The 61,456-nt window shown below is 41.7% G+C and overlaps 3 protein-coding genes across 3 annotated transcripts; all 3 read left to right on the top strand.

Moving 5' to 3' along the window:
* The first annotated feature begins 1,264 nt into the window (after nucleotides 1–1,264).
* On the top strand, nucleotides 1,265–3,100 carry LOC148815365 (uncharacterized). The gene has a single exon (XM_088905079.1). The coding sequence runs from the start codon at nucleotides 1,265–1,267 to the stop codon at nucleotides 3,098–3,100; it is 1,836 nt and encodes a 611-aa protein (XP_088761205.1).
* A 10,295-nt stretch (nucleotides 3,101–13,395) lies between these two features.
* On the top strand, nucleotides 13,396–19,371 carry LOC148815364 (protein rapunzel-like). The gene is made up of 2 exons (XM_088905582.1): nucleotides 13,396–13,459; nucleotides 16,168–19,371. Exon 2 carries the CDS (start codon nucleotides 16,210–16,212, stop codon nucleotides 16,954–16,956), a length of 747 nt encoding a protein of 248 aa, XP_088761708.1. The 5' UTR covers nucleotides 13,396–13,459; nucleotides 16,168–16,209; the 3' UTR covers nucleotides 16,957–19,371.
* Nucleotides 19,372–52,954: 33,583 nt separating this feature from the next.
* LOC148815363 (protein rapunzel-like) lies at nucleotides 52,955–57,241 on the top strand. The gene is made up of 3 exons (XM_088905559.1): nucleotides 52,955–53,014; nucleotides 53,919–54,003; nucleotides 55,645–57,241. The coding sequence occupies exon 3, from the start codon at nucleotides 55,709–55,711 to the stop codon at nucleotides 56,858–56,860; it is 1,152 nt and encodes a 383-aa protein (XP_088761685.1). The 5' UTR covers nucleotides 52,955–53,014; nucleotides 53,919–54,003; nucleotides 55,645–55,708; the 3' UTR covers nucleotides 56,861–57,241.
* The last annotated feature ends 4,215 nt before the right edge of the window (nucleotides 57,242–61,456 follow it).

Raw genomic sequence — 61,456 nt, 5'->3', positions numbered from 1 at the left:
CAAGGATGTAACTGCTGTGCTACGGGCAGAATTTTAGAAAACAGTGCATCAACAAAGTACACTGTTTAGGTTACTTTAGAAGACAATGTACCAAAACAATATATGCTGTCTGGGTCGTTAGATTAGCCGAAAGTAAATGATAAGCCTTGAATAACGAATTTAGTGGTGCTTCTTCTTTCGTTTTTATGATGTAATCTGTTTTGTCTTAAGGAAAGGGGAAGTGTTAGAAGGGACAAAGTGCTGAGCTTCCTCTTACAGTGCAACATCTTATAAAAACCCTGTACTGCTTGTAACAAATTGAGTCTCTGATGCACTTTGTAAAGTGGCAACAGGGCTCCCAATATTGCAATATTGAAATAAAGACCTTACTCAGGTGAGAACTCTCTCTTGTGGCTTCCTTGATAGTTATATTTCCATGACAATTTTAGATTTCCATTTCACGCGCTAAACCTGTCTCCCGAGAAAAGGGTGTAATGGAAAGTTAATGAGAAAAAGTGTTTTATCCTAAAAATGTTGTTTACGGACAGAGCTGTGCTGCAGAAGCAGCTGGACACTTAGAACAAAGTGTGATAGCACCCAGCTCGTCAAGGGCACGAGATGTTTTAATAATGTTTATCTCTGCTGCTTGAAGAAGGGAGTATGAGAAACTATTTGAATAACTGCTCTTCTTTGCTAAAAGCAAAAACCTATAAGGAATGGAAAATTACTGCTTTGCCTGTCCTCGAAGTGTTGCATCAGCTTAAAAAAAGATATAAAACAAGGGCTCTCCAAGCTTTTGAATCAGCTTTCACTTTTCTGCACAGACGGGTGATGGCTTTTTTCCCAGATTGCAATATGAATAAAGACCTTACTGAGTGAATGAGAACACCTCTCCTGGCTCTTCTTCGATAAAATTCCACGACAATCTTTGGCGACGAGGATGGGGTCACAAACCTGATTGCGGGCGGCTATTGGAACTCCATCCGGACCCGGACAATTTTTGTGAATTGGACGAACCTCGGGGGATAAATACTTATCCTTTCAGAGAAGCATCTGGAGAAATCCACAGCCGTCTGACATCAGTAAGTGATCCTTAAGAGAACTAATAGTTTGAATAGTGAGCCACAAGGGGGTTCTCTTCGATAAGTCAGGGACTTATAACGGGTCTGTGACCCGGCGAGTCTGGGACTCGTGAAATGAACATATCTTAACACAGACGTGTGGTTTTTGCTCTGCGGAGTAGTTAATGTGATAGTGTTCTAGAAACAGTAAGGCATTGTTGACAATGGGTAACGAGAGCTCTAAAGGCAAAGCTGGGCCGAGTGGCCCAGCCAAGTACATGTACGAGAAGTTTGGCGATGCGGGAATAAAGTGTCTTCCCCTTTGGAGCAAGTTGGGTTTCCCAGAGAATGGCAGCTTTAGTCCACGACAGGTTGAGCAGCTTCAGGAGAAGTTGCAGGAAAGGGAGAAAAAAGGAAACAAGAAAGTAGACTGGAAATGTTTTGAGCTGTGGAAAAATGAGGCGCAGGCTAGAGAAAGGAAAAGTAAAGAAGCACATAAGAAAGAGAGAAATGGGAAACCTGAGGGAACTCCCATGAGTATAGTAGGGAGAGAATATGGATTGGTTTATTGCCAACCTTTCACTGATTGCATGTCAGGATGGACGAATGAGCAGTGGCCTCGAGACGGGAGTTTTCAGCCATGGGCCATTAGATTGCTGCATGAAATGACTGACCCTCCAAATCCAGGAGGGGATCCTAGTTGGGATTATGAGTATATGAGAAAATGTGTGTCAGTCTGGGATGCGTGTGGAAAAAGATTCCCCCCCTTGCTTACTTACCCTGAACAGATGATGCTGAGCACATCTAAATTGTATCCAGACCTCGGCTGTCTTGCTTCAGCCCCAGCTCCACTTTTACCAGCGGCACCACCCCCATATAACCGGGGCACAGGAGGCCATGGGACCCCTGTGAGGGAGAACCCTAAACAACAGGCCCTGGAATATATACCAGCGCCAGGGGAAAAGAGTGTTAAGCTCCGCCCGACAGCTTCTGAGTTTAAGCCAAAAAAGGGACCCCAACCAGTGTGGGATGGCCTCTCCCCGCCCTCTACGAGGTCGGGAGCCCAATATGGTTCCCACCTGGACCTGTCACTAGTCCCTTTGCCTTTTTCTGATGGAGAAGAGGAGGATGACCCAAATCTGGGTCTTCAGTTCCCTATGATAGAATGTCCAAACCCCCAGGGCGGTAACCCTGTTTTAGTTTTCCGCCCATGGAAATTAGCAGAACTGACAGCCATAATCGGCGAACCACCAAACCCCAAGACAAACGGGCAAAAATACACCACTGCCTTGCGGCGTCTAGTCGCTCAATGTGAGCCCACGAGCAGCGAACTAGAGACCGTTTTTCAAAAGACCCTGAAGCTTGACTACAGCGATGTGCGCGACACGTTCAACCCAGACGTGGTGTATGACGCTGTCATCGGCAGTGGCTATCAGAACCAGCTAGACGCCATTTGCCAGAGAATAGAAGCAAAGTATCCCCCCAAAATGGACTGGTTCACCTTGAGACACACCAAGCAAAAGCCCGGAGAAACGTGTAATGATTTCTTGGAGAGACTGACCCCCCTCTTCAGTAATCTCAGTGGCCTGCCCCCACCTGCCCCTAACGACGACGGCTCAGTATATGAAACTCAACTTACGCATCTTCTCGTGGACAGCCTGCTCCCCGAAATAGGGAGCATGGTGAAAAACTCATGCATCGGCTGGGACACCGCCCGGTTGACCGAGGTGTGCCGCCATGCTTACCATGCTGAGAGACAATTAGCATCAAAGAATGAGAAAAAGGCACGAAAAGACAGGAATCAGCTACACCAGCTCCAGAGGGCCCAGCTCCAGTTCTATCAAGGAGGAAGAGGAAGGGGACCAGGAGGCCGTGGCCGCCGAGGAGGCCACCGAGGAAAACGAGACCGCGACGCGTGTTTTCGCTGCGGAAAAACAGGACATTGGGCAAGAGAATGCCCCAAAAATGAGGGGGGAGAGGAAGACGATGGGAACTGGGACTCGGCGCCCCCGGCTGGAGTAACAGTCAGCACACCATGGCAACGGGAAAAGAAAGACTGACTATCCCCCCCAGGAGAGGTAGGGCCTGAGGGCACCGCTTCCATATTACCTGCTGTCTCCTCCCCTTCCCAGCTGCCCACAGTCACTTTGCATATTAATGGCGATCCTTATGACTTTTTAGTTGACACAGGGGCGACCCATTCCCTGCTTAGAGACGACGCACACCGTTTCAAGCTCTCATCGAAATCTATCCTGACAATAGGAGTAACAGGCACTCCGACAAAGGCTCATTTCACCACACCGCTCACTGTGGAATGCCAGAAGCATGGGTTTGGGCCCACCAAACCACTCATTCTTACTTTCAAAAGAATGCCCTGTTAATTTGTGAGATTTGCTCTGTAAAATGGGCCTCGCCATCGTCTGTTCAGAACGGGGGCTCGAACTAACCTGCAATGAAGACTGCTTGCCCCGAACCATGCTTGTCCAACACTCCCCCATGGTCCCGGATTATTACTACAGCTGGGACCTATTAGGAAAAGATGTGGGTCAGGTTTCCCAAATGATTCTGAATGACGCAGCCAGACTGTGGCCCGGCCAGGGTGATTTTCAAGATTTGATAAGTTGCATTGCACGGCCTCGGTTAGTTTCGGGGCCCAGATGAAGGGTTTGAGGAAGTCTGGTTTAGAGATGGACAGTGCAGCGATGGACTAAAAGGGAATGGTTATCTGGTCTCAAGGGATTTTTCTACCCTTGCAGTGACCCTGACTACCGAGCAGCAGTCTCTGTATCGGGCAGGGACGCACCTGCACGTGTCTCTGGCGAAAGCTGCAGGCTTCCGCTGGCAAGATGTGGGTGTCTTTGTCCAACAGTGCGTTACTAGCCAGGCATGGACAGCCCCAGATGCTGAAGGCATTAGGCATAACTCTGCTCTCCAGGCCAGCTGGCATCCCTGCTCACCTGTTTTTAACACCCGGAGGACAGTGCACCTGACGACAGGATGGGCCGATTGTTTGCCTCAGTCCCAGTTGACACTTTACACCCTGCACTGGAGGGAGTCCCGGATTCCCTCTGGGCTGCCCACAAGTACGACGTGGGCCTGATAAAGGGTGCTGTCCCTCTAGAGGTGGTAGCAGGCCCATTGCAGGCCGCAGTATCCATTGAGACCTGACGCTGAGGCTGGATTGGAACCTGTTGTGGACAAGCTGGTGGCTGAAAAGATTCTCATCCCCTGCCCAACATCTCCATGTAACACTCCAATTTTCCCCGTGAAAAAGGCCAATGGGGAATCTTGGCGTCCGGTCCAGGATCTGCGGGCAGTAAATGCCGCCATCCATGCTCGAGCTCCAGTGGTCCCCACCCCGACCACCATTATATCTCCTATCCCCGGGGACTCAAAGTTTTTCTCTGTCATTGATTTGGCAAATGCTTTTTTTAGTGTTCCAGTTCATCCTGAGTCTCAGTTTTAAAGGGAAAAAGTACACATGGACTCGGATGCCCCAGGGGTATACTAAGGCACCTACTGTTTTTTCCTCGGCACTGCAAGAGTGTCTCTCAGGATTCTCTTTTAAGCAGGGTAGCACCCTCATCCAATATGTGGACGACCTGTTCGTTTGCTCCTCTACCGAGGAAGCCTGCAATCTAGACACCAGAAATCTCTTAATTTTTTTAGCTGAAACCGGTAACAAGGCCTCACTTTCTAAAGTACAGCTTGTTAAAGAATGTGTACGTTACTTAGGCCACGACATCTCCGCTAATTCTCGTTCGATTGGCACTGACTGGATAGTCGTCCAGGACTTTGGCACTCTATGGAAGAACAGAGGTTTTCTCACCTCCCAAGGGACGCCCATTCAGCACTCTCTTCTGGTCAGTAATCTGCTCGAGGCTATCCTCTTACCTCAGGCCATTGCAGTGTGTAAGTGTGCAGCCCACACCAGTGCCACCGACGACGTCTCGAAAGGTAATGCTTGGGCTGAGCTTCTCCTTCTTCTCCTCTTACCCTCCCCTCCATCCCCGTCCAGCCGGAGCCCCAGGCAGCTTCTCTACCTGACATGCAAGCCCTTGCTCCCGCGTCGGAAAGAGGTAAGTGGAAAATATCTGGATCGTTCTCCAACGGGGTGTGGCTGGGGCCCACAGGTAAATCTTGCTTACCCCACCATTTTTTTCCCTACATTGACACATGGAAAGGACCATGTGTCAAAAGGAGGTATGGTGAGTATGGTAAGTACACAGTGGGATACAAGGGGGTTCACGAGCTTTGCTGAAAAATTTTGTGAAAAATGTCTTCTGTGCCCAAAACAATGTCGGCAGGGGCACTAAGACAGTCCTCGGCCCATCCCACTCCTCATGATGGACTTCATAGAATTGACACCCTGCAGAAGATACAAATACTGTCTAGTTATAGTGGACATGTTCTCGATGTGGGTAGAAGTTTTTCCCTGCAAACATGCAGACGCTAAAAGTGTGGCCAAACATTCACTGCAGGATGTCCTCCCAAGGTGGGGAATCCCGGGAAAACTCAGCTCAGACAATGGTACCCATTTTGTGAACAATGTTATTACCTACTTAACTGATCACCTAGGCATCGACTTAAAGCAGCACTGCTCCTACCACCCGCAGAGTGGCGGGGCAGTAGAACAGGCGAATGGGACCATTAAAAACAAATTAACAAAAATGATGGCTGACACAGGAATGGATTGGGTGACCTGCCTTCCCTTAGTGTTGATGTATATAAGGGCACGGCCCCATGCAACTACTGGCCTGTCCCCCCACGAGGTCCTCACGGGCAGACATATCCCAATAGGTCTTCCAAATCCCCAGGGCATGCCCACAGACCTCACGCAACTGGATGAGTGTCTAGTGGCGTACTGCCGAAAAATGTCTAAACTTGTCAGTGATATTCACAAACAGGTAAAAGCTGCCCTACCGGCTCCAGACCAAGACTACTGCCACGCCCTCCAGCCAGGAGACTGGATCCCGGTGAAAGACTTCAGGAGGAAAAAGTGGTGTTCGCCCAGGTGGAGAGGCCCACACCAGGTGCTACTGACCACAACCACCGCTGTGAAGGTTGCAGAAAGAGTGCCCTGGATCCATGCGTCCCACTGCAAGAAGGTGACCGGCAATCTACAAGTAGACGACCTATCAGAGCAATGATGACGTCTCAGTGCCTTTGGCACCCATTCCGACGCTTGGGGTGGTCACTCGGTAGAAGCCTGCGTGGACTCGTCTACCTCAGTCTGTTCATCATCGTCCCCATTCTGTTGACAACTGACTCTGTGACTACTGGAGGCCAAAACGGCACTACTCCAGTTCCAAAAAGCAGACAGAAGAGAGAGGTTGTTTCCCCACTGGATTGGCTGAATGAGACCTATCATACTGATTTCCAGGACAATTTGTGGTGCCGTTACATGAACTATACTGCAAAAAGTACTCGACCAAATACGTCCTGTTATGTGTGTTCTCTAATGCCTCATTCCACAGCCTCACCAGGGAGGCTCATCCCTCAGCCGGTTGCAAGTATTTTCTCTGAGTGTATAAGTTCAGTTGCGGGATTTCAGAGGCCTGACCCCGGAGGATTTGTCCAAACCTCATTGGCCTACTCCGAGGGGTACAACTACAGTACAATAAATGGGTACAGGGGACATGTCCCAGGCTCCATTGAACTAAGCTTCAACATGTCTGACACTACTACACGAGGGTTGAGTTTCAGTCTTCACATGCCTTACACCGGCGACAAAAAACCTGAGTGCCCCCCGATTTGGAATCACATGATGAAACACATTACTTGGACTGACTCTCCAGTCAAAATAGTAGTTCACCTCCCATCCATGATCTACCACTCACATTGCTATGAAAACAAGGGTCAGGGTCCATCCCTAGGACAAACCCTGGGTTGTAATCTTACTCCTACTGATCATACCCTGTCTGATGGAACCATGGTGTTAATGGACTGGTATTGGCAATGTGGTATAAAGGTGTACGATAGCCTTCCTCCTCAGTGGAAGGGTGTTTGTGCATTCGTAACCCTGCATCACCCAATCCTAGTAGTTCCAGTAGACTCCCACTTGCTAGACTCCACCCAACCCTTAATCACCCAGAAGGGAAGCCTAGCCAAGAGGGCCTTAACCTGGGCAGAAAGGTATTCCCCAAGTATGGTGGGGATCCCAGATGATTATAGACTATTCTCAGCAGCAGAAATGGTTTTCTCATCGGGTCTGAGTATCCAATCCGTAGCTAATGCTCGCTGGCTGCAAATAACCCGCTATGAAATGTACTCCTTTATTAATATAACGCTGGATGGCCTTAACGCAATTAAACAAGAATTAAGAGGAGTCAGGTTAATGGCGTTGCAAAATAGGTTTGTGTTAGACCTCCAGAATGCAGCCTCTGGAGGGGTGTGTGTTCTGATAGGCGATTCGTGCTGTACCTATATCCCTGCTAATGACGATGACCATGGTAACCTCACCCTCGCAATACACCAGCTGAAAGAACTTAAAGACAGGGTAAATCAAGAACGGGGCATTGGCAATGAGTTCCCCTTCTTTTCATGGTTAAAATCATTATTTGGGTCATGGGGACTTTTTCTTAAAGCTATTCATGCCTGTTGTTATAATGTTTTCGCTGTTGTGCTGTTGTATGACTTGTATTATTCCTAAGCTTCGATCTATGGTAATGAAAATGTTTACGCATCAATATGCACTGCTCAGAACAGACTCCGAGGACCCACCAGGTGACCCCTATGAGGACTCTGTGGTGTGAACATATTTAAGGATAAAAAGGAGGGAATGTAATGGAAAGTTAATGAGAAAAAGTGTTTTATCCTAAAAGTGTTGTTTACGGACAGAGCTGTGCTGCAGAAGCAGCTGGATACTTAGAACAAAGTGTGATAGCATCCAGCTCGTCAAGGGCACGGGATGTTTTAATAATGTTTATCTCTGCTGCTTGAAGAAGGGAGTATGAGAAACTATTTGAATAACTGCTCTTCTTTGCTAAAAGCAAAAACCTATAAGTAATGGAAAATTACTGCTTTGCTTGTCCTCGAAGTGTTGCATCAGCTTAAAAAAAGATATAAAACAAGGGCTCTTCCTGCTTGCTTTTGAATCAGCTTTCACTTTTCTGCACAGACGGGTGATGGCTTTTTCCCAGATTGCACTATGAATAAAGACCTTACTGAGTGAATGAGAATACCTCTCCTGGCTCTTCTTCGATAAAATTGCACGACAAGGGCAGCAAAGCTAAAGAAAAATCTTCACAAGCTATCTTCCTACTCTGTACTTAACTAAGCAACAGTATAACGGAAAGCTAAAAAAAAACATGGGCGCCACAATAATTCCAACTCTGCACCACAGCTAAGCTAACAAATCCGACACCTTTCACGTTTTCGCCGTTTCTTCTTCTTCCATCTCTCTTTGGACTCACCCCTCAGGAAGTCCCGAACCGGCATTTAAAACCGGACCGCTCTCTTCAACCAATCCAGAGAGAGACTTAATTAAGGGATACGCCCACTTCCCAAAATGGATTCCAGCTTGGGAGGGGAGTAAAAAAAAAACGGAACGTAACACCGTCCCCCTTCGTCCAATTCAGGTCGCGCTAAGCAGGCGTCGACACAGGCAAGCAATGGGCACAAGGCAGGGTACACCATGGACAGGACACCAGTTCATCACAGGGCAAACTGACACACAGACACACTCGCACCAGCACCAGTTCTCCCAGATGCTAATCAACCCACCAGTATGTTTTTGAACTGCGGAAGGAAACAGGAGCACCCAGAGCAAACCTCGATGGACATGGGGAGAACATACAAACTCCACACAGACAGCTCCGCAGGAACTGAAACCAGGGCCCCAGCGCTGAAGCAGCAATACTGATCACTGTTCCACCATGGTGCCCATCATGTTTCATCCCAAACCAGCGAGCAAATAACCTGCTCAAGTGTCAGATATGATATAGTTCCATGTCTTTAGAAACTGTTTAGAAAACAGACCACAACTGGGGAAATCTATTGACCTTCTTATTCCTGTTACTCTGATATTAAGTGCTGCTGCAGTGTGGGTCTCTGATTCCAGCAGCGACTCCCCTGGTTTAGAGGCTCGTGAGAGAGCCCTGAAGTTTCCTCTGATTTGCAGATCCAGAGGGAGGGTGTTCCAGGGCTGGTTCTGGGCTGGAAGGAGTTCACGGAGTGATGCTGTGGCTCTCAGTAACTCCGCAGCCCGCCAGCCAGTTTGAACCGGCCCTTGAGATAAAAAATAAATTAGTCAATATTCCCCATATTCCACTTTGTTTGCTGCTGTTTTTTCTTACATTTCATTATTCGTGCCGTTAGAAGGCGCACGGAACGCTTTACCACAGCGATTCCGAACTGTGCATCGCGCCACCCTAGGGAGGTGCCATTGTCAATCAGGTGCTCAGGTATGGCCAGTCAAATAAAAAAATTAATTACATCAAGTTCGTGTATCAATAAAGTAACTACGGTACATTTCTTGTCACGCTATGACTTCAAGTTGAAACGATCTTGTTTTTTCCCTGTCTGAATTCTCAGGCTCATGCATCGCAGGTTGGCACCAATGTGATGATGTTAATGGGTGGAGTGCAGCTCTGCTGAGAGTTTCTAACAGTTTGGATTGTGTACTCAGTGTGTTTGTACAAAAAACATTCTAGTTCTGCTGGAATACTTTTGAGAGGAGAGTTAGTCACATTCTGAAATGTGGTTTTGCTGTATTTTATAAATATAATTCAAAACATATATCCATCCATTTTCTAATCACTTCCTCCAATTCAGGTTTGCAGTGATGCTGGTGTCTGGTGTCTGGTGCCCAGGCGCAGCGCTGGGTGCACCCTGGATGGGACACCAGACTATCGCAGGGCAAACAGACACAAACCCAAACCCACAGGAACACGCAAACTCCACACAGAGAGCACCACAGGGCTGAGATTTAAACCAGGGCCCCAGAACTACAAGGCAGCAATGATAACCCTTCCCCACCATGCCACCCACATAACGTATATAATACTATGAAAGTTAAATACGAATTGATATTTTATTGCATTTATATTCAGAAAGATTCTTGTTAGCAGAGAGAATGTTATTACCTTTCTCAGAGTATTTGAGTGCCCTTTGGGTCTAGATATATAGCTTATTCTATATCTACAAAACTCTTGGCATAATTCTAGAGTTCTTAACTTGTCTTTTATTTGATAGCCTTGTTCCTGTCATTATGCGTCTTCTGTAATGTTTAAGAAGTTTTCGATAGAATCATCTGAATTCCCATGTTTTGAGATGTAAGTGATGATCTGTCCTTGTGCTAAATAACCAATCTAAGACTCCTTTCTTGCTGTTAATTCCTTGTTTTGTGTAATTCGCCAACCCTTTCAGGAAGTTTCTGCTTTCCAGTACATTTTGAAATTAATAAAGGTTTGATATCCAACATTGTGCTCTGGGCATGTAAGAGACGAGCCCAGCAGGGTGTCCTAATTGAGAACTGGAAGGATGACCAGGAAAGTATCCCACTATGATCCTATACAACAGTTACAAGCACCATGATTATCATAAATACAGCTATTTCGAGTACACAAACTGATGAGAGATGCTTTTATACAATATAAGAACACAAGGAGCAAATGAAATGTAAAATCCATCGGTGTGGGGTGTGCTCACACAGCAATGGGAACTCTCTCTCACTTGTTGTCTGTACGGGCATGCCTGGGTTACAAATCGCATCTGAAGAAAATAAAACACTATTTTCCGGAGGCAAATTTGGAGTTTAAAAGGTTGGGTGAGGCGAGATCTGCCTCAAGGAAAATCATACCAGGTGTCTTCATAAACATTACTGTGCCAGTCATTCCTTAGAGCTCAGTATCTTTATACTGTGGGTACCAACAACTAATGTAGTGAGGGCAGCTGCTGCCAGTCAGGGATGCCAGTGTCTGTTCCCCATCAGGTATGTAACCTTCTTTCTTTAGAACTGCTATAGCCTTCTTAATCACTGTCCTATTCTTTCTTTATGATATTAGGAAAGTTTGGGTGGGTAGAGGTTTAATTTAAAATGGCAAAACAACACAAAAAAGACCATTGAACAACATTGGTGACTGTATCTTTCACCGTTGTATCTCTCACTGAATCCAGACTAGCAGGAGTAGGAGATCACCAGGTTTTGCACAATTTGTGTGTTTTCCAAGGAGTACAGTATCAGGTGCAGGTGAAATACTTTATCCGTTCTCTGATTCTCTTATTGCCTCAAGGGGATGAGTACTTATGCATGAAGCTACATATTTTATTTTTTTTATTTTCCCTTGGAGTTTGTGCTGACATTTGGCTTCTTTTGATTGAACTCCTTTCAAAGGTGTAACTATCAATCTGTAATGGGACATCCCTGGAAGGGGGTGAATAATTTTGCAAGGTTCTATATACAGTACAACACAATGAATATGAGAAAATAATGCTAAGTGGTTATTAATCAGCACCCGGCACATTAATCCACAAGCACCATGCCTGGCACACACTCCCAGTGCTGTAATCAGCAGAAATGACATCAATCAATCAATCAATCAAGGTTTATTTATCAATGCACGAACAGTACAGCATACAGCGGTGTTGTAGGCAATCAAATGTTTTGTCTGCGTCAACCTCTTCTGCAACTTGATGCAACAGATGTACATTAGATCCATTTTCACTCACATGATAGTGATGTCAGTATTTGACTGGAAATTTATAAAATGAAAATAAGCACCAATGTGGTCAAATGGTCATTATGCATCATTACTGGGTGAGGGCCAAGCAGGGCCCAGTTAGCCACAGGCCGATGGTTGACTGGACAAGCCATCGTTTTATGCTTTCATCTCTGCCTAGATTTACACCTTCTGCCCTGTGTTTTAGATCATTGCAGATTTATTTTGTGCTTCATTTGCAATGAACAGAGCTGACTGGACACGAAGAGAATCAGACTTACAATGACATCCCATTTTTGCCCACTCAGTCCACCTCCCTGTTGGGATCACAGTATTCAGGGATTATGATGTACTGCACAGCAGTACACCTGGTTACCCTGCAGCTGAGTTTAACTGAATAAATATTTTTCTTGGACCAACATTTCCAGGACCTTCAGTCTGTGACTTCCTTCTTAATATTTGCTCTGACAACGTACTGTAAGTATAATTTGCAAATCCTGACTCACTGTCTTATTGCTTCAGCAGACAGCATTTACAGTACATTACAATCAAAACTGGATTGTCAGACTCACTCATTGTCAGGTGCTTCAGATACAAAGTCAAAACAATCCACAGGGGATGTTTCTGGTAGCACTGGTCTGTTGAAAACATTCATGCATTGCAACTAGCATGACGACACTGAAGAAGTGGAATGGATGGGGATTCCAGACATCTCCTTCAGAGATTTGGAGCGGGTCATTACTGACTTCACAGATACAGCCATGTGGGCAATAGATTTTAAATTAAAACTGAAAAGCATTGCACAGTAACATGACAAAATGGGAAAATGCAAAAAACAAGTTAATGTAGCTGAAGTTGGAGAGTGTTCACAACTGTGTAATTAAACTTTCACATACAGTATGTCGAGCACAATGCAGAATGCTAGATTTGCCTTCTTAGAACAAATCTGTCTCTACTGTATACAGCATGCAAGCAGTCATTTTCCAACTTTAGAAAAAGAAATTCACTCAAAACATACTAACTGGATGAATCAAAACCTGACCAGCAATGAAGAGGGCTGTGCTTGTGCTCAGGAATAAAACTACTGCCCAGGAAGCAGGTGATACTCAAGGTGATTTTTTTGTAGAATCAGAGCACAGGACTTATCAACGTACATACTGTACCTTTGTTAAACAGCTTTCTTTGTGACAGTAGGACACATTGGGTTGGTGTGACAGTTGTGAGAGAGTTTCTTTATCGGTTCCTGCAGTGTGTGTTGCTCAGATGGATATCTGTTCAGGCACAGAATAATAAAATAATAAATAAATAATAAATAATAATAATAATAATAAAAGGCTTAGCGTTAGGAAGAAGCATAAAAAATCTGTCCTCAAACCTAATCCCTCAGTGAATCACTGGCTCCTGCAAACATTTGCGTCTTTCTTAGTTTTTAAATCTTTCCCACATTCAAAGTGTCAGAGGTAGAACGTTAAGGGTCTTGGTTTTTGTAAAATAGCATCCAAAATGAGTTCTTGACTTTAAACATTACTCCATATCATAAAACATAGATAAAAAGTCTATACAAATATTTGCTGGACAGTATCCTTCACATTCTCCACTGTGAGTTCTTTGGAAGTCAAGGAGGACTTGGGCGGAGCCAGGAGGTGTGTCCATGGACAGAAAACTCTATCTACACCGAAGAGCAGACCCCTGCTACAGAGAGACAGCTGATCTTGGCTGGAGACCTGAGTGAGTGTGAAGCACCTTGTTGGGCTGTAGGTAAGATATTTCTCCCATATTTCTACACAGACTTTCTGAAATGAAATGTTCTTGCTGAAGAAAGTATCTTGCTACAACAAACGTGTTTCATCAAACAAATAAAACTAATCAAACTAAAATGTCCTTGGGATTAGTAGAAGAATATAGATAGATCAGGTATTTGGTACTGATGGCAGAATAAAGCTGTAAACTCTTAATCTGCATTACATTAGAGAGAATAATGACTATTATGTAAATTATTATTATATATAACTTATTTTACTGTAAATAAGAATATATAATAATCACTATGCTATAATATAACTATACTGTAGTTATATGATTTTTTTACATTTTTATTCATATTAAGATGATGCTAACATAAATACATTCATGGGTCTAAAAAAATAAATAAACCCATGACATTTGTCATATCTGAACTTTTAATATAAAATCCCAACTTGATTCTAGAATATTTAGGAGACGACTCCATTCAGCCTTCTTGCAACTTGTAAAAACAAGAGGACAAATCACATTTCATTCAAAACAGTCAGCATGTACCAGAAATTTGCCATGTACCAGAAAATAAAAACAAAGTTGTGTGATAAGTTGTGTGATAAAGTTAAGCAGGAGCTTGTGAATCTGATGGGTCTTGCCTCAGTGTAACACCAGGTTTTACTAAAAAATGTGCAACACCTACATACCAAAATGCTCTACATCTAAAATTAACACATAATCAGCTGCTTAAATGCAAAATATTGTAAAACTAGTGATAACCCTTGAGATATATGTGGCAGGCACAAATTTTTACAAAAACGATACGATAACAAGCGTATTCGCAGAAAAGGTTAAAACATTATAACTTTTCACAAAGTATATAAACTTAATATTTTGTCAATGAAACATTTACAAAGAGGGTTACAAAGAAAGTGAACCACGGTAATACTTTGAGCTTACAGCCTGTCCAAGGTCATTCATTATTAATACTATTAGTAATATCTTCCGTAAAGACTGTACTGTGTACTTTTGTCCAACTCAGCAATCTTGCTTTTATAAAACATACCGACTTTTTAAACTTTAATGATTAACATGCTGTAATACACAGTTTAAAATTATTAAAAGTCTAAAGAGTATACAACTTAAATTCTTAGTTGTAAAAAGATTGTCCTTCAGTAGTGACCGGGATTTGAAACCAGGCGTTTTCTGGCAACAGCTCAAACGCTGTACATGAGAGGTTAAGCTTTATTAGCTCCACCTGGTGGTGATTCCGGATACTATTATCATAACTGCGGTATTATAAGGTATGATGTGATATGACGCGCTGTGATGCGACACACCCATCGCATTTTACTGTAGTTTACCCTGCTCGTTTTGAACGTCTGCGTCTGTATGTCTTTATTTTAACAAGCTTCAAAGTCCCTATTGACCCCTCACATAATGCTGCCTCCACCACCAGTGACTTGGGCACACAGTATCTAACCAGTTTCCTCCTAGCCTGGCTGCTCTTTCACCTCTTAATGGTAAATGTGTCTATGCTCAAAGGGATATTTAGTGTCTTCGAATTTTTATACCCTTCTCCTAATGCATGTACCTTTCTACACATTTATCCCGAATTCCTTTGAAAGCTCTTTGGTTATCATGGTTGACTATTTGCTTTAAATTATCCGTCTACCTGACGGAAGGAACTTTGTGAACCTGTATTACAGCAAACAGAGGTCAAGCAGCTAATTCTGTGACTTGCTCAAGTAATGTTGTGCAACTGAACCAATTCAAATTTGCACTAGCAAATCAGCCTAGTTTTATTTTCCTTTGTGGACATTCAACCTCTTTCTCCTGTCAACTTGTTTAGCTGGAATCTGGGGCTTGAGGCAAGAGCGCCACCTACAGTATCAGCCTTTTGGCACCAGCCCCAGCCTTGCTTAGCTTAGTTTCTGTCTATTAAAGACCATTTAAGTCAAGACAAATGAAGAGATTAAGAATTCAGTGAATGTTTGTTTCATCTCTGAATTTTAAATATGGAGAATATGGGAACATGTGGGAGTACTTTTAGAAGAGTATATATATAAAATAAGTTATATCTAGTATATATCTATTCTAGTTAAAGATGCAGGCACCATGCTGCGTGCTCAAGGAATGTGCAGATCAGCTAGCAGACACCCTTACAGATATTTTTAATATCTCCATGTGCCAGGTGCTCATCCCATATGCTTCAAATCCACCACTTCAGGAAAGTTCGGGAGGGATGCCAACAACAAAGTTCAATCAGACTCAGCTGTCAGTAATTAGCAGTCGCTCCTGACAATCCATTCCACTCCCAAAACACTATAAATACCTACGAGATCCCTATCTCTCTCACTTGCATGTCTCTTGCATCCCACCTTCACTCCATCTCCTCCTCTGCAGCTGCCCCTTGGTCACCCTGCAGGGGGGTCCTGGCCTCAGCCAAGTGGGTAAAGCCAAAATTCGCTCCATAATCATTTCATGACACATTTATCTTGGGCGTTGTCATTCCTAGTGAATTAATATCAGTATTATTAGTTCTGTCTACAATGTCTATGTCTGTGTCTTGTCTGTATTTGCACCATGGACGTGGAGGAACAATATTTCGTTCCACTGTCTACTTGTATATGGCTGGAATGACAAACGTGAACTTGAGAGGGGCACAAATGACACATTTACATTTCCACACACAGCTATGAGAGAAAACTAATTTCCTGCTTCTCTTTCAGCACTTGTGAAGATCACCTGAAGGCCAGAAGATAAAAGGACCAATGATGGAGTGCGTGGAAGAATGGGTGATGGAAAACAAGGAGAAGATCGAGTTGGAATTGGAAATCATGGGGAAAGGATATGAATTTTTTGCCACTACAGCTGGAAAACTGAACCCCGTCCTGGAGGCTGTTTTAATTTTTTCCAAAGAGATTCTCAGCAACCCAGAGAGCAAAGATGTGAAGTATTTGACCGAGCTGTTTGAGAAGGTCAACCAGAAATTAGAAGCTGTTAAGAATGTGATTGACAGCATCCACCGAGAGATGGAAAAATCCTCAATTAACAAAAAATATTTTGAGGCGGAGGCGCGTATTCTCAGCCAGTACGAGACATACCTGGAATTTGTGAATGCTAGCACCAAGTTCAAGGAGAGCAGCAAAAGGAAATTCATGAGACACTTTCAGGCCACGAAAGGGGATCTGAGCCTCCTCACTCTGTACAACGCGGTGATCGGGGACAACCTGTCTGGGGAGTCGGTGCTGGAGACCGTCCTGGTCACGGAGGAGAGGAGCCGCAGAGCGGTGGAGGAGCTCTGCGCCCAGCTGAAGAAGCTCTTCTTCATGGGCCTCATCGCTGTGATTGGTCATGCCTCCCTGGAGGACCAGGCAGCAGGGAAACTGCTCCTGAAGGAGTGGGGCGAGAGGATGGAGGAGGTGGAGAGGCGCATGAAGGCGGCCGTGGACGACTGCACCAACAACTTCGCCGCCCAGGCCAGAACGGACATGGAGAACCAGCTGCAGGAGAAATAGACTAAACTCATCCAGGAGTTTATCAACCACTCCTGGACTTCTTGGGGAAGAAGTGCGACTGGGTGTCCGTGTCCTGGTTGGTCAGAGCATACAGGATCTCTGGAATGTGGTTCTGGAACTGGTTGGCAGGCAAAAATTATGAGGGAAAAGCAGGGCAAAACATTTTTGAAGTCTCGACTACAAACAGCATCAGCCTCGTGGTGTCTTACATTCTGAATAGTCCTGTCCCCTGGGGTCTGTACTAATAAGGCTTCTGTAGAGCTTGGATGGTAGTCTAACGTCTGACAATATTCGTCACTGAAAACTGGACATGAAGCAGACTTAGGCTGGATATACTGTAGGTTATTCTAGGGTGTAACTGTGCATGCAAGATCCAGTTCTTGTGTTCCTAAGTTAAGCTTCTGCTTTCTACCTTTGCGTATTTAATTTACCTTCAACAGGCAATTTTACCTTTTAATTGGGCAGTTTTTATGTGTTTTAACCGACTTGTCTATCACCACACACTGCTCTGCAAACATGCCAGACACAATCAGGAGTCACACTTTGCTTAAACTTTGGTCATACCCTCAATGTATATATACATACATATCAGGTCATGAAAGAATAAATTTCAAGTTCAGTCAAGTGTAACAAAGTTATTTTTAGCAAAATCAATGCAAGAGTACATTAAGTATTTTGCATATGTACAGGGTCAACCTTAAATGGGAGTCTTGGTGACACTGTATCCTGATGAGTTTCATGACAATTCGTAGTTGTGAGTCAGCCTCTAAAGCCATGTTTCTGACTTCACATATGGACAAAGCCTGTTTACCTTACATTTTTACATCTTGGAACGTCTTGTGATGTAAACCGCAGGTCAAAACTGGGATGTCCAGTGGATTTCATGTAAAGCACTGGAGTTGTTTAGGTCAATAAGATCTTAAGTCTAGAAAGGGAAAAAGGCACGGGGGTCCTAATGGAACAGTCAGGTCTCAGGCAGAAACTCAACCCTAAGGAAAAAGGAAGAATGCAGCCGTTATTCGTAGACACAATGTGTCTTGTGGACATTCGGCATGGGAGGGGTATTGGTAGATGATAATGTGGAAACCCTGCAGGAGTCTGTGAAGCCAGTGTGCAAAGCCAAGACAGGGAGAGAGAGGCTTCTGCAAGTGCAGTTGGAGGTGGACAAAGGGGAAGAACAGACGAGATATAAGATGTACAGATCAATTGTGTATTGACTGCACCCCCTCAAAAACACAGCTAGCCTCGCTCCCCATGGTGTCCTTATCTCCCATAACTACTGCAATATCAAGAAGCTCGTAATCATTTCAACAGTAGATTTGAAAAATAGGCACTTATTCGTTCTGTTTGTCCGTTTGGTCAAATTCCGACTTACTGTATAACCCAAAACAATCGCCAGTGATAGCTGTGGTTAGCACAGTTTCAAAACTGAAACAGACAAAACCAAAACAAAAAGCTTCAAATTAAAAATGTATGCTGAGCATAAAGAATTGTAAAGCCTAACTTTCTAGGCGAATGAAAGTGTTGCCACTTTTGCAAATCTTAAGCTTCTTCAATTAATTCCAATCCAAAGTGAAAAAGGTCTTAAAAAGCTTTAGTGCCCAGCAAGCTTTACAAATCTTGAGCATCCCACCTAAAATCCAAAAAATACAGTAATTAATTCAATATCCAAAACTAGGTTCCATGCAGGCTGTAATCTTGTTTATGTTTTTTCTGACTTGCACAATGTAAAATTTTGTAATGACAAGGAAAGACTGAATTCTGATTTTTATTGTTCTGTCTTCTAAGAAACAGGTTAACGTGTCACATGTAATTCTGATTATTTTCTGTATCAGCCTGCTGTTGTTTTTGCTCTTGATGGATTTTAATTTGAAAAGAGCCATACTTACACTAAATGGGCTGTTAGTGTTGTTTGTATCCCTGAAGCCCTATACTCTCCTGTGTCCACCCAAGCTCAGCCTGGATAACTGGAACCTGCCAATAGTGCCTCTTCTTTGTGTAAAATTACTCATGTGAAATTCTGCTTTAAGCTTCAGAATAGTCTCTCTCCTATACCAGGTCTGGAACACTACATAAGAAATGTATTGAGGAATTTGCATGTTATTTTTTAAAATCATGTTGGTCACTGGGCTCTGTATTCCTCTATAATCAGTTATCATACTCAGTGATATGCGTGTCATGCGGGTGTATGTTGTAACCAGATACTGTGCTCGTCTTTTGGTTTCAACTAGAATGAACTATCAAAAATAGCAGCTGCCTTGAAAGCACTTACTCACATAATTCACAGAACCACTGATGTATGATTAAGTTCTTTTCTTCCAATACTGTTTCAATTTGCTTTTCCTTTTTTTAATTCATTATGTCTGACTGTGCAACCATGAGACAATATTATCAATAAAAAATAGGGAGAAAACAGAGAACATTATTTTGTGCGTCTCATTATATGTTTTCATGTAATTATATGATTCTTTGACTGGCATCTTCATAAAGTACACACACCGTCATTTACAAAGCGCCCCCTAAATTCATAAGAATGGCCATTTATCTCTAAAAGAAGAGAAACGCAGAAATTTTAGATAGTTTTCTCGTCTCCATTCCAGTCACTGAAAATAATGATTCATTATTCTGCATCAAGAGGCCAGCTAGGCATAAGCTATAAATTCGAAATATCCATTTTCATCTCTTGTGTATTTTCGCACTGAATTCTCTGCAGAGTAACGTCTTTACTCCAGAACAAGCTCAATTTCTGAAATCTGGGAGCAGATTTGAAAGCCAGAAGAGTAGAGCATTCCAATATAAAGCTTATAAATGAGAAGAGACCAATCACTGCATCTCCTTTGGCTGCTAGCAGAGCACAGGAGTCACTCAGAGGACTTGGACAAGACTGCATAAACATCTGAGTCCTTCCAGGAGCAGTTTCTTCATGTTCAGTGTCTATCATCTTGTCCTGAAGAAGAATGTTCTTACTGCCTGATTGAAACATGTTTAGTTTATTTCTATTTCATTTTAAACCCCCACACATATTCTGAGCCGTGCATGGTATTGAAATCATTTTGTGACATGCTGTGTAAGTTACTTTAGTGTAATTCATTTCAGTGTAAATAAATTAATTAATTTGACAGGCGTGTTAACAAAATGCCAGAATCTAGGTAAATAATCATATCAGTATCTTTACATACCTGTCCATCCTACAGCATAGATTTCTGCTGATAATATTCCCTGTGGCTGATTATCACTGCACACACTGTAGGCCTCCTGTCACCACCTTTAACTACAGTATTCAGGTTCTGACAGGAAAACCTGACAAACTACAAATGTGCCATGAAAAAAACAGAATTAAAAAACATAGAAATTAGATCAAATTTGCATTTTATAGGAAATATATAGGAAATAACCCCTGTGTATCAGAAAGACTAAAGAAAATCCCATCACGGTTACTGTGACTGGTTAATCTGGGAACAGATCACCGACACAACAGACAGATTTATTTAAATCGAGAAACAAAAATTGGAAAATTATTCCTGAAATTAAAATATTTATCTGCCTGTTGCGGTGATCTGTTCCCAGGTTATTCAGGCACTGGCAAAGTAACTGGAAAAGTTCATTTCAGGAATAATTTAAAATATTTGCTTCTCGATGTACATTGTCAGTTTATGGTCTGGATAATTTTGATATTTAACTTAACTCCATCATGGCACTTGATTGCGAGTGATACAGTACAGTATGTAGCAGAACAGACAGGTGTGCTTAGTGTTTGGATTGCCATTCCTGAAATTAAAAAGCATTGGATTTTTAAGTGATTTATACATTAGTAAAAAAGACTCAAGGTATACTACCTGCATTCTTATTTAAAGTAAGTTTCTTAACTGTCACTATAAAAACAGCACAGTGCAGTACCGTGTTATCTGTATGTGCAGGTTTTCACCCTGGTATTATGGGACTGTATATGCATGTGTCTGTTAGTATGCTGATATGTGTATTTATTCTGATCATTGTAGGAACAAAATCTCAAAAAATATCTGCAAAAAGACAGTATCTCATAATAGCTGTGGACTACCCCCAACTACTTTTTTGAACAGTAAATATTGTATGGAAATGCATCTTCTTTAAAATCTTAAATAACCAGAAATATTGACTCAGGGCTCTTTTCACCCGAGAGACTCAAGAGGGAAAACCCAAAACTGGTTCTTAAGTAGTCTACAGCTGTGAGGTGTGGCAGCGATTAAGAAGGCTGACTGGATCATCAGGTATGATGTCTATGCCTTCTGTAATTGACAGAGGCTTGTCCTTGATTACGAGAGCCCATGACCGATAGTCTATGGTAATAATTCTCTACGTACTCTAGAAAGGAAAAAGTACAAAGAGGTGAGTGTGAGTCACATAAAAAATAATGTATGAAATAGTACAAAAGCACACCTACTCCATATAATGTTATCTCAACTGAAAAAGAAAACTGTCTAAAAGTCAGGAACTTTCAGCAGGCAAACAGGAATTAAAGTACTCCTTAGCTGATGAATGTCAAGGAAAACGTGAGTACTGTATCTAACCAAGTGAGCTGTCATTCAGCACCACAAACAGCTCCCCTTTCCTCGTAAATGAGAGACTATAAAATACACCCTCCTGCTCCAGCATCAGCGTGGACAGTTCTGTGTCAGTTAGTTTATGCTTTAGCTTCTCATCCTGCCGTGTTTATTGTGGACCAATTGACATGGATCTTGAGGGAAAACAAATTCTGATCGTGATTCATTCTTTTCCATTACAAAAGCTGTTGGGGAAACTGGATCTGGAGTCTATCATGAATCCACTCACGGTGATGAAGACGCAGTAGTAATGTACCAGCACCCTTTCCAGAAGAAAAAAACATTCACACATACAGTAACTGATTGATCTGACCCCTTGGGACTCAAGAGCAGTCCTTCTCCAGAAGGATGTTTCAGAATTGCTGCTTGAACTTGTGAGTGTAATGGGTGACTGGTTCAATGGTTAACTCAGAGATCAGCATGACCAATCTGAGATGAGCTCATTCAGTTCCTTTCTTTGGCTGTTATACACTGTATGTGTAAGGTACTGTAGAGGCAGGCAAACCTGGTCTTTGATTCTTAATGTTTTTGTCCGGTTTATGACTCAATGACTTACATGAACCAAGTAAGTGGATAAGGAGTCAATTGTCTTAATCAAGAGTTAATTAAAAGGTCCCTTAAAGACCTGAAAGAACCCAGCACTCAAGAACTAAGGGAGCTTAACTTACCCTGCTCGACTGCCTGCATTAAAGTACCAGTCTGAATCAGAAGCCAGGAAGAGCCTCTGTCTAATAAAATGGTCCAGTGGCATGATTGGCCATTTGTAGAGAAATAGGCACCACATTTACATTACACTGGAATTGGTATTAAAGAACATACACAAATATTTTTTCAGACATATAGAGGTCTTTAGCTTGTTTGCATCAAGGCATCTTAAGTCATTAATTGTAGAAATGGGTGTGTCTATGTTACAATAATAAAGAGTAAATTACAGTAGCTCCAAAAAAGCACTGTAGCATAAAATCCCTTTGAACTAGTCTAATGTTTTATTAAGGGCACACAATCAAAGTTGTATACATGACCGTAAAAAGGGCATTGCTTATTTAATAATGGTTTAAGAATTATAATTGTAATAAAATGTACAATACAGTACGTAGTATGCACATGTCTGTGTGTCTGCCCTGCAAAGGTGTCCTGTCCAGGGTGTACCCTGCCTTGTGCCCATTGCTTGCTGGGATAGGTCCCTCTGAATTACACAAAGCAGTTAGAAAATTAATGTACAGTATGTATAACAAATATGTACAGGAGCCTTCCAAAGATACATTTCTGAATATTAGAAGTTTTTTCTTTCCAAATTTAGATTCTAAACATAAACTGAAAGCAGAAAGAGATTAAGTTGAACTCCGTTAATCAGCAGAATAAGAGTGAATTAACTCTCTAGCTCAATGATCAGATTGGCCTGTGAGTGTGAGAAAAGAAACCCCAGACACTGGGACAAGATCTCCAGTGTCCCCAAGGCTGTGGCCACTTGGGGAGTCACTGGAGGGGCAGGATCCCACTGTGGAGGAGACCCAGCTGTGCAGGAGCTGCAGCAGGTCTCAGTAAGATGTTCAAATACAGTATAAGCGTCGAATGGCGGTATCAGAAAGTATCACGGAGATCTGATGCAGGCACAAATAATTTTTTTTGTAGACGGGTCTTACAGACTCTAAATGAGGCCCCCAGCTGAAAAATAAAAAGGTGGAGAGTCGGCGCTGAAAAAAAAGAATACAAAGTACAAAAAAGTACAAAAAGGGCGACAAAAAATGCCTAAGAAAAAAAGGGGAAAGGAGAAAAAATAAGACTTGGAGGGGAATCCGCTGTATCGTTGCATAGTGAAGCAAGGAATTGAACATAGTAGCTTTTACTGGTGAGACGAGTTTACTCTCGCACGAAAATCGAGGCTCAAATGACAGGGCAACGATTCAGCAGTTCAAGGTGACTAAATAAGGCGTCTAATTAATGTGTTAATTAACTAAATTAAACTAGATCGGGGGCCTGACTAAAAAAGTGTTTGCTTAATATTGATCCAGTTAATCAGAAGTCCTTGGGTGTAGCGGTGGCTCTGTGGCTCAGGATCTGCGCCTGTGGCTGGAAGGTTACTGGTTCAAATCCTGCGGCTGGCAGAGGAATCCTACTCTGTTGGGCCCCTGAGCAAGGCCCTTCACCCCAACTGCTCCAGGGGTGCTGTATAAATGGCTGACTGTGTGCTCTGACCCCAAGTTTCTCTCCCTGTCTGTGTGTCTCATGGAGAGCACGCTGGGGTATGTGAAAAGACAATTCCTAATGCAATATAAGGCTAATAAAGGTATCTTATCGGTAAAGATTTATGGAAAAGGGCATACAAAACCTCTTAGAGCTTAATTTGTACACCAGCCACTAGGTGTCAGCAGTCTAACACGATGCATCACTAAAGCACAACAGTGCATTTACTAACTTGTTAATCTTAGATTTATAGCTTTTGAGTTAAAATATATGCGTGTATATCACATTCAAGCAAATGTAATTTTAAAAGCTAAAATCTTATCAAAATATGCACTTAAAAGATCTTGAATATGCATGACAGTCACCTGAGCTATAAAAACGGCAATGCAAATGTATTCATTTACCTATGGAAATCTCTTTCTGGATAAGGAGCAAGTGATATAAAAATTTGCCAGGGACTTATTTAAAGCAGTGCCTGAAATATACAGTAGTATGCTGCCACTAACGGGTTAACTCAATATTGAATTATCAAGAGAAAACCCAGTGCTCATACAGTAGTATACAGTACCTGATTATGATCAGACCTCTTGGAATGAATAAGGCATAGCTCTAAAATATGTCACTAAATAAACAAATGAATTAATTGAACTGGTTGATAAATGACTGTTAAAGCCTGATTCAGGAACCTACATCCATCTTCAGTAATACTATTATTATTAATAATAATAATAATAATAATAATAATAATAATATAGACTCCGGGGAATGTGATTTGTATAGCTTAGAAGATTTTCTAATCAGATTGAGGAGATCATGAGAAGACCTGACAACTATACAAAGTCCTGAAAGATTGACTCACTTGAGTATTTGACAGTCTACTCCATGAGTTACTGTATACTGAGATCTTCAGTACTCGGACAATTCACCCCATCCAGAATCCTTGTATGGTAATATACAGTTTGATTCATTCAAAACTTAGCATACAGTTCATAATTATTACCATAAATGCCCCTTGATTACTGTTAAGAATACTTCCACTGTATTGTGATCAGCTTAGTATGCAAAATATGCAATTTATATTTATTATTTATATTTAATATGCAATTTATTTAGTTCCATTCATATTTATGAGCAAATAATCATAATTCAGAGGTCATATTGACGTTTACAGTAATTGCCAGAATACTATAAGCAACTTTTTTCCTGCACTCTGTAGCGGCAATGCTTGTTAATAAGACAGAATTAAGTGTTGCGGTGCTTTCCCAAATGAGGCCCCATCTCTCTGTTCATCTCTGTGGTGCAGCCACAGAGAAGCTATTCATGCAGGCTGATTTAAGGTTTCTTTTGATAAGGGACAGCTCCCAAATGGGGATGCACTTAGCTAAGCCTGGCTATCATGATCAATGGTCATCCATTGGCGCCTATCTGTCTAGGGAGTGCCAGATGGACATCTGGACTGCATTCCTAGGTGTCAGGAGTAAATGACTCATATCTCACCTTGATCAACCAATCAGGGACTGGTAGGGCCGAGTAACCCACGTGGGACTCTGATGCCCATGGAACTTTCAGCCAATGAACGAGCTGAAGTTCCTCCAGGTAAAAACAGGCAACACAGGAGAACTATTCGGTGGACTTTTCTAAGGAGAAATTCTAAGGAGAATTCTAAGGAGAATTCCAGGGGTGCGAGACAATATCAGGGCAGGACGGCCCAGGAGCAGAAAGGCTCCCAAGGGCAGGACATTCTCGCAGCACGCCTCCTGACCATCCTGAGACTCCGCCCGGACAACCACGGAATGGCCAGTGTGTCCGAGTGCCAGAACTTTCCTTTGTTCTAAGAGTCTAGAGCGGAGGTTGCCAGAGAGTAACCAGAGGATCCACCCGAGGTTAGCACCAGCAGCAAGCCTCCTGAACAGGTCGGAACTGTGGACAGCTGAATCACTATTCAGAACTAGCGCTTCATCAGGAACGAACTGATCTTCTTCCTGACCTGCTGGGACCCACAGTCATCTTTTCTCCTGTGCACAAACTTTGCTAGTTTCAGCCAAAACTAACTAGCCGGTCTTCAGAGAGCATCAGCAGCAAACTGTCGCAAGCCGCAACAGCACAGCCTGGCACCTAGCCAGAGAGCGCAGATTGGACAGCAACAAGCCTGCAACTGCTTCTTTGTGCCCGCAGGAGATCTGAATCCCCAGAGATTGGATGAGTATTCAACTTCACTGCATTACTGCTCGAGAATTCAATTGTTATCCCAACCAGTTGATATCAATTTAATTCCTAAGAGTTATGTACTTGTTTTCAGTATCTAATGTAGAAGTTATAACCAAGTTCATTGACGAAACGGTCTAAATGAATGATATACCGAACGTATGTCCTCTTGATATATGTTACTCTTCGTAACTGATTGAATATATACCTTTTGTATTCTGATAACCCTCTCGATAAGATCTGTTAGGTTTATATGCATATTTTATGTATTAATAAATGTATTCTTGTGTATTAGTACCTGTGTGTGTGCGTTGTTTGAGTTATATCGCATGGTTGGATTCTAAAGCCATCAAAAGAATCAATTTTGTGACTTACTGCTACAATTAATAATTGTCCCAGTAAATGCCCAAACCGTACAGAACTGGTGCCTCGTGAGAGCACACTACAACTCTAATATAATAACTGCTTGTAGACAGAGATGAAAGCTTTAAGCTTTTTTGCAGACAGTATTTCTATATGTTAACAAACCTTGAAGTTTATTTTCATCAATTAACTTGTACTTCCATGCATCCGTTGTCTCATCAGCTTATCTACTACAGGGTCACAGTGGAGCCAGAGCCTACCCCAGGGTACACCCTGGACAGGCCGTCAGTCCATCAGAGGGCAACACAACATAGTTGCACCAGATTCTCTGAGCTGTTAAATCTCCAAACCTGAGAAACAACCCCAAAAAACTGATATGGTCCAAAACGAAACCAGTGTTGAAAATGGGTGTCACCTGGGGGGGGGAACCATGCAGACTCCACACAGACAGAGCCCACAGTTCCAGGAGTTGGGGCAGCAGCCATCTCACCCTGCAACTCTCAGCTGGCAGCCCACTGGAGCTCAGCAGGTGTGAGCCTGGCCAGTACCTGGAGGGGTGACCTCCTGGGAAAGCTAAGGCTGCTGCTGGAAGTGGAGTTAGTGGGCCAGTGGGGGGCGCCCACCCTGCAGTCTGTGTGGGTGCTAATAGCCCCGGTATAGTGGCAGGTGACTATACTGTAGTGGGCGCCGTCTTTCAGATGAGACGTTAAACCGAGGTCCTGACTCTCAGTGGTCATTAAAGATCCCCGGGCATGTCTCGACAAGAGTAGGGAGTTATCCCGGTGTCTGGGCCAAATTTCCCCCCTCGGCCTTTACCGTGGCCTCCAAACTGTCCCCATGATTGGCTTGCACTTGCCCTGTGATGGACTGGCGCCCCCTCCAGGGTGCACCCTTTCTTGTGCTCACTGCTTGCTGGGTAGGCTCCGGCTTCACGTGACACCGTGTGGTACACAGCAGTCTGGTACATGACATGACGAGTTGGGGCCGTGGTAACGGGGTAGATCGTCAGAGGGCCATGTTGCAGCAGTCCCAGGGATGCATTCCTTGCACTCCCACGAGAGAATTAGGGAATCAACAGCACCTGGAGATGCAGCTCCCTACAAAAACACTCAGGAAAGAGGCAGAGGTTGTCTGGAAAGACTCTCGCGTTGGGCAGTGAGTTTTAACAGTGCTCAGGGTGAGAGCCGTATACAGTCTTGAGGTGGAGTAAGTGGTTTCTGTGTCGGCTCACCTGGAAGACGGAGGACGAATAACAATGAGGCTGACCAAAGGGGTTTTACACTGCTAGAGGGGTGAAAGCAGGGGGTAACAGCAGGATGGTTCCTTGGGCCGACTGCCTTTCCTCATCCTGGAGCGTATTGCTGCGGGAATCTGTTACAATAGGAATTAACGAACTCGGTATATTATAGTTAAAGAAATTAAATGTCAACAATAATAAAGGTCAGTTCTTGCGGAGGTAATTTTGTTCCTCTTCCAAACTGATTTAAAATTGGAGAGGAATCCTCTACACCTTTGCAAAATGCCCTTGGAGCTGGGAATTGTTTCTGACTTATTGCTGTCCATACAGTATATTCTCATTGTATTCCTGGATGTAATTTTCATTATCCACATCCAACACAGTCCCAGGTAAAAATAGCTTATTGAGGTTTTTTTTTCGGACATCTATCGTGAAAAACGATCGCAAATCCTTTCATTTCAAAGCCTTATCGGTATCGGAAGCTTCCAAAGCAAATGAATAAATTCTGTCGTCTTACAGAATCTTTGTATGGCAGCTGGGTAGTGATGGGGGTGAGGCAACACATACTGTAGCCAAACCGTGAGTTTTGATATGAAATGAGTGAGCGGATAAGGAATACACATTTTCAGATGTAAAACAAACAATGCAGAGAAATAAAAGCAACTAACAATGTAAAGAGTCAAGTAGCAGGATTATTGGGAAGAGTGTGAAATTGTGTGTGTGGGCGTTGGGGGTTCCAAAAACCTTTTCACGTGAGAGCAAGAATCTTTCACGCGTGCGGAGAGCGTAGCACGAGGCTGTGGCTGAGAATCATTTTACACGAACCCTGGATGTTCAGAAGGGCAGAGAAACAGGGTAGTGGGGACAGCAGGGAAAATGGAACACATGGGCAGCTTGATCTATAGTACAGTGTGCTAGCTTAAAGGTATAGACAGTACTTGCGCACTGAGGTGTAACGATACTCTGAAAAGGTGATAAGGATCCAATGCAGACGCAGGAGTAGGTGGGAGGTATGAAAGCTAACAATCCGAAACAAGGAGCCAGATTGTAGTCAGAGGGCGAAAGGTAGGTCGAAATCTGGTAAAGACACTAATAATAATTAATTAATAATTGCTTACACTTATATAGCGCTTTTCTGGACACTCCACTCAAAGCGCTTTACAGGTAATGGGGATCCCCTCCACCACCACCAGTGTGCAGCCCCACCTGGATGATGCGACGGCAGCCATAGTGCGCCAGAACGCTCACTACACATCAGCTATCAGTGAGGAGGAGAGCAGAGTAATGAAGCCAATTCATAGATGGGGATTATTAGGAGGCCATGATCGGTAAGGGCCAATGGAAAATTTGGCCAGGACACCGGGGTTACACCCCTACTCTTTTCGAGAAATGCCCTGGGATTTTTAATGACCACAGAGGGTCAGGACCTCAGTTTTACGTCTCATCCGAAGGACGGCGCCTGTTTACAGTATAGTGTCCCCGTCACTATACTGGGGCATTAGGACCCACACAGACCACAGGGTGAGCGCCCCCTGCTGGCCCCACTAACACCTCTTCCAGCAGCAACCTTGGTGTTTCCCAGTAGGTCTCCCATTCAGGTACTGACCAGGCTCACACCTGCTTAGCTTCAGTGTGAGCAAACTGAACTGCCACACTAGTGGCAAACTATCCAAAACGTGACGGAATCGAGGTCGAAAATAGGAAGGTAGATAATAACCCGATAAAGACACTGGTGGCAAATCCGAGGAGCAAGGCGAGATCCGAAGTCCGAAGGCGAAAAAGGAGTAGTCAAATTCCAGGAAGACAAAAGATAAAGATGCTAGGTAGAGCTCACGAGAAGTTTACTCAATACCGAGCATCAATACGCGGGTAAGAGAGGCTTAAATAGAGCAGCCTGCCGCACGGTAAAGCGTCTGATGTTGAATTAACACGTGCGGCGGTGTTTCTAATGAACACCCTGCTGCTGGTGCTGCTTAGTCCTCTTAGGGGCTGGTCTGGGCAGGCTGGTGGTCGTGACATGAGGTTTTGGCTAAATGGGATCAAAAGCTGCTACAAGTCTGGTTAAGTAAGGTTCTCTTCCTCATGACATCAAGAAGTTGCAGTGTGGTATGAACCCTGGAGGGTCTTATCTACCCTGGGAGGGACAAAATAACTGGGTAACGTTAGAAGGTCCATAGGTATTTGCATTGTCTGATCACAACAGCTTTTGCTACATGTTTGCAGAATGACTTGCAGTAGGTCCTAGGTTGCAAACTACAGAAGAGATAAGATCAGATCCAAGCTCTCTTTGTGGACTGACTGGACTGTTCTTGACTGATGGACATTTTCTCCCACCTCAGCTCCTGAACTCTAGAACTCTTAAGTCACTGATGCCTTCTAATCTGTGCCTTTATGCAATATTATCCCTGGGGTGTTTTGCTTCTTGATCTTTACAGGTGAATGTTTGCTTGAAATTCACTACCTGAATGAGGGACTTTACAGAATCTGGTAAACCGCATTATTACACACATCCAGGGGCCAATCAAGTAATCGTGTGGTTTAATAAGGTAATTCTGTGCAAATAATTTGAATATTAATGCAATCATGATTTTTCCATTATTCTTTAAATCATCTATTTACTCTTTTTGTTTTTTAGTAGGTTGTGTATGTAACAGACATTAATTGCTACTTCAAAGCGTCATGACCGCAAGCTTTAATGTAACAAAATGTGAAAACTGCAGGGGCCTCAATACTTTTACAGGGCTCTGTATATAATGATGCATGTAACTAAACTGATATAAGGCAGGACGTGTTGGTTAGCAACTCACGGGCACAAGGAAGGTGCATCCTATATGGGATGCCAGTCCATCACAGGGCACGCAGACACACACACACACAGCACGGCCAATTTAACCATTTAACCCACCAGTATGTCTGTGGACTGTGGGAGGAAACTGCAGCACCCGGAGGAAACCCATGTGAACATGCAAACTCCACACAGACAGCGCGCCAGATTAATTCAAATACCTGAAATTACTGAATCCAGCCCAACAGCAATCCTAAACATGTCAAAGGATTGAAAACCTCTGACAGAGCCCAGGCTGCAGAGAGCGTGACACTGTATGCTTTCATGTAGATAAGCACTTTCCTTTAATAGATGATGAAAACAGCTGCAGTAAAGTAATACTGAGAAAACAGTTCTGTTTGTTTTCTTGTTTTCATTAGAAGAAGACAGTGGGCAATGCCAAGATTTCTTATGTCTTTGTAATTACTGAAAAGACAACAACAAGCAAGGGTCGTTTTTTAAAGACATTCTAAACCAACTGAATTAACTCGGAAGCATTTTAATTGATCTGAAAATGCTAAGCTGGCCCCTTGTTGTCACTTAAGTATTTCTGTAAATCCTGTCACAGTGTGCGATTTCACTGGCGGAGGGACGATACCTCTGGTCGAGGTACAGAGCCGACATTGTCACGCCCTCTGCAGCCAGAGGGCGCTCCTTCTCTGTCCTGTCCCTGGTTTCCGGTCTGCTGTTCTTCCGGTCCCTCTCTTTCCCTTGGGCTTTATATTTCCGGGTCTTGCACTCTGTCCTCGCTCAGCATTGACGTTCGGATGTCCTGAGACCCGCCTAGCACCAGGGCGCCCCACGTCCACTCCCTGAGGGCATAGGTTTCTATTCGGCATTCCTGATCTCTTTGCACTATGAGCCCGGGCCTTTTTCCCGTCTCGCCGCTACGCATATGGGTCTTTTTCCGCTCTCCTGCTCCCCACGGTTAGTCCCTTTGGACGTCCGTGACAGACATGTAGTCACGGAGATGTGTTCTCTTCAGCCCGCAAGAATGAATGGAATGGCAAGAATCTATGCGAAGGTGGAGGATTCTCTAAATTCACAAACTGACTTTGATTTATCCTCATATTGTGTGTATTACAGGGCTTGTGCCTTTACCAGTGGGGCCACTCAGAAGCTAGTCCCTGCTTTCTTTTTAATGGAACCTTCATAATGGAAAAGGCTCATGGAAAGATTGTAGGTGCTGTAAAACCCTCTGGTGGGATTTTGGATTGAAGGAAACCCTACATTTTATTTAACTGCAGACTGGCGAAATGTTATTCTCCATCAGTATTACATGTAAACTGACACAGATAGTTTGCTTACCTCACCAGTTTTCAGGCCTTAACACTGTAAACCCGACATTTCTCTCTGGCCAGTAAAAACACTATTCCCCATCTGAACATGAGACAGTTCAATGGCAGATACACAGAGACCTGTGTCCTGGAATCATTCCAGTAAGGCTCTAGCGTGTTCTGTTTAGGAACCTGCATTTAAGAATTTGTTAAACAAAAGGAAAGGGTGTATTTCTACCCTAACTGTGCAGGCATATATATGTACTATAACTAATAAAGAATTCTTTATATTATATATAAAGATCATTTTCTCATCTTTCCTACATTACAGTAAGTGATGCTCTCTTGTAGGACCACAGGTACATCATCAAGGTCATGTATCAATTAATAAAGTAGCTGTACAGTTAATTTACTGTCACACTATGTCTTCAAGTTGAAATGATCTTGCTTATTCCCTGACTGAATTCTTATCCTTAGGAAGTACTGATGATGTTAATGGGTGGAATGGCATTTTGGAATATGTGCTCAGTGTGATTAAACAAAAACAAAAACATTCTGGCTGCTGGAATACTTTTAAGAGGAAAGGAAGCCACATTTGGGAATGTGGTTCTATTATAAATATATTATAAATTAACTATTTTTTATAAATATAATATAGAACTTAAATACATCCATTTTCTAACTGCTTCTTCCACGTCAGGGGCACAGGGGAGCCAGAGCCTACCCCCGCAAGCAATGTGCACAACACAGGACACACCAGGACAGAATTCACCCCCCCCCCACTGGGGCCAGCTATCCAGAAGCCATTTAACCCACAGTTTGTTTCAGGAAACCCCCGAAAACATGGGGAGAACGTGCAAACTCTACACAGACAGCACCCCAGGTTCAGAATTGAACCCATGGCTTCAGCACTGGACTGCAGCTAACCACTGCACCACCATCTCTTCTTGTGTCTCTTCTTCTTGGCAGAAGGAATGGCCAACTCTCTTTACACAGCTGGCAACACAGTTGAATTCATACTGTACAGTATAGTATTGTACTCTATTGCACTACAACCATACTGTACAGAATAGTACTGTACTCTATTGCAATACAACCATAGTGTACAGAATAGTACTGTACTCTATTGAATCATTCATTCATTCTCAATTTAAATCTCAAAATTGTAGCCAAAGTAGCTGTTTTGCCTTTTTTTTCCAGTTCCCTGTTCAGCAATAAGCTCATATTGAGAGTATGACAGGCCTTGTTCCTATCATGTGCCTTTACCAGTGGAGCCACTCTGAGGCTGGGCCACACTACCCCACTACCTAACAGCAGCCATGTCATAGAAGAGGCTCATAGGAAGACTATGTACTGCAAAGCCCTCTTCTGTGTAGGATTGAGCGTTTTGTTAAAATACAGACTAGGGAAATGTTATTCTCCATAAGGATTATGAACACAGACACTCTGACTTCTGACTGCTTGATGATAGTATCAGATTAGTTGATCAGTATGTATTTATCTACTATTCCAAGAGCTCCAGTCAATACCAGGCTGAGGGGAAACATTTGAAAAGTGAATCCACTGCTGAATGCTGTGCAGACAAATCATTTACTAATAATATGTCTACCAGCCCAGAATGTAAACTTTCAAGAGATGCAAGTCAATCACTTTAAAATGCATGCTGTTTCTGTGACTCTTATGGCCAGTGCTGATACATATTAGTTTGGGTGCCTAGAGAATATCGTACGAGTGTATATTGTTGGAGTGTGCATTCCTTCTGCAATTGCGTAATGGGTAAAATGTTCTTCTGTGGAAATATACATAATTTCACTGCTGTATAAATTTACAGTTTGCTCACATTCTGCAAAGGACACATTCACATGAACAGGACAGAATTACACAAGATGAACAGGTGTGTGGGAGAAATACTTTTTCAAGGTAAGATAGGTAATAATTTGTTTTGGATTTTGGATTCTAGATGTTTTGCAACACAGGTAATGAATTCTGTGGAAGTCCTCTGGGCTCTTTTCCAAACAGATTAATTTATTGAGGAAGTATTCCAGCAAAAACCACCCCCATTCCTCTTTACACACTGTATGCTTTCATGTAGATAAGCACTTTCCTTTAATAGATGATGAAAACAGCTGCAGTAAAGTAATACTGAGAAAACAGTTCTGTTTGTTTTCTTGTTTTCATTAGAAGAAGACAGTGGGCAATGCCAAGATTTCTTATGTCTTTGTAATTACTGAAAAGACAACAACAAGCAAAGGTCATTTTTTAAAGACATTCTAAAGCAACGGAATTAACTCGGAAGCATTTTAATTGATCTGAAAATGCTAAGCTGGCCCCTTGTTGTCACTTGAGTATTTCTGTAAATCCTGTCACAGTGTGCGATTTCTGGCTGCCTTTTTCACTGGCGGAGGGACGATACCTCTGGTCGAGGTACAGAGCCGACATGTAGTCACGGAGATGTGTTCTCTTCAGCCCGCAAGAATGAATGGAATGGCAAGAATCTATGCAAAGGTGGAGGATTCTCTAAATTCACATACTGACTTTGATTTATCCTCATATTGTGTGTATTACAGGGCTTGTGCCTTTACCAGTGGGGCCACTCAGAAGCTAGTCCCTGCTTTCTTTTTAATGGAACCTTCATAATGGAAAAGGCTCATGGAAAGATTGTAGGTGCTGTAAAACCCTCTGGTGGGATTTTGGATTGAAGGAAACCCTACATTTTATTTAACTGCAGACTGGCGAAATGTTATTCTCCATCAGTATTACATGTAAACTGACACAGATAGTTTGCTTACCTCACCAGTTTTCAGGCCTTAACACTGTAAACCCGGCATTTCTCTCTGGCCAGTAAAAACACTATTCCCCATCTGAACATGAGACAGTTCAATGGCAGATACACAGAGACCTGTGTCCTGGAATCATTCCAGTAAGGCTCTAGCGTGTTCTGTTTAGGAACCTGCATTTAAGAATTTGTTAAACAAAAGGAAAGGGTGTATTTCTACCCTAACTGTGCAGGCATATATATGTACTGTAACTAATAAAGAATTCTTTATATTATATATAAAGATCATTTTCTCATCTTTCCTACATTACAGTAAGTGATGCTCTCTTGTAGGACCACAGGTACATCATCAAGGTCATGTATCAATTAATAAAGTAGCTGTACAGTTAATTTACTGTAACACTATGTCTTCAAGTTGAAATGATCTTGCTTATTCCCTGACTGAATTCTTATCCTTAGGAATTACTGATGATGTTAATGGGTGGAATGGCATTTTGGAATATGTGCTCAGTGTGATTAAACAAAAACAAAAACATTCTGGCTGCTGGAATACTTTTAAGAGGAAAGGAAGTCACATTTGGGAATGTGGTTCTATTATAAATATATTATAAATTAACTATTTTTTATAAATATAATATAGAACTTAAATACATCCATTTTCTAACTGCTTCTTCCACGTCAGGGGCACAGGGGAGCCAGAGCCTACCCCCGCAAGCAATGTGCACAACACAGGACACACCAGGACAGAATTCACCCCCCCCACTGGGGCCAGCTATACAGAAGCCATTTAACCCACAGTTTGTTTCAGGAAACCCCCGAAAACATGGGGAGAACGTGCAAACTCTACACAGACAGCACCCCAGGTTCAGAATTGAACCCATGGCTTCAGCACTGGACTGCAGCTAACCACTGCACCACCATCTCTTCTTGTGTCTCTTCTTCTTGGCAGAAGGAATGGCCAGCTCTCTTTACACAGCTGGCAACACAGTTGAATTCATACTGTACAGTATAGTATTGTACTCTATTGCACTACAACCATACTGTACAGAATAGTACTGTACTCTATTGCAATACAACCATAGTGTACAGAATAGTACTGTACTCTATTGAATCATTCATTCATTCTCAATTTAAATCTCAAAATTGTAGCCAAAGTAGCTGTTTTGCCTTTTTTTTCCAGTTCCCTGTTCAGCAATAAGCTCATATTGAGAGTATGACAGGCCTTGTTCCTATCGTGTGCCTTTACCAGTGGAGCCACTCTGAGGCTGGGCCACACTACCCCACTACCTAACAGCAGCCATGTCATAGAAGAGGCTCATAGGAAGACTATGTACTGCAAAGCCCTCTTCTGTGTAGGATTGAGCGTTTTGTTAAAATACAGACTAGGGAAATGATATTCTCCATAAGGATTATGAACACAGACACTCTGACTTCTGACTGCTTGATGATAGTATCAGATTAGTTGATCAGTATGTATTTATCTACTATTCCCAGAGCTCCAGTCAAGACCAGGCTGAGGGGAAACATTTGAAAAGTGAATCCATTGCTGAATGCTGTGCAGACAAATCATTTACTAATAATATGTCTACCAGCCCAGAATGTAAACTTTCAAGAGATGCAAGTCAATCACTTTAAAATGCATGCTGTTTCTGTGACTCTTATGGCCAGTGCTGATACATATTAGTTTGGGTGCCTAGAGAATATCGTACGAGTGTATATTGTTGGAGTGTGCATTCCTTCTGCAATTGCGTAATGGGTAAAATGTTCTTCTGTGGAAATATACATAATTTCACTGCTGTATAAATTTACAGTTTGCTCACATTCTGCAAAGGACACATTCAAGTGAACAGGACAGAATTACACAAGATGAACAGGTGTGTGGGAGAAATACTTTTTCAGGTTAAGATAGGTAATAATTTGTTTTGGATTTTGGATTCTAGATGTTCTGCAACACAGGTAATGAATTCTGTGGAAGTCCTCTGGGCTCTTTTCCAAACAGATTAATTTATTGAGGCAGTATTCCAGCAAAAACCACCCCCATTCCTCTTTACACACTGTATGCTTTCATGTAGATAAGCACTTTCCTTTAATAGATGATGAAAACAGCTGCAGTAAAGTAATACTGAGAAAACAGTTCTGTTTGTTTTCTTGTTTTCATTAGAAGAAGACAGTGGGCAATGCCAAGATTTCTTAAGTCTTTGTAATTACTGAAAAGACAACAACAAGCAAAGGTCGTTTTTTAAAGACATTCTAAAGCAACGGAATTAACTCGGAAGCATTTTAATTGATCTGAAAATGCTAAGCTGGCCCCTTGTTGTCACTTGAGTATTTCTGTAAATCCTGTCACAGTGTGCGATTTCTGGCTGCCTTTTTCACTGGCGGAGGGACGATACCTCTGGTCGAGGTACAGAGCCGACATGTAGTCACGGAGATGTGTTCTCTTCAGCCCGCAAGAATGAATGGAATGGCAAGAATCTATGCAAAGGTGGAGGATTCTCTAAATTCACATACTGACTTTGATTTATCCTCATATTGTGTGTATTACAGGGCTTGTGCCTTTACCAGTGGGGCCACTCAGAAGCTAGTCCCTGCTTTCTTTTTAATGGAACCTTCATAATGGAAAAGGCTCATGGAAAGATTGTAGGTGCTGTAAAACCCTCTGGTGGGATTTTGGATTGAAGGAAACCCTACATTTTATTTAACTGCAGACTGGCGAAATGTTATTCTCCATCAGTATTACATGTAAACTGACACAGATAGTTTGCTTACCTCACCAGTTTTCAGGCCTTAACACTGTAAACCCGGCATTTCTCTCTGGCCAGTAAAAACACTATTCCCCATCTGAACATGAGACAGTTCAATGGCAGATACACAGAGACCTGTGTCCTGGAACACAGCTGGCAACACAGTTGAATTCATACTGTACAGTATAGTATTGTACTCTATTGCACTACAACCATACTGTACAGAATAGTACTGTACTCTATTGCAATACAACCATAGTGTACAGAATAGTACTGTACTCTATTGAATCATTCATTCATTCTCAATTTAAATCTCAAAATTGTAGCCAAAGTAGCTGTTTTGCCTTTTTCAGTTTTACGTCTCATCCGAAGGACGGCGCCTGTTTACAGTATAGTGTCCCCGTCACTATACTGGGGCATTAGGACCCACACAGACCACAGGGTGAGCGCCCCCTGCTGGCCCCACTAACACCTCTTCCAGCAGCAACCTTGGTTTTTCCCAGTAGGTCTCCCATTCAGGTACTGACCAGGCTCACACCTGCTTAGCTTCAGTGTGAGCAAACTGAACTGCCACACTAGTGGCAAACTATCCAAAACGTGACGGAATCGAGGTCGAAAAGAGGAAGGTAGATAATAACCCGATAAAGACACTGGTGGCAAATCCGAGGAGCAAGGCGAGATCCGAAGTCCGAAGGCAAAAAAGGAGTAGTCAAATTCCAGGAAGACAAAAGATAAAGACGCTAGGTAGAGCTCAGGAGAAGTTTACTCAATACCGAGCATCAATACGCGGGTAAGAGAGGCTTAAATAGAGCAGCCTGCCGCACGGTAAAGCGTCTGATGTTGAATTAACACGTGCGGCGGCGTTTCTAATGAACACCCTGCTGCTGGTGCTGCTTAGTCCTCTTAGGGGCTGGTCTGGGCAGGCTGGTGGTCGTGACATGAGGTTTTGGCTAAATGGGATCAAAAGCTGCTACAAGTCTGGTTAAGTAAGGTTCTCTTCCTCATGACATCAAGAAGTTGCAGTGTGGTATGAACCCTGGAGGGTCTTATCTACCCTGGGAGGGACAAAATAACTGGGTATAGTTAGAAGGTCCATAGGTATTTGCATTGTCTGATCACAACAGCTTTTGCTACATGTTTGCAGAATGACTTGCAGTAGGTCCTAGGTTGCAAACTACAGAAGAGATAAGATCAGATCCAAGCTCTCTTTGTGGACTGACTGGACTGTTCTTGACTGATGGACATTTTCTAGATGTTTTGCAACACAGGTAATGAATTCTGTGGAAGTCCTCTGGGCTCTTTTCCAAACAGATTGATTTATTGAGGCAGTATTCCAGCAAAAACCACCCCCATTCCTCTTTACACACTGTATGCTTTCATGTAGATAAGCACTTTCCTTTAATAGATGATGAAAACAGCTGCAGTAAAGTAATACTGAGAAAACAGTTCTGTTTGTTTTCTTGTTTTCATTAGAAGAAGACAGTGGGCAATGCCAAGATTTCTTATGTCTTTGTAATTACTGAAAAGACAACAACAAGCAAGGGTCGTTTTTTAAAGACATTCTAAAGCAACGGAATTAACTCGGAAGCATTTTAATTGATCTGAAAATGCTAAGCTGGCCCCTTGTTGTCACTTGAGTATTTCTGTAAATCCTGTCACAGTGTGCGATTTCTGGCTGCCTTTTTCACTGGCGGAGGGACGATACCTCTGGTCGAGGTACAGAGCCGACATGTAGTCACGGAGATGTGTTCTCTTCAGCCCGCAAGAATGAATGGAATGGCAAGAATCTATGCAAAGGTGGAGGATTCTCTAAATTCACAAACTGACTTTGATTTATCCTCATATTGTGTGTATTACAGGGCTTGTGCCTTTACCAGTGGGGCCACTCAGAAGCTAGTCCCTGCTTTCTTTTTAATGGAACCTTCATAATGGAAAAGGCTCATGGAAAGATTGTAGGTGCTGTAAAACCCTCTGGTGGGATTTTGGATTGAAGGAAACCCTACATTTTTTATTTAACTGCAGACTGGCGAAATGTTATTCTCCATCAGTATTACATGTAAACTGACACAGATAGTTTGCTTACCTCACCAGTTTTCAGGCCTTAACACTGTAAACCCGACATTTCTCTCTGGCCAGTAAAAACACTATTCCCCATCTGAACATGAGACAGTTCAATGGCAGATACACAGAGACCTGTGTCCTGGAATCATTCCAGTAAGGCTCTAGCGTGTTCTGTTTAGGAACCTGCATTTAAGAATTTGTTAAACAAAAGGAAAGGGTGTATTTCTACCCTAACTGTGCAGGCATATATATGTACTGTAACTAATAAAGAATTCTTTATATTATATATAAAGATCATTTTCTCATCTTTCCTACATTACAGTAAGTGATGCTCTCTTGTAGGACCACAGGTACATCATCAAGGTCATGTATCAATTAATAAAGTAGCTGTACAGTTAATTTACTGTCACACTATGTCTTCAAGTTGAAATGATCTTGCTTATTCCCTGACTGAATTCTTATCCTTAGGAAGTACTGATGATGTTAATGGGTGGAATGGCATTTTGGAATATGTGCTCAGTGTGATTAAACAAAAACAAAAACATTCTGGCTGCTGGAATACTTTTAAGAGGAAAGGAAGCCACATTTGGGAATGTGGTTCTATTATAAATATATTATAAATTAACTATTTTTTATAAATATAATATAGAACTTAAATACATCCATTTTCTAACTGCTTCTTCCACGTCAGGGGCACAGGGGAGCCAGAGCCTACCCCCGCAAGCAATGTGCACAACACAGGACACACCAGGACAGAATTCACCCCCCCCACTGGGGCCAGCTATACAGAAGCCATTTAACCCACAGTTTGTTTCAGGAAACCCCCGAAAACATGGGGAGAACGTGCAAACTCTACACAGACAGCACCCCAGGTTCAGAATTGAACCCATGGCTTCAGCACTGGACTGCAGCTAACCACTGCACCACCATCTCTTCTTGTGTCTCTTCTTCTTGGCAGAAGGAATGGCCAGCTCTCTTTACACAGCTGGCAACACAGTTAAATTCATTCACGTCCATCGTCAAGCCCTCTTCGGCAGCTGATATACAACCACCGTGCCTCACTCCCTTCTCCCTTGGTGCAGCACTGTAACATTATTGAACCAATCAATACATCCCCTGGATCTACCCAGCAGCAATGCTGAAGGATAGGAAGACTGCCTTTCTGTGGATCTGTGAAAGGAAACAAGTATCTCCAGCACCATGGCTAGCAGCCTCATAGCTAAGGTGTATGAGCTCAGGTCCAATTCTTTTCAGAATGTGTTCCACCTTAGCTGGCATTGGGTACACAGTTCAAATGAGGAAGTATATGTCAGACACCTCTTCTTGCAACTCCTTTCCATCCATCATCTTTTACTAAATGGTTCTAAGTGCTTGCTTTGAGATCTAACAATCTGACTTTGTGAGCTTCATGCTCTGCACACATTATTTTTGAAAGGTCTCGGCAACAATGCAACAGGTGCAGGTGTACCTCTGCACAGGGTTGATCACAGCTGCTCACTGGTTCATACCATGCATCCCACTGTTCATAGATAGCAGTGAACTCTATTGCACCACATACTCCTGGCCCTCTGCTGCTGGAGAACTCTACACTGTCTAGCTTCTCAGAGGATTGTGTCACAGTAACTAGCTCAAATTAAATGGCCTCTCAGGTTGCCTCTTGAGAGAATGGCAGCATGTTATGGACAATGGCAAGTCTCACGACCAGTATTCTATCACCCCCACCCCCCACCCCCCACTGTAGTTAACAAAGGAATCCCAAGAGCATTCAACCACCTGAGAATAAGGAACCAGTCTTTTGGTGAAAGGGGTTTGTAGCTCAGGGCAGTGTGGGTTAGGTGATTTAGAAGAGGCAGGTTAATATCTGGGGTCCAACTATACATGCTGCACTACTGTGGACATGTGAGCTGGCAAAAGGACCCACTGTGCTCACACTACAGCTGAATTGCATGTTCTGACACCAGCATAATATACCTTATATTGACCGAAGTTCAATGTTTTTCTTACGGTAAGTTAGGTTATATTTTTGAATTTGTGCTTGAGTGAAACAAATATCTTGTAATCAAACTGTCATCACTATAGCAAACCAAATGCCTTCATTAATGAGCATCCTACTAAAGGAGGAGGAATGCACTTCAGCACCAGGCATCATCCACTAAATTCATATAATGAATTTCAATTTATATAATTTTACATCCATTTATTATTTAGTTTTTGACAATAATGTAGGTTTTATTACAGAACACTATTACATTTTTTGCATACCTCTGCTTAGAAGATCCAGAAGAGAACAAAACTATTGTCTATATTGTCAATAGGATTGTATTCAAAGAAGAGAATAGTATTATCACACTAATCTGAAACAAACCTTAGTCACAGTTCCTCCTTACCTGTGTCATGCTTCCAAGCACTGTCTGTGGAATTGACTTCAATATTAACCATAACAACACTATACCATAAGAAGATGGTAACCCAGGTTTTAATACTAGTTCACTCATTCACGAAAATCAAATACTCACCTGTGAAAATAAGAAAATAAAAAGGGTCTAATTAAAATATAATTCTTTATGGGTCCAATTGAGGGGTTGTCTCTCGGTCAAGGGTGGTGTGGATAACAGCCAATTCCAATAACTTGGCCAGTTGATAAAAGTAGGTTCTGACTGGGCATGTCTTTCTGCAAAGATCATGTATCACTGGGCAGCAAGTCATTTTTCAAAATGACAATGACCAGTATTATACAGCCAATTTAGTGAAAACCTGGTTTGGAAAATAAAAGGGCTTTTTGGAGTTTTCTGGGTGGTTAGAACGTAGGTCTCTATAACGCATCGTCTGCAAACTTGTAAATACAGTAACTTGTGTGTTGTGTTGTATGTACAGTAGTATAGTGTGTGTCACTGTCATAGTTAATAAACGTTTGTTTAACTAGATATGCCTGGATTATTACTCTTTCACTAAAGCTGTGCCAGAGAGCAAAGAACTCATGTGCCTCTATCAATACAAAGCTCTTGCATATATTACAGCAGAAATCACTTAAAGGCTGGGTTCTGTTATAATGTATTTTACTTATCGACTAATTTGTATGGTCAATTCCTGATTTTCTCTTTTTTTGTATCCCCCCTTTTGCAATGATATTGTAATCTTGAATAATAGTAACCACTCCTTATTTATATTGAGCCTTTCGTGATAAATTATTACACTCAAACAGTAGAAGCACAGTTACACATATAATGGTGTAGAAAGCACAGGGACTACTGTGACACTGTTGATGCTCTGCAAAGTTTGGTAAAGAAGCTACCAAGTATTCAACTCTTCAAATAATTCAAGTATTCAAATAATGCCTACAGAAGCCAAAATAAAAGATAAGCTGCCTTTTAAACTAAATAGAATATAACCTGAAATTATATATCGCTCTGTGCAAACCCAGATGCTACAAAATAAATGGCAGCTCATCTCTCTATTCAAAACATGTGCCCCCAAACAGGAAAGACTGTCTTCAACTGTTCTTTACTCAAGAAACCCTAAAAACACAGAATACCAAGCTCTCTTCAAGGTGCAAATATTTAGCTCCAATCTGGGTTGTTGTGGGATAATCATAGAGTAAAAACTCTCTCCTGACTCAAACTCTTCTTGTGTCCTGACCTTCTTCCTTTTGTTCCACCTTCCTCCCCCTGAGGATATGGCGTATGGAGTATTTCTGGACTGTTGATTGCCACTTAAGCATTTTACCCAGGACATAAGGTCAACCAAGGTAAACTTTAGGATTGATTAGATCATGGAATCCGGACCCGCCCCCCCCATCTCAACAAACATCCTTCCTGCTTTGAAGCTGGAAATGTTTACGATGCAAGGTGAAGCACACTTTATCACAGCAAACCGAGGCAACGGAGGAGATAAATGGTGGATTCTACCATCCAGGTGGGGCTGCACACTGGTGGGGGTGGAGGGGGTCCCCATTACCTGGAAAGTGCTTGGAGTGGAGTGTCCAGAAAAGCACTATAGAAGTGTAAGCAATTATTATTATTATTATTATTATTATTATTATAAATTGGGAGCGGACGTGGTGGAACACAAGGCACAATCCAAAAGATCCAAAACATGGAGTCGGATGGGTGCGTTACAGAGCCGGGTGGTCACAACACGTACAAGCCACAGAGCATCCAGGACTCGGCCAGGAGATACAGCTAGACGTCGGAACACAGCAAGACTAGACTCTCAGAGAAAAACCCAATACCAGAGTGCCAGACTAGGTAACTGCCCGTTAATTAGTGGCAGGGGTACTGATAACTGCCCATACAACGCCTCTCATCCGCTCCATGGGACTGTTACTGGGCAGCGGAGCACTTTTAGCAACAGACTGCTCCAGCTACGGTGTTCAAGGGAACGTTTCCACAGGTCCTTCGTCCCAGCGGCTGTCAGGGTGTATAACACCTCCCTAGGCTGGGACTGTTAGCCCTTCATCTGCTCGTCTATGGACAGCATGCTGCACTCATGTACTTTTTGGACACTGCATTAATATACTGTTTATACCGTGGTACTCTCAATCTGTATATACCTATGTGCATTTTGCACATATTTTATTGTTTTAGAGTGACTATGAGCATATTTTGGACACACCTAACTCTATATATTTTATTTTGTATTGCTGTACTTATTTTAATTTTTAGTCTATTCTGATGTCTGTTTTTGCTCGTCTTGGGCTGAGCTGCTATAACACCTCCATTTCCCTTCGGGATCAATAAAGTCTCATCTATCTTATCTATTGTGTACAGACAGTCCCACTGGATTTATCAGACCATGTGGAGATGTAGGAGTCCCCCCATCTTACAGAGCTGCACCCCACGGCTTGACAAGAAAGCCAGTATGAAAAAGACTGTCAAAGGACAGCAAGCCACAGAAAAGGTAGTCTACTTGAGAATTTTTATTTTTTATGAAAGAATAAAAGAGTACTGAAACACATTTACTTGTAAAATGTTGGTGTGCTGTGGTTTTTCACCAGCATGTTTATAGTATTTTAGATAGACATATTAGCAGCAGCGGTGTAATATTGGAGAAACTTTATCTTTCTCAAACTATATAAATTGTTCATTGAGAATTTCATAAGGCATCTTTAATATAGTATAAAGATTAAACTAGGCAGTGTTAAGCCAAAGATATCAAGTGTATTTCTAAACATTTAAATATACTGGACTATATGATATACTCAAAGCCTCTCTGTCTTAGCCACAACAGACACCTTGTGTATGAGGTGCTGGTTTTGCATAGCTTTACTTAGTGGATGTGCAAGAGAACAACAGAATCTCTTTATTAAAAGAGGAAAAAATCATTAAAAGTATAAATCATCTTCTGTTCACAGTTCAGTGTGATTTCCTCTTTTCTGTATGTCATCATGACAAAGTTGCTACTGTAAAGTATTTCTTTTTTGTTAACCTTACCAGTTCTAATTAATATTTTATTAGATGTGCTAATAAAATATAAAAGTCCCAACCATTTTCAATCATTTTTTCATCATGAGGGTCAAAGCCACACCCACTCCAGTTAAAATAATTAAAATGCCAACTTTTTCCCCATCATTCATACTAACTAAAAACTGTTGAAGGTGGGGCACGTCCCTCAACCAATAGAAATTGCTCTGAGTTATGTCAAATGGGCTCAACACAGTATAAAAATTAATGCGTAGAGCTCTGGTCATAGGACTGACAGGAGAACAACTGCACCTGACCTACACATTAAAAACATAAGAACATAATTTCATAAAGGTATGTTACAACTGATTTATTCTAATATTCTAGGCAATATTAGTGATATGTTCCTAGATTTCCATTCCAGAGTCAGAATTTACTCACAATTTTCTGAAGGCAGGTTTGAATGTTTAAAATAAGAATCAACCAAGAGCTTTTGCAACAAGAAATAATAAAAATCAAGTTAATGATGTCACTTTAAATGGATTCAACTGGAAATTGTGGTCAGATGTTTTAATGAAGTAAAAAGTATACTGCAAAGTTTCTGCTTCATTTTTCTGTGAAGATTTGAGACATTTGATTATTTTAAGTGAGAGTAATCACTGTTTCACAGACACAAATAATAAGTCTTTTGAGGGCAAGAGATTGTGTTGTCATCTAGAAAAACTCTATTCAACATTCAAATATATTTTAGATTCACTCTTGTACCAATGTGGTAATCTGCTGCTTTGTCTGTTCCAGTTTGATAACATTTTATGTTATTCAAACCAACACCAGAAAAGTGTCACTTCTAAGAATCCACTATTACTTGGTTTTATAATGACTTAGAACTTTACCATTAATATGTACTGTAGAAGCAATGGAAGAGGTACTAAAGTATTCTATGTGGACATTTTAAGTCCACATTTCCACATTCTCCATTTTAAGAGATCAGTAAAACAGAACTGTGATTGTATCATGCATGTTAAAGCAATACAAGGATTAGTTGATCATTCTTTAAAAAGGTATGACAATTTCATATTTCTAAATTACTATAGACAGACTTGATTATAATAACATTCCTTTTCTTAAACAACATCTACGCTTATTAAAAGATAGATACGAAGAATGAATGAATATTAGTCTGGAAGTGCTGAGAAGCAGAGCCATCTACTGTATACAATCTTCTATCGTCTCATATTGCCAACCACCTAATCTGTTCAACCATCTTGTCTCTACTTCTCTTCACTTCCCACAGCTACCACCCACACTAGCCACTGCATCACCTGCAAATACGAGCCATTTCAGAATCACCTAGAGAACATCTTGTGTATCGAGCAAACAGGAAACATATTACAGAAGCAAAGATCAATCTAAGAGGACAGTTTCCTCATTTTGCTTCAGGGCTCCTATTCAAGAAAAACATTAAAAGCCATGATTATCTTTAAATCTTTTGATCACATCTTCCCCTTTCTCTCAATGACAGACTAATTTCTTTTTAAATCCTTCCCTTTCTTTGACAGATTTCAGGTTTCAAGCGTCTCCTGATCTCCCTGCCTGTGGGCACTCATTCTCACCTGCTCTATTTTATACCTTATATTTCAGCCATCTTTCTTTCCTTTACACCTGAACAAGGCTCAACAGTGGAATTAAACTTGTGTCTTTAAATTATACTTTGTATATATGAGTCAAAGCCATGGATAGCTCTTTTGCCCTCGGTGGTCTCATCAGTGTCATAGCTTTGACCAATGAAGCCAGTAACAACATGTATCTCATACAGACTACCTTCGGGATTTTACTTTCCAGAGTTCTAACATGACCAGAGCTAATTAATATTATTGTGAATTATCTCTTTCAACTGCTGGCTATTAAAAGATGCTATTAAACGGTGTTCATTTTTAGATGTAATTTATATAGTGGGCAGAGAATTGGTGCAGTGATTAGCATTGCTACCTTACAGCACTGGGGTTCAGTCCTAGCCCTGGGGTGCTGTTTGTGCGGAGTTCGTAGTACTTCAAGCAGGTAGCTGCTTCAGCATACGTAGGCTGCAAAGGAACAAGTAAAGGTTTATTCAATGCTGAAAGAGAGGAAAAGAAACAGGTTTTGGCTGTGGAACCTTCTTCAGGTGTGAGAGAGAGGAAAATTGGCAGCTGATAAAGCACGGGAGAACAAAATCTGGGAGTGGAGAGGAGAGTGGAGTTTGTATGGCCTCGTTTCACATGTGTTTCCTCCCAAAGTTCTAAAACATACTGGTTGGTTAATTGGTTTCTTTGAAAATTGGCTCTCGTGTGAGTGTGCTTGTGTGTGTGTGTGTGCGCATCTGTCTTGTGATGGACTGGTGTCCTGTCCAGGGCGTACCCTGCCTTCCACCCAGAGCTGGAGATAGACTCCAGCTCCCCCGTGACCCTGTACTGGAAGAAGCAGTTAGAAAACAGATTGATGATTGACTGTGGTATTCAGATTAATGAATGCAAAATAAAAGGAAGTGTTTATATTGTACAAAATATAGTACACAAGGTTTAAATCATTAAAATAATTAAAACCTTCTGTACAAAAATAAATTCTCCTTTATTCTTCCTGCCTTAGAGAAGTACAGTAGGTATGGCTGTTTCACAATGTTATAAAGCTGAAGCATTTTAGAAGTCATTTAATTTTGCTTTGTTAGAATTAAGTCAAAAGTGACAGGTAGAAGCAATGTCAATGTTAATTCATACTGTATATATAAACCCTACTACTCAATTGCATATATGCTTGCTTAACTAGTCACACTACTGCTGTCAACTAACTATTCAACTCTGTCCTGATGAGTGATAATAGGGTCAGAACAGCTCTCTCTGCCTTCTTTTGACTTAATAACACTTTAATGTTTTGAAAACTTCCAAGAGGTTATATTTTCCATCATTGTGAAATGGACATTTTCATATACTGTATCTCATAAGTGCGTAGAACGGACAGACAAAAAAAAATCAGAACTGCATTTTATGACTTTTTAAACAAAATTGCAGTATGCAAAATAATAGATTGAATATTCTAACAGGGCGAGAAAGTTATGTGTTGTTGATTTCCTTTCAGGACTGACTTCTTCCTTATTTGAGAAGATATTGATATCATGGATAAGGCAGTGCTTGAACTGGTGATAGAAAATGATAAGATTCTGACAGCTCTGAAATACGCAGGTGTGATTTTGGAAGTTGCAGCATCCGCCGTCCCTGGTCTCCAGCATGTCCTTCCCCTGTTCCAAGCTATCAAAAATGCCAAAGATATGAAAGCTGTGGAGAAAGAAGTCCAAGGCACAATGAGAAGACTGGAAGAGGTTTCAACAGCCATTCAGAGCTGCAGACAACAGCTTGAAATGAGTGAAGTCAACTTTAAGTTAAGCGATTTACAGAAGAAACTACAATATCAGCTAAATGCCTTGGAAACCCTGATTAAGGCTGATCCAAAGGATGAGGAAGCCGTGCAGAAATTTAAGGCTACATTTCTGCAATATGGTGGTGAAGGAAACCTGAGATCACTGCACAGAGAGATAATGCAAGATGAAGACTTCTTTGGCAATCCTGTGCTGAAGGTGTACAAAACACATTGCGATCCTGAAGAAAAGAAGCAGGGGTGCCTCCACTTGATACGCATGTTCTATAATTTAATGATAATTGTCATAGTGTATCAAACAATCTGTGGGAGTACTTCGGAGGCCATACAGGATGCATGGAATGAGAAAGTAGTTGAGTTTAATAAGAAAATCAAGGAGGAAATGGCTGAGGATACATCCCCTCAGAGTTCAGAATAAGTTAAAAAGGATGATGTGACAATTGGAAAACCGCTTTTTGAAAGAAATGATTGATGTAAACAATGGTAAGACCTGAAGAGATAAGGGAGACACCTGGGAAGTGATTTAATAATATAATTTCTGCAAACTATGCAGTCCAGTGTCTTGAAGCTTTGCGCTCAAATGTATATAAAGATGCTGCCTGTCCTTGGTCAGTAAGATAAAGGGCATGTATTTGTTAAGCTGGCTGTACGCCCAGAACATGAAAAGAACTAACTGTTGTCTAGTCTGCAACTTAGATATGATTAATAACAATAATGCAATGTGTTGTTGTCTTACCATTCATTTCACAAGACCATCTTTAGTTACTTATTTTAAATCCGGTGGTTGCAAGCTGTACTTCCATATGCATATGAAATTAAGAGACTTCTGCTTCACAGACACCTGAACTTTGTCATTTGTATGACACAACAGACCTTTACTGCTTTCTGGCTCATTTCTTTTCTGATCTTACTTGACGTGATGCTCACTTCACCTAATGTCAGACTCCCAGTCACTTTGCATGCCAGGTACCTTAACATAAAATGGAATGTATGTTCGAAATTACTCACACCTCTTCTTAAAATGTAATCTTGAATCCAAACTATGAAAGAAAACTACCCAATACATCAGGGTGATACATTTACATAAAATAATGAATTTACTACTGTACTGATTTTAACCACTTTTAATGTTAATTAATAAAAGGAAATGTGCATGTTGTCCTATATTGTAACCTTGATTAAAACAATTACAATAAACAATATTGCCTGTTTTTATTATTAAACAAAAGTGGGAACAAGAATGCAGATAAAGTACAATATTACATTTCAGAAAATGCTAGTCTCCAGCATTTCAGTAATATTTTTTTTTCCTCAAACATCTAGCATGTTACATTTTTTAGGTGTTATTCTGCTTCAATGCGTTTTAAAAGTCAGCTATAAATTGATGGCATGAATAATGTCATGATGCTAAAATTACCAGCAAAATTACTTTTGAAACCCTTCACCATAATGTAAACTCCAAAATAATTAAATATATATACACAGTGTTCTATGACCCTCTGCAGTTTATAGAGGTGGACTGATGAAGAAGGAGCCCTACTCCTCCTCTTGGAATAGGCCTATTTTAGCATGGCCTTTCACCTTACAAGCATAAAAACCTAAGGAAATTTAAGAATGACCTACAGTATCTACTTCATTCGGTTGTCTGGTAGCTTAATTTAAACAAACTCATTCATGTCAAGATTTTCTTTCTTGAAAGAAGCCATGGTACAAGACTGATTTCTAATCGGAATCATTAAGCTTACAGAAAATGGTTGAAGGATCAATAATTTAGTCTCCATTCCAAACTGATCTCTTACTTAAAAACGTACAGTACATAACAACCATAAGCTTTAATTGCTTACACTGTTACTTCTTCTGTGTTTGCACAATTGCTCTATAACATGTATGCACTAATAGAAAGAGCGTACAGTGCATGTCTTGCCAAATTTTCACTGGTGCCACACAGTTTATTGGTCCTACTTTACTAACCTGAATCAAGTATTTCACAACACGCCCCTCCCCCATGTAACCAATAGCATTAAGTATGGAGCAGAAGCTACTTCCTCAGTTCCCTATGCTGCAGTTTTTATAGCTGTCCCCTCCCAGCTTGTGTTTTTTCAGCCATTCTTGAAAGCCATCAGGACATTGGCTGTGTGCCTGCCAACTCTCAGACCAAACAAAACACAGCTAAAGCTAAAGAGGCATGGTTTGCCTCTGGCTTTGTTAGATAGATAGATAATACTTTATTTATCCCGTAGGGAAACTGTTGTTACATTTGGCAGGCATGATTCCACTTCCGAGACACTTCTGTGAACGGATGGTACAATTCGGAAAGTTTTGCTTACGGTACAGCAGCAGGTCTCAGACCCTGGTTGTGGAGTTTCTGTGCAGCAGCTTTCTGCTCGCCAAGGAACAACGGCTCTCTTTCATCAGAGTTTTCCTATGACTACTCTCTACTTCAGTAATTATCATCTACACCTTCTCCCAATGATCATTAATCATTGAGACCACAGTTTAAACCAGCGTCCCTGCTCAGTCTTGAAGCTTGCTTTGGCCCGAGCTTCTATCCCGCTCCTGTTGCATCACAGCCTCTGGTTTTGACCTTCACCTGGCTTCTGCTTAGAGCTTGTGCTGGAAGTTCCCAGACCACGTGCCATGCCCATTCTCTCCACGCGATCCTAATCAATCATCGCAGCGAGAAAGATGGATTCTGCAGACTTTGACCTAACTCAAATGGCTCTCCTGTCTCCCCCCCCACACATTTTCAGTAACATGGCAGTTAGATTACTGCTTTCTGCCCTCCTGCTGTGTCTACAGCTCCCATGACATTAATCATTTATATGCAAAACTGGAAAAAATGCAGTTTTCATCAATCTGAGATTAACCTTCATTGGCTGCTGTATCTCCCCTGGCAGATGACTCTCTGTGATCATTAAAAATCCCAGGGTGTTTCTCGAAAAAGAGTTGGGATTTAACCCCAGTGTCCTGGCCAAATTTCCCATTGGCCCTGACCAATCATGGCCTCCTAATAACCCCCATCTCTGAACTGGCTTCATTACTCACATCATTAGGTGGGGCTCCACACTGCTGGTGGTGGAGGGGATCCCCATGACCTGTAAAGAGCTTTGAGTGGAGTGTCCAGAAAAGCACTATAGAAGTGTGAGGAGTTATTAGGGCAAGTGCAACTCGTGGTTAGCACGCAGCTCCGTGTTAAACTAGTGTGCTACCTCAAGACCAATCGCTATGAACGTGGCCTCTGAAATTAGTTCACAGCTCCGTACTAAACCTGTCCTCAATTGTAACGAACCCAAAGTAACAGCTGCTGCCTCTAGAGCAGTTACTGTACTGAAGCAGGGGACTAACTTCACCTCTTCAACTTAGAAGCGGACTAGGCGTAACACTGGATCACATTAGAACATTCCGGAATGTAGTGGAAATAATATTATCACTACGAAATGAATTTAAGCATCTGACACTTGAAAATTATTGGAATATCTATTTTTGACCACATTTATTATGTGATTATTATAATGAAATATATTAATACATGTTAATTAATAGAAGTATAATCTATTAATAATGAAGTTTAACTTTATTAGTAGCTGTATCTGCACCTTTAGTATGACAGTGAATTTTTAGTGAAATTAAGGGAGTGTTTATAGTATAGTATTTAAATGAAGTGTACGTCTTATATGTGTCCTGTTACTGTACATCTGGGTGTCGATTGAGTGGATATGTTGTTTTTTATTGTGATGGGACTGTACACTTGTGGTTCTCAGGTAGATTGGCTGTGGTCCAATATCAACAGTGTTGAAACAGGAGGAGTGTGCCAAATGTTTTGGAGACGGAACAGTAGGCTCACCCAGTCGATGATAAGGTTGTGTAGGACTGCATGTGGCACTGTGACAGTACTGGCTCTTATGCACACCAAGTGAGAGGCAAGCAAAATGCTTTAAGAAAGGCTCACACAGTCAAAGGCGCAGTGATAAACTGAAATCTCCAATGATCTGTTACAGAAGTCTGCTAAGCTTACCTTTTTTTTCTTGCAGATGAAATCCACTCCCATATACCAGCACCTTGTATTAATGCTATTTCTGTATAAAAACAAAATTGCTATGCTATTTAACCGGTGCTTTCTGTAACAATTTACTAACGCTGCTTTAATATGCAATACTTGCCTTCATTAGTCATTGTTCAACAAACCTGTAAACTTAACTTATCTAACATACTACCTCAAATGGAAAAGATCCACAAACTCTTAGATGAAGCACAACAAATGTAGCCCCAGAAAATGCACAAGACATACATTTATAGTACTGCAGACACAAATATAGCCTATACAAACTTTAAGAGCAAAAGAGCGATAGGTTTGCTTAGTCATCTGAAGGATCTCCATACGAATCTATATCATTTATCAGTGGAAATAAAAGGCACCATAAACCTAAACTGCAGCTGGTGTACTCATGTGTTCCATAACTAACTACAGTTGAGTATTGCATTAGTGGTTACACGTCGCACATCCAATATCTGGAATATTTTAGCATAAATACAGATCTTAAATTTAACTGTCATAGACGTTCATTTATATATACTGTAAATATGAGACGGACAAAGTATGAATTCAACACAAAATATTTAGAATTGTTTTCTATATTGTGTAATTACAGTATTAGATGAGGTTGTGTTGGTTTGGTGTGAGGGTTGCATTAATTTCTTCTGTTCCTTGAATGGAATTTTGTTTCACTTGTCACTTACAAAGCATTTGCCATGTTCTAATTTAATAGTTCAAGTTAGTTCCATAACTTACCGTACAATGTACCTAGCAATTTCTATTGTCAGAATATGCTTGTCAGAACAGTTACTGGATGTTACTTTGGAATTCGGAAAACTTGATATAAAGCCAAGAAGCCTGCCCTTTCAGAAACCTCTGTGTATATATAAGGGTGGTCATCAGCTCCAGAGACACAGATGATCTCTGCTACAAACCAAAGAACACTTCAGCACATATCTTAGGAATATAGGTAAGACTTGTGTCATTTCACTTTAACTCATTGCAATACAGATCAATATTGCTTTCAAATGCTGACCTTTATGGTTCTGTTCTATGCTACATTGATTTAAATAGTGGGAAATCATTTAATAAACTGCAAGGAAATGGTTATGGCATTAACCATTGTAAGTGTCTCATATTAAATAAATTAATGTGAAAGAAATATTCACTTAAGACTGCTTTGGCAGGCAGGACTAGGGAGAACTAGAAGTATTGAGATGCTTCATTATCATAGGAATTTGTGACTTGAATACAAATTTACAAAGTGCTAATGTTAGCACACAAACCAAAAAATTAATATGCCTATAGTATGTGCACAACATTCAGGATTATCGTGTGTTCATATGCAGTTGCATTTTTTTTCTGTATTGTTGGTAAGCAAGGAATTATCCAGAAATCATTTAACATGACAGCAGTTTTAATAACGTAGATTTACTATATATCTGGTGAACATAATTTAATACATGTTCATCTTTAACATTCCTACTATTAGTTTTAATTTAAGGAGTAAATCTAAAACAATCATTTCAGTGCTTTTACTGGTCTGTAATTACTGGTTCAGATAAAAAACTGATTTTTTTCACTCTTGTTTTTCCATTACAATCAACTTTCCAGTCTCATTCTGGATTTGTAAACTTGTCTTTTTTTTTTTTTGTCATATTCAGAATAAAAAGTCCCCCCGCTACAGTTTGCTGTCACTTTCAACTCAAGTTTCAGGATCTTGCAACGCCTCCTGTTTTGATTATTTTTGTGGCTGTTTTTTTGTGTTCAAGAACTTAGATACTGAACATTCCCCATGAACTGAAATTCTGTGCAGGTGTTTATGCAGACTCCTTTTTCCAAATTTCTTTTTTGTTTTGTGTTTCCATTTAAAGAACAGGCAGCCGTAGCTGAAGAGAGGAGTTACTGTAAATGAGTTTGCAATAACAGAGGAGCATTGCTGTCACATCAGATAAAAAGGTGAGGAGGGAAGTATTATTATTTTCCGATTGCCTTAAAACCTGGAGTACATCAGATACTCCTGAATTGCAGGCAGGAACTTCACACAGCAGATATGCAGCAAAAGAGACAAGTAGTTCCACACACAGCCAGGAGATGGCGTTCAAAACTCAAGTTTATATACTTTCCAGGAATCAAAAGTGAGAATTTAAAAAAGGCTACACCTCATTAGGGAATCCCAATTGCACACGGGTGACTCTCACTGAGATCTGAGAAGAGAGAGTCAGGCTGCATTCACTGCTCAAGTTTCAGACTTCACAGAGTCTAGGGATATTGCTGTTAGAGGAGACAAAATTTGTAATTTATTTTAAAGCAGCTTCCTTAGAAGCTATGAGCCATCTATGAAGATGTGTACAGTATGTTAATCAATGGAAACAAGAGCCATTTCCAATGTCCTCGTTTAAGTCTTACAGAAACGGAAAAAAATGCTACAGGACAAACATGGGTTGTTTAGGGAAGAGTGGCTCAAAGCTTTGAGGGGAAAGAACTGTTTTACAATGCCTGATTGCAAGCGTTGAAGTGAGTTAGGGCCTCATTAAATTGTCTTAAATGACACCTAAGTAACAATGTGAAACATGAAGCAAAAGGTTTTGTAGTCAGACAACTACTTCTCATCAGCAGGAACTGGGAAGCTTATTGAGATTGATGGGAACAGATGGAACCAATTACTTGGAAATTGGTACAGGAAAACCTTCTTCAGACCTAGAACTGGGACAAAAAGTTACCCTTTAAAAGAAAGATTGATGCAAAGTACAAAGCCAGAGCTACACCAGAGGTGTTTCAGATTAAGAAAGTGGATGTTCTTGAATAACCCAGAAAAGGTCCTGAATTTGAATCCTAGGAAAGATTTGAAAAACTGCAGTCGCTGCTCACTCCCTAAGTACACTGCGAGAGTCTGACTGAAGAAGAATGAACCACATCCATGTGCAACAGCGGCACTAACTGACCCTCTTAAGTCCTGCAGCTGTCAATCTGCCAACTGTTGAGTTCATGGGTCTGAATTCTTATTCATTCAACACATTTCAGTTTTTTTCCCCTCTAGTTGCTGCTGGTGTTTTCTATAACCTAATAAACTCCTAATCTGGGAAATGCCTCTATTTGCCCCGATATTACCTCTGCGATCTTTGGTGATGTTTGTCTTGAGAACTGTCTTTTTGTTGTATTGCTGTGTTGGACATTATCAAATAACAAATATCCCCCAGGGGATGATTATGATAATAATAATAATAACTTATTATTGTTTTTATTTAACCTAAATTGTGCCACATAACTTAAGACCATGTTAGCCTCTTCTTTTGATACTAGCATTAACAACTTTTCAATGCTACACCATTACATCTCCTATAATTTTCACTTCTTTATTCCTGCTCAGATTTCCTGGATAATATTAAAAATACAAAAACAAATATTAAAAAGTATAGAGGACTGAGCAAAAAAAAAATAGAAGTCTGTCGAATCTCTGGTTTGACATTAGAAATCCATGATACTTGTAAAAAGCAAGCATCCTTCTGCTGACACTGTGTCTGAAAGGGTACTGTATGTCACAAGGCACTAGCTGAGTCCAGTTATCAAGCTGCGGGTCTCTTGTTTGCTTTTTTTTAGGACCTAAAAAACCAACCTGCTCTGCAGAACACAAGAAAATATCACTTCTTTCAGTCTAATAAAGATGGAATTTCTCCTACAAAACAGGAAATATGTTGATTTTGGAATAGATGTGCTTGGTTTTCTGGCTAGTACAGCTGCTGAGCTGTATCCTGCACTGAAGCTTTTAACATGCATTTCAAGACAAATCCTTGACTGCCCCGAAAGCACCGAAGCCAAGTACTTCATAGGGCAGCTGCACCAGCTGAACGAAAAAATAGGAAGCATTCAAACTGATTTAGAAGACCTTCAGAGTGACACAGAAACAAAATATATGAATATCCAATATTACAAAGAGAGGGATACAATTTTAACCCACTACGACCTATTTTTGGAATTAATGGAGACCTACACCGGCAATAAAAAAGACGAATCTGCCAAGATCCGCTTCTTGGACCACGTGGACGGCGCGAATGTGAACATCATGGAGCTGTACAAAGGCGTGATGGGCAGCAACAAACATAGGCCTATTCTGGACATAATTAGAGATAACAGGAAGAGAAGCCTCCGGAGTGTGGAGAAGTTCTGCATTCAGCTGAGGAAACTGTTTGTCATGGGCCTGGTCGTTTTGTGCGCCCATTCCAAGCTGAAGGGGAAGGGGAAAGAGGAGGAGCTGATGGAAGAGTGGGGAGAGAAGCTCAAGGACGTGGACAGAAAGATAAAGGAAGTCATAGACGACTGCACTGACAACTTCGCCGTGCAGGCCAGGAGTGACATGGAGGGGCTGCTGCGCGGGGGGAAGGCCAACGAGGACGATGAGGAGCTTCCCAAGCAGCTCCTGTCCTTCCTGGAGACGAAGTATGACTGGGTCTCGTGGTCAGTGCGAATCTTTAACCACTCAGAAAGTGGGATCTGGAAGCTGCTGGCAGGCAACCAGTACACCAGCATCAGCGGCTGCAACCATTTTTCTGTGGAGCTTCAAAACATACAACTGGTCGTGTCCTACTGCCAGCACCCCAAGCCCATCCTGAAGGATGACATTGGAAAACTAGTTGAGACAATGGGATGGAGATTGAACACGGCTGGCGTGGTCGAGACCCTCCACTGCCGTTTCCCACGGTACCTTGCTCATGTGGTCAGCACCGTAAAGAATGTTAAGGAAGCAAACAACTTTAATGATGACTGTTACTATTTCAAAAAGCACAAAGTGGCTTATATCTGCATTCATTCAGAATAGTCACTGTCCACATCGCGTATCTTCAGACTAGATCTTCCATGACATTCTAGCCAGTAAGTATTTGAAGCAAGGCTTACTTTTCAACAAATAAATCAAATATTTTATGTTGCATGTATTAGCACATCTAGCATTAGATAAGTATCAGAAATTGAGTTAATTTTAGAATGCCTTGATATAACCTTTTTTGTCTAGCTTTGGAGGGGTCTTTACTGAGAACTACTTAGAAACATTTCCCAAAATGGTTGAGAATCTGTACATGATCTGATTATTGTACATCTGAGTTTTTGTATTTCTGCTGTTCACAGTAAATATCAAGCTTCCTTTAGATTCTCTTTATAATGTGTTGCCAGTAGAAACAGAATAAAAAAGTTTAACAATTTATTTTGATATTTTTTTATGTGGAAAGTTATTGCCCTTTCTGAACGATGTCTTAAACATTAGCTTTCTTCAAAATGCAGTAACATAATTATAGTAACTTATTTATTTATAAAGTGCCTTTCCAAACCCAAGGATGCTGTACATAACGCTAGAGAAAAATAACAAAAATGTTCAATAAAAAGTTCACAAAAAAATCCAACAAGAACATACGAGATCGAATGTAGGGCAACCAGACATACAGCAGACGCTAGTAAAAGGGTGAGTTTTGAGTTTAGATTTGAAGATCTAAAAAGATCTAAAAAGGTCAAAAAATCTCTCTCTAAGAGTCAGAGGAAGGGCATTCCATAACACTGGAGCAGCAACAAAAAAGTCAAGTCACCAAAAATCCACAATTTAGTCCTGGGTATAGTGAGCAAACGACCAGCCCCAGCTGAGCAGAGCACCTTTCCAAACATGAGGACGCTGTACTGCACATAGTGATGAGACAAATGGAACAAGAATACAATAAAAAGTAAATAAAGTGAGGGGGTGGGGAGAACATACAGGATAAACTGTAAGGAAATCAGACATGAGCCCCAGTAAAAATGGGAGTTTTAAGTTTCGATTTCAAAAACCGTCAAAGAATTTGCTTTCAAAGAGTTGGAGGAAGGGCATTCCATAACACTGGAGCAGCAACAGAAGAAGTACGACCGGCAAACGTCTGAGGTATAGTCCTGATTAAAGTGAGCAAACAAGTTCAGAGATACAAGATGGAAAGTTGGTTCATTTTGTGCATATTATTTGGTAACCAGAGTTAAATGAATAATTAAACGTGTATTTTCAACAGAGATTTTCTGTTATAAATCGTGGAGTCCACTTCACCCCTGAAGAAAACTCCATGGCCATAATGTTGTCTCTTTTCTCTTCCTTTCAGCAGGGAATAAACCTTTACTTGTTCCTTTGCAGCCTACGCATGCTGACGCAGCCCCCTACTTGAACATCTGTAGTTATATGTTGTGTCAGTCATTTTTGTAATTACAGTCCTGATAATAGAGCCCTGGACTTCATTAGCCACCACATGTGTTACAGGCTGAAGGCAGGTTAGCAGGCGCCTAGCTGGAGTAAAGTCTGCCTCTGTTTCAATCAATATCCCATTGAGGCAATAACTGCAGTCTGTGGTCCAATGAAGTCGCCAAACACCAAACCCCCTTCTTGCCTCAAAGGGCTCTGATATGAAACAGTACATTTTACACTCTAAAACTGACTTTGTATGAGTATGGGCACTTGGAATGACTGGGTTGAATCCTACTTGCTCATTCTTTCCAGCCTGACCAGTGTGTCACAGTCGGTCAGTGATGTAGCTGGATTCAAACTGGGAAATATCAGGCGATGAGTCTCACCCTGACCTCCGCAGGAACACAGCTGCTCTGAAACAAAGTTCTTGGGATACTCTTTTGCCTTTAGACACAACAGAGACGTATATGCTTGTACCAATATTGCACAGTAATGATTCCTTTCATCTCCTGAGTTGTGATGAGAATAAAATATATTGAATAACTGTAATTACCTGTACCATTCATGCATTTCCTATTCACTGCCCCTACAGTCTTTCTGATCTCTCTAAATGTTTTAACTAATCTGTCCAGCAGCTCAACAAATAATAACAACAACAACAACAACAACAACAACAACAACTTACACTTATATAGCGCTTTTCTGGACACTCCACTCAAAGCGCTTTACAGGTAATGGGGACTCCCCTCCACCACCACCAGTGTGCAGCCCCACCTGGATGATGCGACGGCAGCCATAGTGCGCCAGAACGCTCCCCACTATCAGTGCAGACACAGCTATCAGTGGGGAGGAGAGCAGAGTAATGAAGCCAATTCATAGAGGGGGATTGTTAGGAGGCCATGATTGATAAAGGCCAATGGGAAATTTGGCCAGGACTCTTTTCGAGAAACATCCTGGGATTTTTAATGACCACAGAGAGTCAGGATCTCGGTTTTACGTCTCATCCGAAGGACGGCGCCTGTTTACAGTATAGTGTCCCCATAACTATACTGGGGCATTAGGACCCACATGGACTGCAGGGTGAGCGCCCCCTGCTGGCCCCACTAACACCTCTTCCAAATGAAGAGACAGTTAAATCCAGGGATGGCAGGAAGGCATTAGCCACAGAAATGCCCCCTCCTTAGTGTGATGGGTCAGTTCTCAGCCTGGTACACACAGTTTCAATGGACCCTATGGAACAGGCTTCTGCATCCTGCCAGAATGAGCATCATATTCCCCAAAGTGGGCTCTAAATACAGGCACCCCTGGAGGATGTGACAAGAGTGTCCTTGTCCTTCAAAAAGCCTTGCCTACACAGAACCGTTACATTACATTATTTCAGTAGGAGGAAGTGGGGATTCATAGACTACACAGACGACCAAATCAGACGTGAAGAGCTCACTAATCTGCAGGCACAGAGAAAGAAGACATGGAGGACTGTGGAAAGATTGCTAAAGGGGCAAATATAAAACACAAAATACCTTCCACCTCCCCCACCCCCCCCCATTACTATATGAAAAACAAATTCTCCCAATTCTGGGTCATGGGCGATCCAGAGCCTATCCCAGCATGCAACATGCGCAATGTGGGACACACCCCGGATGGGACACCAGTCCATCACAGGGCACACACACACACACACACACACACACACACACACACACACACCAGGGCCAATTTTGCCAGTAGCCAATTAACCCACCAGTACATCTTTGGAGACTGGAGCACCTGCAAGAAACCCCACGTGAACATAGGGAGAACATGCAAACTCCACACAGACAGCACCCCAGGTCTGGAATTAAACCCAGGGTTCCAGCACTGTGAGGCTGCAATGCTGACCAGTGTGGCACCAGAATCCATGCTACTTTCAGGGATATGTGCTAGGTCAAATTATCCAAAAAATAAATTTTACAGAATTAACACCAGACATAGAGCTTAGTTCTCAGAGAGTAGGTAACATACTGTACACGTACGTTTGTTAATACGCGATGTGATATGATAGCATAAACAAAATATGAAATAAAACGCGACAATAAAGGTGCTCTTCCTCTTCTCACCTGCAGGCGGCGCTACAGTACAGTAGATCACTGTGGTCTGCTATGAAGTATTTTGAGGAATGAAAACGTGAGTTTCAAAGGGATCGGCAAACACTACAGCCAGCTGATTAACTGATCCTGCTCCAGGACAGCTCGATTTCTAGACAAATCGATGAAACGCTAGAAATTCAACACCATTCCAGATTTCAGCGGACCCAAACTAAAAGCCATTAGCGCTGCATTTTCATAGTTCATTGATCTGAGCTTGGCGTCCTTAACGGATCAACCCTGTCAGCACCATTAATGTCTGATCTCTTTGCAGCCCCAGGGGTGCGGTGTTAAAGAGCGAGGACCGCTTCCCTGTTCGACTGCAAATCCTCACAGGAAGCAGTTCAATGGGTCAACCCGCCGCCGTGTCAAAACAGCGGAATATCCATCTGCTGTACTTTTTTTGTAGGACAAAAGTAGGCAGAAATCAATTCAATCATAGTAAAACACCATCAAAACTGAAAAAATAAAAATGACAAATGTCTATAGTTCACACATCACACAGCGCTAAATCTATATCGATGTAACCTGAAATTTCCACTCAATGTATTGATAAATCTCGGTGCTTTTCTGGGTACTCGGAAGTTCTCCCAGTTTCAAAAGACCAGTGACTAGGTTGACTAGTACCTTTAAACTGCCCCTATGTCTGTGTACCCCATGACGGATTGGGGTTCAGACCAGGATATAGTGTGACCTTGCTCTCCAAGCTTAACGGAGCTTGTGATGTGTAACGCTGACGTACGCGGTAGTCCCCGCTAGAGGGCAGCATGTGACTGCACTCCACTAAAGACCGGGCGCGCCGGCTCGGCTATGTTAACCGTTTCCCTACTGTCTCTTGCATTAATGTAAGATCAACTTCCGAGTAGAAAACAAACTTGCAAAACATACTAGGGCTCAGGCGAAACGTGCAGGCTGCAGGTTAATGAGCACACACGAGAAGTGTTCATGTAAAGAAAAATGGATTGGTTATACCCATTAAATAAACGCATACTGCAAAAACAGACCCCATGCAAAGGAAAAGTGTGTCGTGCTTCACGATGCCGATCTCAGTATTCCTACAATGGAATGTCTCGCTATTCTGTACAGCATGGCCCTGGCCACA

The sequence above is a fragment of the Atractosteus spatula genome, chromosome 25 (assembly GCF_055471065.1).
Source record: "Atractosteus spatula isolate fAtrSpa1 chromosome 25, fAtrSpa1.hap1, whole genome shotgun sequence".
NCBI classification, from domain to species: Eukaryota; Metazoa; Chordata; class Actinopteri; order Semionotiformes; family Lepisosteidae; genus Atractosteus; species Atractosteus spatula.
This window is presented reverse-complemented; position numbering and strand designations above follow the sequence as displayed.

Excerpts from the sequence above, each read along its gene's own strand:
- LOC148815365 (XM_088905079.1), top strand. The coding sequence starts at position 1,265 with ATGGGTAACGAGAGCTCTAAAGGCAAAGCTGGGCCGAGTGGCCCAGCC.
- LOC148815364 (XM_088905582.1), top strand. The coding sequence starts at position 16,210 with ATGATGGAGTGCGTGGAAGAATGGGTGATGGAAAACAAGGAGAAGATC.
- LOC148815363 (XM_088905559.1), top strand. The coding sequence starts at position 55,709 with ATGGAATTTCTCCTACAAAACAGGAAATATGTTGATTTTGGAATAGAT.